The sequence below is a fragment of the Ceratotherium simum genome, chromosome 3 (genome assembly GCF_057802395.1).
Source record: "Ceratotherium simum simum isolate JZ-2026a chromosome 3, ASM5780239v1, whole genome shotgun sequence".
Lineage (NCBI taxonomy): Eukaryota > Metazoa > Chordata > Mammalia > Perissodactyla > Rhinocerotidae > Ceratotherium > Ceratotherium simum.
In genome coordinates, this window is record NC_141902.1 from 29,958,689 (window position 1) to 30,030,777 (window position 72,089).

Sequence of the window (72,089 nt, forward strand, 5' to 3'; positions counted from 1 at the left end):
GCATAGGTGACTTTTAGAACTCCCTCAGCCAATTTTGATGCTAAATGGACATATGTAGCAGCCATGCCTTGAGAAGAGCATAGTAATCAGTGGTTTGGTGTGTGCATCAGGGCTTAGGTCATTTATCAGGTGAGGCATCTAGGCCAGCAGAGTTGCCAAGAAAGGAATATTGTCAAGGAGGGATATGAGTACCAGTTGTGGTCTGACTATCTACTTCAGGAGCCAGTATTGTAATTCATCCCATTAATGTTTTTCTTATAAAATGTCCACAGGATAAGAGATTCACCAAAGTCCTGAAGAAGCTGCTCCCAGAATTCAAATAAATCAAGGAGATCGAATTGTTAAAAGTGGATGTCATGTGTGCTATGCTCTGCCAACCAGATCCCCTCTTTCAGATAGATAGAAAAACTTATTCCCTCAACTGTTGGGATATTTGTTTTCTGACATGTCTCATCATTATGCTCTCTTTGGAATGTTCTTGTCTAAAGACAGCCAACATGCCCAAGGCCATTCCCCCTTTCTGTATTAGTTTGCATCCAATGACTGGTTAACAGCCCACTTGGAATAATTCTGAAAAGTCCTTGCAGGGTTGACTGGGGCCTTGTTGTACTGTTGTGCAACTTCTGCCTCTGTCAAATCCATTAATTAATTTCCTACTTCCAAATAGCATTGATCCTGATATTGCTCCCTAACAAACTCAGCTTAATATGATAAAAATGGTAACACATAGTTCATGGACTTGCATTTCTCTGTGGATCACTTTTTCATTGCTTTGGGGAGTCCAAATATGAATAAATTGTAATCCCTGCCTTCACAGAGTTTACAGTCTACTTGGTGAGTTAGAGCTGTAGTCAGTTCACTATAATGTAAGTGATAGTAAAATAAATGCTATTAATAATAAAGCAAGACTGCATAGATGTGGTAAATATGTAAGTAATATTTAAGTTGAATATGTTCCCAGAGGTGGGGAGAGGAAGGAAGAGAAGGGTCTATGTGCTGAATGAATGTTTATAGGCTTGGAAGGGATTGCGATAGTTATTAGTTCTATGTGACTGGGGCCAATTATTTATTTTGAACCCAATAAAAAGGTTTGGAGTTGAATTCCTGTTAATCATGTTAACTATTTTTTATCTCAGGAATAGTATCATGGCATCAACTCTGAGATGAAGCAGAGGGTATTAAATGCAGAGACAACTTGGTGGCAGAGAACAGCTCCACATGGCAGCCACCAATTTCTCTGTGATCGCATTTCAGAGGCCATGAGCATATTAGGATAGTTTTATTGCTAAAGTAGAAATAGGCTTTCATAACTTTGAACTCTTTCCTAATTTATTAATATAATCATCATAATTTACATTTTAAAGTAGCAATGCTGACAAAGCTAATGGATGGAGCAATTTGCTCTGTGGTGTCAGAGTTTGTGTTCCTGGGACTCACCAATTCCTGGGAGATCCAACTTCTCCTCTTTGTGTGCTCCTCTACATTTTATGTGGCAAGCATGATGGGAAACTCCCTCATTATGCTTACTGTGACCTCTGACCCTCACTTACACTCCCTCATGTACTTTCTGTTGGCCAACCTCCCCTTCATTGACCTGGGAGTTTCTTCTGTCATGTCTCCTAAGATGATTTATGACCTTGTCAGAAAGCATAAAGTCATCTCCTTCAGTGGCTGCATCACTCAGATCTTCTTCATCCATTTCATTGGTAGTGTGGAGATGGTGCTCTTCATAGCCATGGCCTTTGATAGATATGTTGCCATATGTAAGCCTCTCCACTATCTGACTATCACAAGCCCACGAATGTGCATCTTCTTTTTAGTGGCTGTTTAGATGACTAGCTATATCCACTCCGTGGTTCAATTGGCTTTTGTGGTAAATTTATCTTTCTGTGGTCCTAATGTGTTGGACAGCTTTCACTGTGACCTTCCTTGGTTCATCAAACTTGTCTAAACTGACACTTACTGAATAGAGTTCATGGTCACAGCCAACAGTGGGTTCATCTCTGTTGGCTCCTTCTTCTTACTGATCATTTCCTATATTGTCATCATTCTCACTGTTCAGAAATGCTATTCAGCTGCCTCATCAAAGTTTTGGTCTACACTGTCAGCTCATGTCAGTGTGGTAGTCCTGCTCCTTGGCCCTTTGATATTTGTCTATACATGCCATCTCCCTCCATATGCCTGCATAAGTTTCTGGCCATCTTTGATGTAGTTCTCAATCTTTTCCTGAATCCTCTCTTTTACATATTCAGGAATCAAGAAATGAAGGTGGCAATGAGGAGAGTGTGCAGACAGCTAGTGAATTACAGAAAGATCTCTTAAGTGATGCCTTTATTGTAAAGAACCTTCATTGGTTATTGATGTTCATTATTTATGGTCAAACTCAGAGAGAAGCTCTTGTTTTTCCTACTTTGATTTGACTATACGCACTGATATTGAGTCTATTTTGTCTTTCACTTGGGAGAGAGGAATATTCACTTTTGAAATGAGAAAGTTTCATTTAAAACCAAAGATTATAATAATCTTGAGTCTCAATTCCTAAGGAATAATATTTATAAGAAGTAATTTTTAGAAATATGTAAGACGGCAGGCTGCTTTAAGGCTATCAGAACAGAGAGAAGTATCTCCCAATTCCCCCCAATTCACCTACGACTTCATCTTTACTTGGCTACACCTGCAAACACCCTGTGTCCAAAGATGGTCACACTCACAGGTACTCTGGGTGATAGTACAAATCAACCCACAACAGTAGTGTAGGTAGTATAGGTATCTAAGAATAAGAGTGGTTGTTGCATAGCTACGTATTAATCAGATTGAAAATATATTTAAAATAAACACTAGAAGAAACTTTATCTCTGTCATAGTCAACTATATTTTTAAAGTAATGGAGCAGATAAAGTCATCATAAAGCGCAAAAAAATTATTCTTGTGAGCTAAAGAATCTCCGCTAACTAGGAAGCTTACAGAAGGTAAAGAATAACATTTACTGCCTTTAGTCAAGAGCAGAATGAATGTACCAGGATAAATTTGTCATATTATTCTAACAGAGAGAAAACAAAATTCTAGTCTTTCTTCAAAATAGTATTTGGCCATAAAGCATTCCTAAGTTTTTAAAAATAAACCCATGAAAACTGAGCTATGCAAACTTTGCTAAAATATTAACATATATCGTTGCTTTTCAGACTCATTATTTGACAATATGTATACAACTATAATCGGGGCAAGTAAAATTTATTTCTTCACTTTCTGCAGTTTTCTGTCTCCATTGGGTTTTGTTTTTCACTATCCTCTTTCAGATGCTGGAATAGCTAGACAGTTTATCTTGGGATAAATCTATCCTTTCTTTCCCCTTGATAAAAACAAAACAAAGCAAAACACGTCCTAATACCTTGCATAGTCAATCATATTTTTTGACTATAATTACTTCTAGTACAGTCTTAATCACCCATTTTATGACTTTAACCAAAGTACCTAATTTTTATTTCACAGACAGTACTCTGAAAAAAAAAAAAAAGAGAGAGAGAGAGAGAATCTGGCAGTAGTTTAAGTGGTAAAAACGGATTTTAATCAGGAACTACTGCAATAGGGGAAAAGAGATCTCCGTATAGAATGGGGTTCAATTCCCAATACAATTAGAACAAGCGGGGATTTATAGCCAAAATGCAGATGGTGGGAAGGGGTTGGTGAGTGGAAATTGCTAAGAGAAGACATTAAGGGCAGGGAGAATTTTTCTAAGCTGATGTAACAGGATTCTTGCTGAGGGCAGGCCACTGTGATCAGATACCAAGAATATGGGTTTAGGAATTTTATCAAATATCTAAGGTGAGGGTTTCTCTCTAAACTGACTTAGCAGGATTGTTGGTAAAATTGAGCTATGCAAGCCCAGCAAGGATGAGCCCCAGGTTGACACTTAGTGGAGAAGAGGGCTCAGAGGAGCCTAACATTTGGTCAAGGAAAGAGTCTTTGTCAATGTAAAATTGGTAATCGAAAATTATCTGTCATATAATTATTTTAGTAGACCTACAAAACTCAGGAACACTCAAAATATAACTCCCTACTGGCACAGACTTGGTATTTACACCTTCTTAAAGGGAGTAAATGTTATTCTTAAAGTAGCAAAAATGAACACATTTAATAACTATAATCTATAAAGGTATAAGTAAAGGGATACAGATACACCATGACCAAATTTCAATGCTCAATTTTATTTAAAAATTATCTAATGAATATCCACTAATTATTTTGTTAACACTAAACCCAAATCTTAAAACAACTAAGGAGGAAATCATGCTAACAACAATAAACAAACACATAGGGACAGAGATTGGATTGGTGGTTACCAGAGGGGAAGAGGGGAGGGAGGAGTGTGAAAGGGATAATTCAGTACATGTGTGTGGTGATGGGTTAGTATTTTGGTGGTGAACATGATGTAATCCATGCAGAAATAGAAGTATAATGATGTATACCTGAAATTTTTACAATGTTGTAAACCAATGTTACTGCAATAAAAAAAAAATAAAAAAAAAAAAAAACAACTAAGGATCTTAGAAGCTACACTTCAGTAGACTCACTGTAAAACTGCCAGAATTATAATTCCAATCGATTGAGAACATAATTTTACATTTTACATAATTTTATATGCTTGCTGTATACTCCATTCTGGTAAGGTCAGGGAGACTACTTATAGCTATTTAATTTAAAAAAGTTATCAAACCAGTCTGTTGTCACAGAATTTATTTTGATTATTGGAATTTGGAATCTTATGTAAAAATGCTCTGAGTCATAATTTCTATGAGAACTTTTTTCTGAAAAAGATCTCATGTATAAAACAGCAGAAATTCAGTTTTCTTTATTTTTTAGAACTTGGGGATTATTAGATTTGAGACAGCCTTTATTAATCTCCATAAAGCAATCCTTACAGAACTCCCTTAAAAGGCTTTAGATTTAACTTGTTAATATATCCTTGAAGTAGGAAAATATTTCACACTCATACACTGAGAGGAAAAGGCTCCTCAACTACAGAAACATAGTCACACATAAAACTACTAGCTTCAGTTCTAGAATTTCAGTGACAGATCAAGACTTAGATTTACCAAAAGTGGAAAGTATAGACTAATACACAAAATTGCACACCGGATCTCTAGTGGAACATTTTATTATACTTTCGATGGAAACAAGACAAATTCTACTTCCAATGAAAATAAGACAAATGGATTGAAAAAAACGAAGCAAACAGATTGGGAAAAAGAGCCAATTAGCAAATACAATTCTGTAACATCTCTCATCTGATAGAGAATATATCCCCACCATCCCAAGAGAGATTACCAAATGATCAGATCCCAGAACCAAATTCACAATCTCTGTTGCCACCAATGAGGAACAACCTGTCAGGATTGGAACCAAACTTAGCCAAAAACTGGAAACAAACAAACAAACAAAAAACCACCAAACCAGAAAAACAAAACAGAGATCAGAGTGTCAGTGAAGGCAAAGTTTTAGCGCTGCTTGGGATTCATTATGGGAGCCAAGAAGAGTTATGCCTGGGCTTAAACATCCCATGAGGTGCATTTCTTGGGAAACACAGTTTATTGGCTCCAGAAAGTGAGTCTACTTGGATGTCTTGATGAGACCTTCAGATAATTTTTAAAAAGTTAAAAACACACCTGATATAAAATGATCATGTGTCAATTATTTATTTAACTCACTAATGAGGGAACCAACAAGGGGGTAACCTGATTCCAATCAAGTTTTGATCAAATCAGTTTCTAAGAGAGACTGGATTCCTCTGTCAATGTTCCTCAGGACCTCTCGATTTCATCAATTCCATGATTCTGACTTGGCCCAGTGTTTTATAAATAGGCTGAGGCACAGTGATCACTTCAGAGATTTTAAGAGACAAAACCCAAGGAAAGACTAGAGTCAGATTACTTCACTTTTTTATAAAAATGCTCTGCACATTTGTAAATTAGATTTTCCCCATTTACTCCATTTTAACAGGGCATTTTCTCCTCATGGGACCCTAATTGATACAAGTATTTGGTATACAAGACATAGAAGCAGTCTATGCTTTAAAACAGTTAAGAAGTTTAAAGTAAAGAATGAGTCAATATGAATAATGTCAAACTTCACTATTAATCAGGGAAATTTGAATTAAATAAATTGTCTAGGCTGAAATGCTGTATGAGACATGATATGTATTTTATAAGGCCTAAGCTGGGAATTTCCTTGGCTTTGTGACATAGTGAGAGATTCCAGTCTTGGAACTTGGAAACAAAGTACAAATGATGTGGCAGTTAGAGTGTATGTATATTGACTAAGAAGTTGATGAGATATCCTGGGTACCTAAGGGAAGGAAGGCCTAGAATGATGACACCCAGTTCTCCTGTGATCTGGTAGTTATAATCCTTAGTGGTCATGGATCCAATAACCCAGCAGAAAGGACGGCACCGATAAGCTATGTCCATTTGGTAATGTAATTTACCCTTTGCCCTAATTGGTAAGTGTCTCATATGACTTGATATCTGAATGTATTCTTTTTGTTGATCAATTAAACAGCTGTGGTTGTGGGACTTCCGTGTGGTCATGGGACTATTTAACAGTATATATTAAAAATAAAAGTGTGCATACAGTATTTCCTAGAAACCCCACTTATTATATGTTCTTTGGAATGACTTGCACATGTGTATATGAAGACGTAAAAATATTTGCTAAAACCTTGTAAAAGAAAACAGTGGAAAAACCCAAGTGTCCCCATATGGGAGAGAGTTAAACTGTTCTGATGGTTATTCTCTACTTGCCTTTCCATATCTAATTTTAATCATGTCCACTCTGCTCTGTGCCCTCGAACTTTATGGACTGAATCAACCAGTGGCTTTTGCCCTCTGGCTTCTGCTTGGGTGTAGCTAATGGCGGCTATGCAGGGTTTTGGAGGACAGGAAGAAAGTGAAATTGGGGTATTTATTCCCTCAATTCCTCCCTTTTGAGCTTTGTGCTGGCAATTACTGCACCCAATTCCTTCACCAAAGCCCTCAGATATTTTTAGTAGCCTTCTACTGCTACAGTTCTTTCTCTGGTTTATGGTCATGTTCCCTCCCATTTCCCTTAAGCTTTAGGGATAGTAATGACTCCCTGTTGTTGCTAGTCCTGGATACTTTACCATTCCTTGTTGGTTTCCTTTAATACTGCCTATACCTTTGTACATTAGATTTCCCTCATTTACTTCATTTGAATATGACATTTTTTCCTGGTGGGGCCCTAACATAAGTATTTATACAAAGAGAAGTCTCAAGAAACAGCCCCTCAGAATGGTATTCTGGCAATGGTTGGCTCATATTTTGAGGAAGATCTGTATATCTTGCTCACCTGGAAGATATTGGACTTTGATCATATGTGGTACACAGTTACCCTACAGTTATTCAGATCATCACTTGTGTTTATATAGAATAAAGTTCAAGTGAAAAGCAAGGCACTATAATCCACGCACAACTCAATGTCAGTTCCTTGATCTCCCAACAACTTACTGGTGGACTAGCACCTCCATTCAAGTATGAATGAACTAGTCTTTCCTTGCATAAAAACATATTTTTAGTTTTACCTGAGCAGATGTCTCTAGGACCACAACAAGAGTTGGATCTCAACATAATCTGAACAGAGAAGTACAAGGACTGCTCTGATAATGTACAGTTTTACACTAAAAGAATTTTAGGATCTTGCTAATATTGATTAGAGTCTGGGGAACATGTATGTGAATTAATTCTAAGATTATTAGGCTGAAAAAGACAAAAAACGAGACTAAATAAGGCGGAATTTATTGATATGCATGTACTCACCTGAGATTCAGTTATTAATGTGTTGACTTGAGTACTTGGAGTGGTGTTAATAACCCGCTAGATTGGTTAATTAAGTCAAATTTGAGGGCATCCATTTTAGAGAAGGCTGTTAATTATCTGGTGGATTAGTTACCCATCCAGTGGATTTCAGTCAGCATCTGCCCCTAACCACTCCAGCACTTGCTCAATGGTCCCATGTGCAAAGTGGCTATGGTAACAGGGATAGAAGCCATGTAGGGGCTCAATATCACGGACTTCTTTTCAACAAAGCTTATCTGTCTACAATTGCTGAGTCCCAACCTACCAATGGCTAAAACCAATTTGGCACCATTCCTTGGGGGAATTAACGAATTGCCGAGTGGCACATTGATTACATTGGACCTCTTCTATCATGAAAGAAGCAGTGATTTATCCTAACAGGAATAGATACATATCTCACAATGGATTTACCTTACTAGTCTGCTGTCATGGCTTCATATTGTGTCAACTTAGCTAAACCAGAACTCTATTTTCAGAATCCCCTTCCATGTATATTTCCATGTTAGGGTTCACCATAAGAAAAGTTTGTGTAAGATTTTGAAGATGGAAGTGAAGCAGTAGCGATTTTTGGTCTGAAGGCAAGTACAGGGCAAGTACCGTTACAGCTCATGCATATGGCTGGCTCACGTTGCTGGTGTGAGACAACTTGGCCCTGCAGCTCCTCTAGCTCCTACTGTATCTTCACCTGTAGTTCCTCCACTCCCTGGGCCAGATGGAAGCACATTTTTATGATGAAAAGCATCAGCTTATTCAGCAGGTCACCTGCATCATCAAAATTGGAAGCAGTGAGAAATAGGCATAGTTCTAGTTTGTCCTTCATCTCCTCCACTTCCTGTCCATTTTCCCTTCCAGACTGCTGGTTCTGCAGGCTTCAGGTCCAGCATGAGTTTCAGTGGCAACAGTCGTGCATGGACTGCTTAATGGTTTCCACCGTTGCATAAAGTCTAATCTCTATAAGAAATCCCTTATTGTAAATCACTCATAGTGGTTCTACTTCTGTAAATAAACTCTGAGTGATCCAACCTCAATATGTCTCCCAGCCTTGTCATTTTTAGATTTATAGAATGCCTTATCAATCACCATGTTATCCACACAACATTGCATCTGACCAAGGGACACATTTTATAGCTAATGAAGTATAATAATGAGCTTAACACACATAAAGAACTCATTAGTCTACCTACATGCTCCACCATTTACAAGCGACTGACTTGATAGATTAGCAGGATGGCCTGCTGGGGTGCAGTGACAATGCTAGTTGGGGCACCACAACTTGGGTTGCTGAAATGCTATACTACACGATGCGTTATAAGCCTGTGGCAAGCTACAGAATCAGGTTGTATTATTTTCCTGTTCACAGCTCCTGTTGGGTCACCCTCTGCTGCAGCTACAGCTTTTACTTGGGGTTTTAAAAACTACTCCTTTGCCGTCTCTCTGTAGCCCCAGGGATGATAAGAGCTCACTGCTCTTGCCAGCCTTCGGTTCCTTTACAGCCCCTTGTTGGTTCTTGTAACCCTGCCGAAACTCTTGTATATCGCTCTTTCCATCAACTCTCTTCAATCACCCATTTGAATGTGATATCTCTTCCTGACTGCACTTTGATTAATGTGATATCTCCTCCTTACTGGACTTTGATTAATACCCTGAAATTCTGTAAAACAATGAAAAGAAATAAACTAGACCCATATACATTTACATACATAGGTAAATGCTATATAACTGTAGAGAACAAAAAAGGTCTGGAAGAATACAGACCACATGACATTTACCACTAGAGAAGAAGGCAGGGGCCCTGGGTTAAGGGTCATCATCAAAGACCTTTTTTTTTTAATTTGTCATGTTCTAATTTTTAAAATGAGAATAGATTCAAGTGCTTTTTGTGCAATTAAAAATTATTTTAAAAATTAAAATTGTCAGTAGATGATTTTTGCTCCTATCAAGTTATTCTGTGAGATTTTGAGTTTTCAAAGGATCATTTGTTCATTTTAAGGATTAAGATTTTATTAATGCTAATATATTGTACACTTTTTTTCCATCTAAAATGAAATAGATGATTACATTGTTTGAAATTGCTGTTTCAGACTACCCTGGGGATTAAGGAAATATACCCCTGAGCTGACTGACTATAGGTCTGTGTCAAAAGGCAAATGCTTTGTCTTCATAGGAACTTGAAAGGGAGTTTGTGGGTCATGGACATGAATGGCCTCTGGGGAGTCACTGGGAGAGGTCAATATTTTAGCTTTGATCCAATTTGTCCTTCATATTTAGGTTTTTCTCAGTTCAACAGATATTTATATAGATCTATTATGTGCCAGAAAATGTACAAGGCACTGGAGACACAGAGAAAAATAAGAAAACATCCTTGCCATTGAGGAGCTTCTACTCTGTAGGACATGGAGAGAGAAACAGTTTCAATGTCATGAGGTAAGCATGGTGATAAAGGTATGGATAGGTGCCATGGGAGTACAAAGAAGAGCATAGAATAGAACAGCGGTTTTCAACAGCAGCTGTGCATCAGAATTACATGAGGTGCCTTAAAAAAATACTGAGACTCTTGGCCCATCTCTCAGAGATTTTAATTCATTTGGTCTTGGGTGGGCACAATATTTTTTAAAAGCTCTCTGTCTTTTCTCCTACCATTCTTTACCCTGCACTTAATGTTCTATTAGTACTAAATGACTACAGTTTCTCAACCATGTCAAACGTGCCATGTCTTATGCTACATGCTGTTAATTCCTCCTGAAATATCTTCCCAGGCACCCTCATCTACATCCCCCATTCCTCTCTCAAACTCTTAAGTCTCTGCTCAAATGCTACTTCTCCTGGAAAGACTGCTCAGATCTCCCCAGGTAGATTTAGGTGTTCTTTCTTCTGTATTCCTACCCACTGCATTGAATATGGATTAGTACAGCTGTTGTCCAGATTAGATGAAAACGCTTTGTTTTCCTGGGAAATTGGATACTCACATGTAAAAGAATGAAACTAGGCCCCTGTCTTACACCACTCACAGAAATTAACTTGAAGTGGATTAAAGACTTAAATATAAGATCTGAAACCATAAAACTCCTAGAAGAAAATATAGGGAAAAACTTCTTGACATGAGTTTTGGCAATGATTTTTTGGATATGACACATAAAGAACAAGCAACAAATGCAAAAATAAACAAGTGGGACTATATCAAACTAAAAAGTTATTGGCACAGCAAAGAAAATCATCAACAAAATGAAATGGCAACCTGAAGAACGAGAGAAAATATTAGCAAACCATATATCTGATAAGAGGTTAATATTCCAAACATATAATGAATTCATACAATTCAATAGCAAACAAACAAATAATCCAATTAAAGAAAGCCATAGGACCTGAATAAATATTTTCCCAAAGAAGATATTCAAATGGCCAACAGGTACTTTAAAGACGCTCAGCATCCTAATCATCAGGGAAATGCAAATCAAAACCACAATGAGATATCACCTCATACCTGTTAGAATGGCTATTATCAAAAAGACAAGAGAACATATACTTGTGCACTGTTGGTGGGAATGTAAATTGGTATAGTCCCTATGAAAATCAGTATGAAGTTTCCTCAAAAAATTCAAACTAGAACTACCATATAATCCAGCAACTCCACTTTTGGGTATATATCTGAAGGAAATGAAATCACTATTTCAAAGAGATATCTGTACCCCCATGTTCATTGCAGCATTATTTACAATAGGCAAAACAGGGAAACAATGTAAGAGTGCATTGAGTGATAAATAGAGGAAGAAGATGTGGTATATATATGCAACGGAATATTATTCAGCCATGAGAAAGAAGGAAATCCTGCCGTTTGCAACATATAGATGAACTTTGAGGGCATTATACTGCTTGAAATAAGTCAGACAAAGGCAAATACTGTATGATCTCACTTATATGTGGAATCTAAAAAGAAACCCAAACTCATAGAAACAGAGAACAGATTGGTGGTTACCAGAGGTGGGGATTGTGGGGTGGGGATGGATGAAATGGATGTAGGTAGTCAAAAAGTACAAATTTCCAGTTACAAGATAAATAAGTTCTGAGAATTTAATGCACAGGCACTGTGATTGTAGTTAACAATACTGTAATGTATATTTGACAGTTGCTAAGAGAGTAGGTCTTAAAAGTTCTCATCACAAGAAAAAAAAGTGTATGTGAATTGATGGATGTTAAACTTATGTGGTAATCATTTCACAATACGTACATATATCAAATAATTATATTGTATGACTTAAACTTATACAATGTTATGTGTCAATTATATCTCAATAAAACTGGAAAAAAACCATTTTACTATACTTGCTTTATCATACATATATCCATCTAGCCATGTATCAATTCATTTTTTATGCATTTCAAAGTGAATTGTGGACATCTGTTTCCTACATTTTAATAAATACAATCATTCATTCTTATCAAACATTTATTGAGGCTCTACTCTGTGTTGGACATTATTTCAAATGTACAAAATGAGTCCCTTTTGAAAAGGGAATATTCAATGGAATCATTCTTTTGTAAAGTAAATCTTTCATTGGTTTTCTTTTCATGCATATTTTCTTGCTGGGTTTGCTTGGGTGGAGATCCTGAAAGTATCAAAAAGATACAGAATAATCGATATTCACTGGGTCAATCCTGGGAGGCTTCTGGAAAAGGAGAGCTTTGAGCAGGTTATGAAGGGTAAAAGAGGCATGGCTGTCTTCTGCCTCCAGACCTTCTCTGCTATTCCTTCTGCTAGAAATATTCTTCATGCCTCTCTCCCCCACGCTGGCTCCTCCTTAACCTTCAGATTTCAGCTACTTTGACTACCCAACATGAACAACAGCTCACCCTGTTAATCTCTTCCATGCCATTTTTTTAACATGAGAGAGGTTCAAGCAATTTCTCCTGCCTGTTCAGCATTACGTGTGCTTAAGCTGATTGAAATTTATAGTGAAATCCACGTGATTTTGATTAAATGTCTTCACATCTCCCAGGCGTTCTGCCTCATTTGAAACCATCAATGAGCGAGTCAGAATTGACAGGTAAAATTGCCAAAGGTGATGTTCTTAAAACATCCAGTCTCAGTTTTGTTTCTTCTCCAGTGACTCAATACAAGATTTTTCTGCAAGTTGTTCTTACCAAACCAATCCGTTTCCAAGGACAATTCCCCCGACCAGGTGAGCTAAGTTAGCAAACCCAGATCTCTGAAGCAGCATCTGGTCACTATTCTCCAGTGCTGTTAATTACTTACCTTTTTAAATTCTTTCAGCTTTTTATATAACAGCAGTGACACAAGCAGAACCTCAGTTACTAAGGTGCTCTAGTTCCCTGAAGATGCTGTGGTCTGGGATCAGGTAGGTAGAAAGATGGAAAGTCAAGACAACAATAGAAAAAAAAATCGAACTTGATCTATTAAATTCAGTTTCCGAAAAATAGTCTTAGTAGCAGAATTTCCATTTGCAGATATCAAACAAATTTTTGGTTGTGGTTAGGTAGTTTATAATGTAGGGAAGAAGGAACAGATCACATTAGGGAGTATATAAGGGGCTATAGATTGTGGAAAAAGGCAAATAACTGCCTTGGACTTTTACCTGGTGCTAAACACGTGCCTTAGGTTTGCAGGGTGAAATTAAAGCTATGGAGAAGAGTCAGGGTCAGAAGAATGCAATGTCTTTAGCATAGGCAAGGGATTTGGGGATTCAAATGGTGATTTAGAAAGGAATTTATTTACTTTTATCTCATTAACCTTTTTGATTGGAGTGAAAGGAAATTAATAACCCACAGAAGTTAGAAGTCAAGACCATTTACTCTGTTTTATTTCTCTATTTACAGAAAAGTTAAAAAAGGAAGAAATCCACTAGAGACTAGTTCTCCATGGCGTTTCCTGGGACTAAAATAAAATGATGCATACAGAATTTGGAGAAGGAATGACTGGTAAACCGTCTTCCTTAGAACTCACCTGACTCCACTTGCATGCCTAACTACACACCTACCATCGTTTTGGACTTTGATGTAGAAAAACTGCTATAATGGTATCAAAGGGGAATTAATCCTTCTGTGTGATCTATATTTGTTGGAAATTTAATTGTTTTTTCTCCCTCTCTAGTTTTGGCCACCACAATGTTAAATAGATATAGATAAGGTTCAGAGACAATAACACATTTAGGAATCCAAGCGTATGGAAATTGATCTTAAGAAAAAAAGTGAAACGAAGGGACAACTTAATTTGGTTACTTAATTCGAGTACAGTAAGGATTTATTTAAACGGATTCTCGATAACAGCTTTATTTCTCTTTCACAGAGCAAAAGATAAGTGGGTATAGGCTTAAAATTAAAAACTAGAAAGTTCAGTTGGAAGCAGGGAAGAAGTTTTGGACCATCAAATTGATAACGCATAGGAATATCCAAACAAGAGAGATACTGAACTCTCAAATAATATGTCTTAGAGGATTTAGATATGCCACTGATCTATATATATGTGCTGGACCAGAAATTCACTTTACATCTCACTGGTTTATTTCTACGGGTTTTTTAGTGGGACATTCATTCTATGTCTTCAACTATAAACTTTAAAATGATGAGAACCTCTTCTGGGAAACTGATCAAATCCATGTAAGTCTACAAAACAAGTGATGCTGTTCAGATAGCAAATGTTAAAGTGTCACTGTATCTTTAATGGCCTTTAATTAGGAAAAGTATGGTTGTAAATGAAAGTCCTAGAGAACAAAATATTTAAAGTGTTCTTTTAGAAGGAGCTCAGCTTTCTCAGAGCAAAAATGGCTCAGAATCACTCTTTCAGGGGCAGTTGGATGCCTTCCTCTAGTTTTGTGTATTCAATCAGGAGCAACTCTTGTCTTTGAAACTCTGAAGATACACGCCATATACATGTTAATGTCTTCTGGTATTCAGTCCTTTGCTTTACTTCTTTTTCCTTTTTAGATTATCAGAACCATATTCAGACTCCCTATTTTCCCTATTTCTTTGTCCAATACTTCATTCCAACGTATCTCATTTAGGCTTATTATATTTGGACAGTACTAGATGTTTCAAATTTATTCAGCTATTTATGCTATCAAAACTCCCACTTGCTTAAATATCTACATTTGAGTTAGCCGCTGCTCCCAAAAAGTGATCAGAAAAAACAATTTATGTAAGGATGTAAAAGACTTGTCGTTTCTTATTGTCTAACCCTTAAGGACATTAGTATACTAGTTCCCAGATTTATTGCTTGGGTGCCTAGGAAAATTCTAATTCTATCTACCAAATTAGAGAGCACATTAGGTATATGGCCAAGTTTTTCATGTAGGGATGATGAATTCTTCCATGAAGTTTACATTTTTAAGGAGTGTGGTCATTATTGGCTCCTAGTGTTTCTAAAAATGACTTGTTAGCAATTGTTTAGAGATCTTTCTTTCTTCCTTTGTTCCTCTTCCATCCATCTTTCTGTCCATTTATTCATCATCCCTCCATTCCTGCATCCATCCACCCATTCACTTACTCATTCACCCCTTCAACAAACACTAATTAGAAGCACTTCATGTGTTGGAAAGGGTGCTGGGGGACATGGGGGAATAGAATAATATATAAGTCTCTGACTTTTCCCTGGAGAAACTTATAGTTTAATGCAGGGTTTCTCAACTTTTGCACTATTGACATTGGGGCTGGGTAATTCTTTGTTGTGGGGAGCTACACTGTTATCCTGTGCATTGTGGGATGTTCAACAGCATCCCTGGCTTCTGCCCACTAGACGCCAGTAACACATCTGCTCTCCCTCCTCTCCACCCCAGTTGTGACAACCAAAAATGTTTCCAGATATTGCCGAATGTCCCTTGTGGATAAGTAAAGCATCCTCGACAAGAACACTGGTTTAATGAAACAGACTTAAAAGGGCATAATTCCCCTGCATTTGATAAGTCCTACAGTAAAAGTGCACAGATTGGGGAAGTATTTTTTAACATATTCTGAATTTGCTCCCCACCTCTGATCATTGCTAATATACTTCTGCAAGGTAGTTCTTACTTCAATTCCAAAAGGAGATCTTATATTTAATGAAATTATTTATCATAACTCATGGTTGACTTCTTTTGCACCACAGTGACTTGTTATTCCATGTGATAGATCCTCATCCAGATAAATTATTCAGCCAAATAGCTAATTAGACTCTATTATTGCTTTCCTATCATGCAGTTTCTGTTCAAGTGACTTGCAGAGATATGTAATAGAAATCCACTTTTTAAAAAATCAGTTATTAAATAAACTATTAAAAATGAGCCAGTGTATAGATCAGGATGGGAGGAACTGGAATTTATAATCAACTCAGCAAAATGGATTTTTTGGAGGGGTCTATGTTTGTTTTTTTAAACAAAAATTTTTGATCATTTTTAATTAAGGTTATTATTACTTCTCTATTAGTAATTTTTCAAACACAGACCTTTAGTGTTTTATATCACAAACAAAGGTTGGTAACAGCAAAAATAAATGATATTTCATTAAACCTAACTGGATAGGAGATGACTGTACTGATTTACTCATACAGCAGATAATACAGGCCCCTTATTGTTACATTTCTTTTGCTTACATCATTTCATTTATTGATGCTCCAGTGTTGTTTACTCTTGAATTCTAGATTGAAGCCTATCTTCCTTCAGCTTTTGGAGAGTGTCGATGAAATGTCATGTTCTTTATGTATTTTTAATTCTAGCATTCAAGGAACCATTTGAATATTGCTTCAAATGCTTTTACCCTCCTCAGTCAGTCCTATAAAACTTTGGGAATAGGAATTCTTTACCTATCAGCCATGGGTGGAAGTAGGAGGAATTTGCAATTTCCTTTTTGCTAAGGTTTCTGATAATTATTAGGTTTCAATAACAGCAGAGTTGTTGTACTATAATCGTTAGCTCTACTTTTAGAGCTAAATATTTCTCAGTGTTTAATTCGCCCTGGTTATATACCTATAAAGAGAGACTAAAGAATAGTAACTTCCTCTCTGCCTAAATTAGAAACAGTAAACTTCTTAAATGGAGGTAAAACTGACACTTGCCTGTAATATTCCAATGTTCATCTCTGGGGGTCTTCAGTTGAGTACACACAGACTTTTATCATAGTTCTAGATGTCTCGGCAGGATAAATGCACATAAGACAGAAAGAATGACTTCCTTATACCGTATGCCATTCATTGTGGTATAAGTGGCTAATACCTTCTGTATGAACTATATCTGAATCTTTGCTCATGTGCAATCTGGTCTGCCCTTGGTTAGTCAGCCATTGTAGCCAACCACAGCAGGGAGACATTTTGTCTTTTGGACACATTCAGGCCCGACAATAACTAAGTTGAGATTTTTCTGGCTGAAGGTAGAAACTAATCTTTCTGCTGCTCTAGTATTTTGCTCTTCATTTGCATTTTTGGATGTGTTTGGGATTGATAATTTGGTCACATTGTAATAGAGAGGTCAATGACTTAGCTTTTAGAAAAATAAACAGAGAATATTTTGTCCCCTTCACTCAAAAATTCCTACTGGATTATGACATTTTCAGCCTGTACCACTATTTGTGCTATTGAGTTCCATAGCTTTCCACTTGCTGTGTAAGGGATTACTTTTTATTTCCCTCAGACTCCCTTCTTAAAGCTTCAGATGTCTCTTTATGCTGGAGTCCTTACTAAATGTGGTGACTAAATGTATATTTACTCTATCATAATTTTGTAGTTTTGGGGTCTTTTTTGTTTATTTTCATATGAACCCTCTGCACTGAGGTGTACTATTTCACAATTTCCCAATAGCCAGGGTTATGTATAGCCTTGGAAATTTCACTATGCATCATCTCACTATATCCAGAATATAACCACCCCTCACTACCTCTACCCTTCTCACCCTGATTTAAGTCACCATCCTCTCTTGCTTGGATTGTTGCAATAACTTCTAATCTCCCTGGTTCTATCCTTGAGGCTCTGAAGTTTATTCATAGTGCAGCAGCCAGAGTGATCCTTTAACAATGTAAGACAGATTTTCTTGTTCCCCTGTTCACAATCCAGTTGCTTCTCTCATTCAAAATAATAACCAAAGTCCTTACAATGACTTTTAAGGTCCTACTGTACACCGGCCACCCCATCACTGACATACTCCGATTTGGCCTTTATGACCTCCTTGTAGTTCTTTGAACACAGCAAGTGAGCTCACACCCCAGGGCTTTTACTCTTGCTGTTATTTCTGCTGGAATATTCTTCCTCCAAATACCTTCTTGGTTTGCCCATTCACATTCCTTAGCCTTCTAATCAGTCAACTTATCAGCAAGAAGTTTCCCATCAATTCTTTTTTATAAAAGCTCTCCCCATTCCCCTGCCCTATTCCCCTTCCTTGCTTAATTTTTCTCTGTAATGAAATCATCATCTGACACCCTATATATCATTTTGTGTATTTATTTTTTAATTTTCTTTCTTTCTCTGCCAAAATGTAAATCCATGAGGTTAGGGGATTCTGGTTATTTTTTCCTTGGCTATATTCTAGTGCTTAGACTACTTCCTGGCACACAGTAGGTGATTGATGAATATTTGTTGAATGGAATGAGTCAAAAGATACAAACTACCTTGGTCCAATTATTCATTCACTCAGAAATCTGTGTTTTTCACCAATTAATATTTGTAAGATACTGTATTGGGATAAAAATTGAAAAGCATGATGAATTATAACCTTGACCAGTTTATAATCATATGGAGGAAATAGACATGTGACTAATTCTAAATGTAGTAAGTAAATGCATGAGGAAGGTTAGACAGATGAGGTACTATTTGATCCGTATATTAAAGAATTAATCATGTTTTGGGAAGTGTAAAATAGACAAGGATAATTTCTGGCTTGAGCAACAAAATCAGAGTCACAGTATCTTATAAGTGTCTTTGTCATACAATAGTCCTCTTTTACCTGTCTAGTATATGTGATTGGTTATTACTCCTTCAGGAAGAGGATAGTTAACATTGATCATACTGATAAGGCAATTTAACATCGAATGCTCTTTGTTTGTGGTTTCATCAGGTGTAGCCACGGGGGCCACTCCACTAGATCACTCACCATTCCTCGAGTTAGTAAGGCCACCTGGGAACTCAGCTACTTTCATATATAACTACAGCAACAGTGGCCAAAATGGTGTTATTTAATTTTTGTGAAATGTTAGGTAATATTTGACTTCCAAAACTTATACGTTTTTCAATAGAGGGTATTAATATACAGTACTAACTTGAATTGTGTTATTTTCTCCCTTTAGGTAGCAGGAGATTGAACCTACCAAATGAGCCAATGAATGGATCCAACCACTCTGTGGTGACTGAGTTTGTGTTCCTGGGACTCTCCAATTCCTGGGAGATCCAGCTTTTTCTTTTTTTCTTTTCTTGTCTTTTCTATATGTCTAGTATGATGGGAAACCTCCTTATAGTGGTCACCGTGACCTCCGACCCTTTCTTACAGTCCCCTATGTATTTTCTGTTAGCCAATCTCTCAATCATTGACATGACATTTTGCTCTATTGCAGCACCTAAGATGATTTGTGATCTTTTCAGGAAGTGGAAAGTCATCTCTTTTGGGGGCTGTATAGCTCAGATCTTCTTTAGCCATGCTATTGGAGGCACTGATATGGTGTTACTCATCGCCATGGCCTTTGACAGATATGTGGCCATATGTAAGCCTCTCCATTACCCGACCATCATGAGCCCACGAATGTGCATTTTGATTTTAGTATTTGCCTGGACCATTGGTTTCATTCACTCATTGGCCCAATTAGCTTTTATGGTAAACTTGCCCTTCTGTGGCCCTAATGAATTAGATAGCTTTTACTGTGACATACCTCAGCTCATCAAACTTGCTTGCACAGATACCTATAAACTGGAGGTCGTGTTCATTGCTAATAGTGGGTTCATTTCCTTGGGTTCTTTCTTCTTGCTCATCTTCTCTTACATCTTCATCCTGGCCACTCTTCGGAAACACTCCTTAAGTGGTTCATCCAAGGCTCTTTCTACTCTATCAGCTCATATTATCGTGGTGGTTTTATTCTTTGGTCCACTGTTTTTTCTCTATATGTGGCCCCTTCCTTCAACACATCTGGATACATTTCTAGCCATATTTGATGCAGTTTTAACTCCTTTTCTAAATCCAGTAATTTACACATTTAGGAACAGAGAGATGAAGAAAGCAATGAGGAGAATGTTCATTCAGTTTATGGGTTTTAGAAAAAAATCACTAAATGGCTTTATTGAAGCACAAAATTTCCAGGTGACTATTGATAAATTTTCTGTCCCTAATAGCCAATTCTCATGAAGATGGGACCATCCTTCTAAGGTTTTATCTTGCTCTCTCATTTGGAACGTATTCCTTTGTTCCTTTATTTTGTTTGACTCCGTGTTGGTTTCTATGCATTAGATATAATAGCCACTTCTCCTAGTCTTTAAGGAGTGGCCTCTTGTAGGAGATGAACCTCATTGTTCAACCCTCCCTTAGGTTTTGTTTGTCTCTCAAACCTTTGTGATTGTCCAAGCAGCCTATTTTATTTTTAATGGCTCCCAGTAGTTGAGGGTGTGCCAAGATCTGTCAGTGTCCCAAAGGGGAGGATCTCAGTCAGCACCTAGATTCAGGCTGATTGGAAGCCAGACCCTCAGGCAGCAGCTATTAAAGTATGCAAATATACACATTTACACAGGTGTTGTCCCTGCTGGCCACCAGTGCCAGGTGTTCCAGAGGTGTTCCCTGGGTGGCCGTCATAAAAATTGAGGTTCCAGATGAGTATATAAGCTCCTGTTTGGGAGATATCAGTCAGCTGTAGCAAGGCAGAGGGAGAGTGCGTGGATGGTTTGCTCTGGCCTATTTCCCTGAGAGCATATCCCTCTGCCGGCCTCTACATGTGTGCCAAACCTGAAGCCCACCCCTCAGGCCTAAGCTCGAGGACAAGCAAATAGGCCTCTTTCACGGAATGATTGGGGGTGTGCTCAGCCTGCTGTCTGTGCAGTGCCTAGGGGTGGTAGCCAGCCAAGGACTCTCTCTCCCATTGTTATAGTCCTATGGGACCCAGGAACACAAGTCCCCCTGGCTACCAAAGACAGGCGATCAAGGGGCATCCTCTGGGTGGCAGCCCTAAAGACTGGGGCCCCAGAGGTAAACAACAGGGGCACCAGAAGCGGGTTAAAGCTCCCCTCTAGGAGATACTGTTGTGGCAAAGGGAGAGCAGGAAGATGGCGCCTGCCAGTCTCTGTTTCTGGAGAGTGGAGAGCGCCCCAGCAGGCCTCCAAATGTGTGTCAAATCCCATGCTTGGCCTTCAGGCCCGCACTCCAAGAAAAGCAGGATCCAATGAGTCTCTCCCACACCAAATCTGGGCGGCCTTGATCGGCAGCTTCCACCCTGGGCCCTGAGGCAGGTGAGTTCAAACTGATGAGCCCTTTAAGAGCTGATTATCAGGTTGTTATAGTCTTGTGTGTCTCTTGGACAAGTGCCTGGCTGTTTTTCAAGCTAGATGTTTTGGAGGCTTGTCATTCAGGTGCAGGTCTTAAAAGTTGGGGCTGCCCATTGTGGGGTTCCAACCCTTCACTCCTCAGGGAGAAGCTCTGGGTTTTGAGTTCCCTCAGGACTGGGTTGCCATGCAGGGGTTGAGCGGGGGGTGGTTAAGAGGATTGGGGTGGATTATGGCAAAATTGTGTCCCAGCCTCTCCTACTTGATTATCTGAGGGCCTTCTCTCCTTGGCTTCTTGGCCTGTTGGCCCCGCATAGGAGTTGCCTAGGCAGTTTTCAGTTTTTTTTTTCCCCCCAGAAAAAAAATTGTTACGTATGTAGCTATAGATTTGGTATGTTTGTGGTGGGAGGTTAGTTCAGCATCCTCTTACCTTCCCATCTTGAACTGGAACTGGGACCACCTTTCTACTGTATAATACTGAGTGTTTGTGGACATTTGTTACCCATATTATGCGGGGTTTATGTTGTTATCATTCAAGAATGGGTGACATTCTTCTCTGAAAAGAAGGAGAGATTTTTATATTAAAGATATAGAAATCAAAGATTATATTAACCTTTACTTTTCAGTTTCCAAATAACTTAATAATACGTTTGACACGTATCAAATAACGATGTAAATAAGTTTGTTTCTCAGGATAACCATACTACTATTTTTAAGATATTCTGCCCCATGATTGGTACATTTATTAAAATCATGCTTCATTATCTGTTTGTATCCCGTATCTCTCTCTTCACTTGTTCTGCTTTATTTTTTCAACCTTTTGATTATGACTAAAAAGTAGCAATCATCTTTAGGATCTGTCATTTCTTACACATTCTAATTCACAAATCTTACTTTCATGCTTTGCTCCATATGTTGAAGAATGTTCTCAACATTATTTTCAGTCAAGCAGATCACGAGTTGGCAAACTTTTTCTGTAAAGGGAAAGATTATAAATAGTTTTTGATTTGTGGCCGATATGATCTCTGTTGCAACCACTCAATTCTGCTGTTGCTGTATTGAAATAGCCATACATAAATGAATAGACATTGCTGAGTTCCAATAGAACTTTATTTACAAAAATAGAAGACAGGACAAATTGGGGTGTTCAATATATAGACTTGCCTAAGCCTTCAATATCACAGTCCTTGTTTTAAAACAAGAGTCTAAAATGAAAGGCAGTATAGCATCCCACAAAATTTGCAGTGAAAATTCAGAGATTCTAATCCCAACAACACCAACTCACTTTTTGTGTTATCTTACCGAAGTTACTTAACTTCTCTGAATTTCAGTTTCTTCAAAGGCCGCAATAGAATTCATAGGTTTATGGTTATGACTAAGTGAGACGATATTTGAAAAGGCTTTAACAATTTAAAAATTAGCCCGAGTTTCTTTCCTGGACTGTAATCATTTGCTTGGAGTCTATTGACTTAAAAATAAAATAGTTTTATCTTCTAATGCACATTAAACTTACCTTCTACTTTTTTGTCTCTCTCTCTCTCACACACACACACACACACACAAATGTCTTGTGGTATATCTCTATTACCTTGTGTTTTCATAGTATTGTGGTATGTCCTTTCATTGTTTTGTGTCACCTGCCAAATTGAAGATTTAATAGTTTACTTCCTTCTATAGTTCATTGGTAAACATAATAATGGTGAATATTTGCAGAGTACATACTACGTTTCAGGTACCACTCTTAGCTTTACCTATATTAACTCATTTAATCCTCACAGCAATCCTTGAGATAGATACTGTTATCATCCCTATTTACAGATTGGGAAATGAAGACACAGAGAGGTTAAATGATTTGTCAAATGTTAGTACATGGTAGCTTTGACTTTAAATCCGGGCAGTCTGGTTTCAGAAGCTGGATTTTCAGTCATTATGTTATTTCTTATAAAATTGATTTAATATTGGACTTGGGGAGCCCTAGCTTACCTTTCTTCATTTAGGACCAATTTGTCTATATTCTTTTTTCCCCTTATATTTATGTAGTTCCTTGTTGATGGTAAAACAATTCTGAGTTAAATAATTTATGTTATGAACATAGTGGAATTATGTTCTATACGTATATTTCAGCTGTTGTATAAGGCATATTTAACAACATGGAAAGTTCCTCAAGACAGATTAACAAGTGAAAAGGGAGGTAATAAAGTAAGACTTAAAATTTGAACTATTTTTAAAACAATGTATGTATATAAGCCAAAATGTTAATAGTGATATTTCTCCCTGGGTAGTGGATATAGGTGGTTTTTTATTATCTTCTTGCACTTAACAGTAATTTTTATATTTTTTATAACAAATGCTGTAATAATGAAAGAAGCTCCTAAAATAGTCAAATACATGAAAAATATCTTAAACCCCAGTATTTTTCAGAGATTTTTGATGTCGAATATTGACAGAGGCATTTTGCTAGCCTATGTAAATCAAAAACTGGCGGTAATTTATTTGCCTTATACTTGACCTATAAAAGAATACTAATGGCCACTATTTTTAGTCTCAAAAATTGTGTTGTTTTTTTCCTAGTGTGTCTTTGGTGAACCTATAGATCATTAGACATTTTATCATCCTCTCTGAAAGGGAAGCATATCTGAGTGGTCTGCATGTCCTTCATTCATTGAATGAGTTTGAGTCAACCTCTGAGTTTGGTACCACTGGGGATAGTAGACTGCTTTCACATGCAATTGCTGTACCCTTTAAAAATGGAGCTTATAATGGCAATCTATAATTCTCTGCATAATTCATGAGAAAATACCCTTTGGACTGGTTGATTCCAGTTTTAAACTTGGGTAGTTATTGTTGAAAGTAGGAGTGAGACCAACTGGAGTTGGCACCAAGAATGTCTTGCAGACTGACTTAGAGGGAAACACTGAAATCCAGTCATACATACTTTCGTTAATATCCTCTCAGAATTTTTATAGAGCAGTCAAATATGACAATATTTACATGGGAAACTATGGCAGATTTAGTATATTTGATCTCTGTACCTCCTAATGATAAGTGATTATCTACTGTATGTACAGGAGTGTTCCAGGAGTTATGGACAGATGGTATATAAATATTATAAACTGCCCTTGACTTTGGAAATTTGCAGTCCAAGAGAATTGAGTCTTTGGAGAAAGAATAGTCTACTTTCATCACGAGTTAGTGGAAGGGAGACATAGAATGAAATGAGTTAAAGGCTTCCTTCATGTGGATTTAGCAACAGTCGAAGTAAAGGGCAAGTTGATCTTACGTTCTTTGATCAATCTATATGATGTTGATTGATAAGATTATTATGCTTCTAAAATCAGAGATATAGCCAAGGAGAAGAGCTCATTAATGAAGAGAATTCACAGAAGAACTTAGTGAAAATCCCTGGATTTGGATGTAGCCTAGGCACCTATATTTTCATCTCTTAGTAGTCATTTAATTAAAACTACTATTTTCAATCTGGAAGTTGAGTCTCTGATGTATGACATTTATTATTATTATGCTTTAAACTCGTATGAACTAACATTTTTAGAGATGCACTTCATCCTTTGCGATCAAGGATTTGCAAATTCCTTTCTTAATTGTCTCCACACTAAAATTTAAAGAAGCATGTTAAATTAAAAAGCACTGCAACTAGTTATCTTATAAGGTGAGAGACTCTGAGCCAAGGAAATTCAAATGTTTCTGAAAGTTTGACTAATTTTGAAGAATTTTGAGTATTATATTTGTCTTTTCTACTATTCTACTATCCCAGAATATTGGCGATGCTATGGACAATGGATTTTTTTGTAAATGAGAATGTCCCATTGCAGGGAGTAATAGTATAAACTCCTTAAAAAGTTGCTTGCGCCTGTAATACTTCCCTGAAATAAGACTTTGGAAGAGTTCAAAGGGGTCATTCTTGAATGCCCAAATTAGTTTCCAACATCAAAAAAAGAATATTGAAAATGATATGGATGTAAATTACATGAAGATACACTCTGGCATTTCCAGGATACCTGTGTTATAGCCCCAGATGGTTTCGAGGAGAAATCTTCTTATGATTCTATGGGAGCTCATCCACCATAGTAAGGAAAAAATTGGCCATCATTCTAAATCAATACTGCCAGGGAAATTTTAGAAAAATCACTTTGAACACCTCTAATACATGCCTCATCTTCCAATGATATAATCCTGCAAAACTCTCAAGACTGGACGTACATCGGGGTCAAAATCTCACAGCTCATTTGAATACTTCCAAATTGACTTCTACTATTACTCCCTGCAGTGGGATATGAATATGGTGTTGTGTTTTGTTTTGTTTTTTGTATGCTTGTTTTCAGAATGGTCAAAGTCTTTCTCTGTTAAAAATCTACGTCTCTGACACAGGCAAAAGTTTACCATTTCATGTTTCTCACTTGGGGAATCATGAGACTCTCATTAAAGAACTCTGCAAGGCATTATCACTTACACAAAAACTCCGCTATCCATACTATCTCCAATCTTCTTGCCTAGTGGAAAAGACAAATGGAATTCTCAAGTTAAAATTAGTCAAACTTTCAGAAATATTTGAACTTCCCTGGCTCATAGTCTCTTGCTCTGTGGGTTAGTAACAGGCCAATCTGTGCATCTAAGAATCTCATCTGATCTTAGACTCCACTCTATTGCAAGCAGATATGGCCAGATACTACAAGGAACTCACGTAATGCACTCAGTCTTATCAACAGGCATGAATATTTTTTCCTCATCCTCTCAAGAAAGCCTTGCAAGACCTAAAACTTGGAGAATTTTCCAGAGCATCACTGATTTACTTTCTATGGCTCCATCCAAATGGAGATTCCTATAGGGGGATTATTAATTGGAAAACATGGTTAGAAATTTGTATTAACCTTAGCCAAATTTATAAATGACTCTGACAGCTTTTGAGGTTCAAGTCTAAACATTTTAGCCAGTGTGTTAATGGACAAGCAAAAAGCTTTAGATTTTCTATTAGCTAACCAAGCAAGTTGCGCCTGTGCTACTGCCCACATTTTTTGTTGCACTTAGATAAATATATAAGCCAGATGAAACAATTAATCTCTAAACTAAAAAAAAAAAAAAATGTTTTTACTTGGTTCACCAAGGTAGGTAAATAGATTCAGGAACACATTATTTTACCATGAGTTTGGTAATTTAAATGACTTCTCTGAAGCACTGTACAGTGTTTAATCATTATTCTGCCCTTGAATTTCTGCGTATTGTAACTACAAGTAATTTCTGAAGTTTTAAGGGCTGCTATACAGTTACTGTCATATCAGATGATCCAACAATCCATCATTTGACAAAATGAGCATGGAGATCACTCCCAATAAGACTTCAAACTGTTGTTTCTGTGACAACGATGCCATCTAGAGATCCTGACAATGATGTAGATCAGGAGTCAGGCTACTTTTTTTGTGACCCTGTGTTTGGCCAGAACATAGTTATCAGTTATGCAAGACTGAGAACTGGAACAACCATCTCCATCAATGGTGTCACTACAACCAGGGAATATCTTGTGATTCACATAACACTTCCTTCTTCACCCAACACCTTGTCTGGCCTGCATCAACTCTCTCCTTAAGACATCAACCAATACAAAGATTTGCCCTGTTTCTGATAGCCTGCTTCAAAAACTTGTGGGGTCAACCCATAAGCCATAAAAACCAGGCTCTCACTTCCCCTAATTAAGTCCTATTTTGAAATTGTTTGTGTTCTCCCTTGCTGCAGTAATTCAAATATCCTATTTACTAACAATATGGCAGATTTCTTTATTTGAGGAAGATATTTCCATATAAAAATCCTTAAATTTACTAATGAATGCTTTAAAATAGTTTATTTAGGAATTTCCTAAACTGAGAATGTAAGAAAAAAAAATACAGTTTTTTATAGTATTATAAACTAAAATACTTAGTATAAAAAGTCCCCATATGTGCAAACTTTTAACATTTGTAATGTGTTTTTTAAAATTCCTCTTTACTTTAGAAAATAGGAGGGTGAGTGGCTATTTCTTTCACTTTCTCAGATCAGAAACCGTAGTGGCAATAGCCTCAAATCAAAATTCAAAGGAGACTAGACACTGTCTTCTAGTGTGTGTCTGCAGTTTAGTCTTTGTCTCTTATTTTTATTTGATCTCTAACTATAAAGAACCACCTTGAGTCTTATCATTGAGGTAAAAGAGTCCTTCTATCTTTTATTGAAATTAGTTACTACTCATTAAGTTTTTAGTTTTTTTTAATACAACAAATCTGAAACCTTCAAGCTAGTGATTTTAATGAATAACTCAATTCGTGGTAACACTATTCAGTTAGTTTTAAGACTTTTAAAATGTAGTATACTCAAAATCCATCAATTATCCTAGAATTACAAAAGGCATCCAGCCTTTTTTAAAAACAAACTTTTTCACAAATTCATGTAAACATTCTGTCTAGCTATATTGCGTTCATATAATTATCTTTCAAAGAGAAATTAATATTTTTCCCTTAAGGTGGGAAACTTTTCCCTCCTCATCTAAAAAGGAAAAAAACATAATCAAAACAGAGCATTTTCGGGGCCAGCCCGGTGGCGCAGGCGGTTAAGTGCGCACGTTCTGCTGGGGCGGCCCGGGGTTCGCCGGTTCGGATCCTGGGTGCGCACCCACACACCGCTTGTTAGGCCATGCTGTGGCGGCGTCCCATATAAAGTAGAGGAAGATGGGCATGGATGTTAGCCCAGGGCCAGTCTTCCTCAGCAAAAAAGAGGAGGATTGGCATTGGATGTTAGCTCAGGGCTGGTCCTCCTCACAAAAAAAAAAAAAAAAGAGCATTTTCCAGTTCCATTCTTACCACTTCTTAGCAATAGCCTTGGCGTTTATCCAATTTTCTTGTCGACTTTAAAGCTAAAATGAGAAAGATTTTATCAGTTAGTTTATGTTGTTAAGTCAGTTTTGTCTGGTTAGAGGCCAAATGATGACTTATTTGGTAATTTAGTTTTACCATTTTTTTTCTCCCTCAAGTCATCTATTGCTTTCTATATTTTCAATATATTTAACTATATAATTTCTCTATATTCCCTGGCTTTTTAGCTTATTTCTGTGTTTTATCTGTATGAACCGTACATACTGGTTGCACTCCTACTGGGTTTTAACTTTCTTTAGGTCACTGTTATGAATGGGAAGAAATAACCCTCAACTAAGATATTCATTACGTGTGATTTGCTAGGCTAGTGGGAAAGGAAGAGGAGAGAAAATTGTGATTGTAAACAGTTATTCCTACAGTTGCACCAAGTTCCAAAGATAGAGAATTCAATTTTTTTCTAGCAAGAGAAAGACCAAGAGAGGAAAAAATAGATAAACTTTGCTCTTCCCATATTACATTTTTATAATTTGTTCTATAGTTTTTCTGATAGGATTGATTCTTGTACTATCTGTAGATCCACAATTTTTTTATGACTTTGATTATTTTTTCTTGATAATATGACAATGTTATGTCAGTGCATCGTTTAATAATTATATCCATGTCTGGAGCAAAACAATTCCACCTTTGAGGAATTTGTGACTTGACAATTCTTTATAGGGATAGCTCTTTCTAGACCACCTCCTACTCCCACTTCAATATTAAATTCTGCTTGTACAGCAAGAGTGTCTGAGGTGAAGGAACTGCAAAACACATTGACCATGTTTCTGTTTATCTCTGTTATATCAGGGTCAAATAGAGAAACTCGATTCATGTGGGGTCAGCCTCAGGACTCAACTGACTGTAACTCAAACCAAATCACCTTGGGACAGCATTTTCAATATTCTTGCAGACCAGTTTCTTTGCAGTGAGGCACTTAGATTTGGCCAATGGATGTCCCAGAGGAGAATTAGCCTTTTCTTTCAACATCATTTGACTGCACTGGAGGAAAGACAGGCTTCTCTACCTCAATCTAATCAGGTTTTGGTCTTGGCAACAGGGAAATACTTTCTGTTAGGAAAAATTGAGAATGACTTGGAGATGGGCAAAGAGATTATTGGGTGCCCTTTCAATGGAATACTGGGCATTGTCTAGGGGATCCTCTGGGATTATATGGTTCTTTAGGAATGTGGGCCTTTGTCTTCAACTGGGCTGTTTTACAACCCTATAGAGATAGAAATTAACTTGTAGGAAACTAATAATAATGTACGTTTCCTGTTCAGAGCAATGAAAATGATTTCTGTTCATAGTAATGCAAATACATTTTTTTCAATAGAGAATATAATTATCTGTAAGTCAAATCCCCATTTGAACTGGTTTTAACATCTTACCATTCTCTCTTTGATTAATGACTTTGTATGAGCGTCATGATTTTAGTTTTCTTTAAATTATCTTGGCCAACTAGCTCTGCAGACACCTTTGCAGACCTCAATGAGTGACACCACCTAGACTCTGGCACCTCACTTGCAGTAGACCAGCTAGCCAGGTGGGTTAGTGCTTACCTAACCTATAGACCTGGATACTACCAACCAATCAGTAAAATTTATAGACTTTGTTTTCCCCAAATGGGACAGAGTTGGATCGTGGACTTTTGGCTTTAACAGACTTGCTCCTTTTCTCCAAACTACCAATCTTTGATTTTTCACACTGTTACTGGATTGGATTTAATAAGATGTTTCCATTCAACACTTTTCTCAATCTCTTAATTTTTATTTATTTATTTTTTCACTGCATCAACAAAATGGAAACTGAGACTGGTTTAGAGGCAAAGGCAAGTTAGAGGCAAAGGTTTTATTCACGACTACTATAGTAGTGACTCCTTGAACAAATTTTAGTTAAAGTATTTATTGAGGCATAGTTTAGGGAATGTTTGTTAACTTAGAGTGAGGTGATGGTACAGCTTGTCCATTTTTTTTTCTTTTTTCTTTTATTGTGAGAAGATTAGCCCTGAGCTAACATCTGTACCCATCTTCTCTTATTTTGTATATGGGATGCCACCACAACATGACTTGATGAGCAGTGCATAGGTCCACGCCCATGATCCGAACCCATGAACCCCAGGCTGGCAAAGCAGTGTGCACGAAGTTAATGACTACACACCAGGCCAGCCCCACAGCTTGTCCATTTACAACATTCCTGTGATTTGTTTCATGACTGGCCAGCAACAGTTCAGTGTGATCATTGCTTGTGGTTTGGTTTTGCTCCTCAGAATTTATTATCCCTCATTGCTTCTGTTTCCTTTTCTCAATTCCTTAAGCTACTTTTAGATACTTAGGGTATGATAAAAGCTCGTGAGTGGAAAAGTACAGCTTTTCACAGCATCATATGACCTTGGATCCTTACCCAATAATTGCATGAATTTCCTTTTCATTATCTCACTAATTTTTCCAGAAAATTTACAGGAAATAAAAAAAACAAAAACAGAACGAAACAAAACAATTTGGCTCTATCCCAAATTAGAGATTGGCTGCAGGGACAAGCAGCTGCCTTTGAACACACCAAACAAAGTGTTCTGGTTTTAAGTTTTTGGTGCACCTGTGATTCAGTGCTAAATTAGTCTGTTCTATTACCCTCTGTTGGAAGTTGCTGAGTTACAGACACTACATTCTGAAAGAAAGAGCTTTTGATATTTGAATTGAATTTACGTGTAGTTTTTGGGGCTGCCAACAGAATAGTAGATTCAGGAGCTAAAGTTTTCTGACTAGCAAGCAAGTCTAAGAAACTTAATGGTGATTAATTATTTATCACAGGAGTAGTGAGTAGTTTTATAGCTTTAGTGAACAAATTCTACTTCTAATAACAAAGATATTTCATTATAACTTAAGTGAACAACTGAAATTCTCTGTTACAAATATGCTTTCCAAGTTTAACTAGTTAAATTATTACATTTATAAGACTTTCTCTTTTCAACAACCATTGGTAAAGACAGAGAATTTTAATATTAAGAAAATAGATTATATATATGTTTTTCACCTTTATTGAGATATTATTGCTATATACCATATGTAACTTTAAGGTATACAATGTGATGATTAGATGCCAATTTGAAAATCAATAAATGTCATACACTACATTAATGGAATGAAAGAAAAGTATCATATGATCATCTCAATAGATGCAGAAAAAGCATTTGACAAAGGTCAACATTTTTTCACGATAAAATCTTTCACAGCATTAGGTATAGAAGGAATGTACCTGAACATAATAAAAGCCATTTATGACAAACCCACAACAAACATCATACTCAACGGTGAAATGTTGAAATGCTCCTATTTAGATCAGGAACGAGACAAGGATGCCCACTCTCACCACTCCTACTCAACATAGTACTGGAAGTCCTAGCCAGAGCAATCAGGCAAGAAAAGACTCCACCAAAAAAAAGGTGTTAGAGACTAATAGATGAATTCAGTAAAGTCGCAGGATACAAAATCAACATGCCAAAATCACTTGCGTTTCTATACACTAACAACATATTATCTGAGAAAGAAATAAAGAAAATCTCATTTATGATAAAATCAAAAAGAATAAAAGACTTAGGAATAAATTTACCCAATGACGTGAAAGATCTGTATGCTGAAAATTACAAGATATGGACGAAAGAAATGGAAAAAGACACAAATAAATGGAAAGATATCTGGTGTTCTTGGATTGGAAGAATTAACATTTTAAAATGTCCATACTACCCAAAGCCATCTATAGATTCAACGCATCCCTATCAAATTTCAAATGGCATTTTTCACAGAAATAAAAAAAAAATCTTAAAATTCATACAGAACCACAAAAGACTCCAAATAGCCAATGTAATTCTGAGAAAGATGAACAAAGCTGGAAACATCAACTTCCTGATTTCAAACTTTATTACAAACCTATAATAATCAAAATAGTATGGGACTGGCATAAGGAGAGACACATAGACCAATAGAACATATTCAAGAGCCCAGAAATTAACCTATGGATATGCAGTCAACTAATATTTGACAAGGGAGCCAAGAATAATTTATGGGGAAAGAATAGCCTCTTCAATGAGTACTGTTGGGAAAACTGAATATTCACCTGCAAAAGAATGAAATTGGACCCCTATCTTACACTATTACAAAAAATAACTTGAAGTAGATTAAAACTTAAATGTAACATCCCAAACTATAGAACTACTAGAAGAAAACATAGAGAAAAAGCTACCTGATGTTGGTCTTGGCAATAATTTTCTGGATATGACAAGAAAGCATAAGCCACTTAAGCAAAAATAAATAAGTGGGACCATCAAACTAAAAAGCTTATGCACAGCAAAATATATAATGAACAAAATGAATAAACAACTTACGGAATGGAAGGAAATATTTGCAAACAGCTATCTGTAAAGGGTTAATATCCAGAATATATAAAGAACTCATACAACTCAATAGTAAAACAAACCATCCAATCAAAAATGGGGTAAAGGACTCAAATAGACATTTCTTCAAAGAAGACATACAAATGGCCAACAGTTACACGAAAAGATTCTCAACATCACTAATCATCAGGGAAATGCAAATCAAAACCACAATAAGATATCAACTCACATTTATTAAAATGGCTACTATCAAAAAGACAGGAGATAACAAGTGTTGGTGTGGATGTGGAGAAAAGAAAACTCTTGTGCACAGTCGATGGGAATGTAAATTGTTTAAGCCACTATGGAAAACAATATGGAGGTTTCTGAGAAAATTAAAAAATAGAATTACCATATGATCCAGCAATCCCACTTCTAGGCATTTACCTGAAGGAAATGAAAGAAGAGCTATCTGCATGCCCATGTTCATTGCAGCATTATTGGATAGCATTATTGAATAGCATTATTCACAATAGCCAAGACATCAATGGATGAATATATAAAGAAAATGTGGTGTGTTTATATATATATATATATATATATACACACACACACACACACATATACATACACAATGGAATGGAATAAATGGAATATTTATTCAGCCATAAAATAGAAGGAAATCCTACCTTTGGCAACAATATGGATGGACTATTAGGGCATTATGCTAAGTGAAATAAAGCAGACAGAGAAAGACAAATACCATATCTTTTCCCTTATGTGTGGAATCTAAAAAAGCCAAACTCAGAAACAGTGAGTAGAATGATGGTTGCTAGGGGATGGGGGGTTGGGGGGAAATGGGGACATGTTGGTCAAAGGGTACAAACTTCCAGCTATAAGGTGAATAAATTCTTGGAAAGGACATGGAGAAAAGGAAAACCTCGTACACTGCTGGTAAGAAGGTAAATTGGTGTGGCCACTATAGAAAACAGTATGGAGAGTCCTAAAAAAATTAAAAAAATAGAACTACCATATGATCCAGCAATTCCACTTCTGGATATTTATCCAAAGAACACAAAAGCACTAATTTGAAAAGATATACGCACCCCTATGTTCATTGCAGCGTTATTTACAATAGCCAAGACTTGGAAATTACCTAAGTGCCCATCCATGAATGAATGGATAAAGAAGATGTGGTATATAAATATACAGTGGAACACTACTCAGCCATAAAAAAGACAAAATTGTGCCATTTGTAACAACATGGATGGACTTTTTTATGCTCAGCAAAATAAGTCAGATGGAGAAAGACAAATATCATATGATTTCACTCATATGTGGAAACCAACAAATAAACACATGGATAGAGAGAACAGATTGGTGTATACTAGAGAGGAGGGAGAGTGAGGGTAGGGTGAAAAAGGTAAAAGAGCACATTTATATGGTGACAGATGGCAACTAGACTTTTGGTGGTGAACACAATGTAGTCTACACAGAAGTCAAAATGTAGTAAGGTACACCTGAAATTTGTATAATGTTATAATCCAATGTTACCTCTATAAAAAAAGTTATGAGGACCTAATGTACAGCATGGTGGCAAAATTAACAATAGTGTATTATATACTTGAAAGATATAAGACAGTAGATCTTAAAGATAGTAATTATTGAGATAGTGGAGGTGTTAACTAACATTATTGTAGTAATCATTTCACAATGTATATGTGTATCAAATCATCATGTTGTACACTTTAAACTTACACAGTATTGTATGGCAACGATATCTCAATAAAGCTGGAACAAAGAAAGTTGTAGTAATTTTAGGCACTTTTGCAAAGAAATTTTAGCATAATTTCTGAATTAGATATAAACTCGTTAAAGTTCAATAGGCCATCAATACTAGGTTATCTGTTTCACTGAACAGAAACCTATGTGCATCTCTACTTAGAATAATTTTATGACTAAAAAAGGAGACTTCACTACATTCTTTAACCAATAGTTAACAGTGGAACGAATTGAGTACATCGTTCTTGGGTGGCCTTTGCCCTCATATAATGTGGAAAGGATGTACCTCAAACTTTTTGCCTCCAAGTTTTGTACTTTTTATATATTTATTGACCTTTTAATTTTCTTCCTTTATGAACTGTCAATTCATTCTATTTTTTGCCTTCTCCTGGTTATACTATATTTTAATTACTAGAGTAGAAGAAGGTATATGTCAGTAATTATTAAATTATACTCTATTACTTAAAATGTATTTAAATTTAATGTTATTTTTACCTTTAGTATATTTAAAATCAAAGAAAATTGTATTTTGGGCCTTATTTTGAATTAAATAATCTCATCGTGCTTCTTAATTGTGTGTCCTTGTATTAACAGTTTTTTGGTCAATTATATCTTTCAAATTTGTTGCATGCTAACAATTCTTTGGGTTAGTTTCCTATTGTTTCTCCAGGAAGTAAAGGTTTTGTGTGCACATCTCTCCGTCTCCATCTTTGTTTCATCCTTTCTCTCTGCTAATCTGTTTCTACTCAAGGTGTTCACATCCTTCTCCATTATTCTGTCTTTCATGTTTACTTATGCTTGCTAATTGTAATTGTTGTTTGTACCTTTGAATACACAAAGAGACTTAGTTGACAAAGTGTGTCAAGATTTCTAAGTTCTACAATTGTTCTTTTCAGAAAAGTTTTGGATGTTTTTCCATTTAAAAATTAGAAAATACCTTTTTTTCATTAAATGTCCCCCTGGATCGTATCATAAAATAAAGAAAAAAAAGTATGTAAGAAATAAAATAATAAACCTTTATTTTTTATTAGAAAATTATACACTTTTCTCCCTCTCTCACAATGAATCCCTGAGACAATTCCCTTGGCCTGATGATCTCAGTCTGAGAATCCCAGAACTCTTGTGCATTACTTCGTCACCACTTTCTACTATGGATCATTAGTCGCCTCTCTCAAAATGGCAGTGTTTTATAAACTTCAGTGTTTTATAGCTTCTTGTCTAGGGAAGGTGGATGGAAGGATGTCGGCAAAGGAGAGTGTTGGCAAATTTCCTCCTTATGCGCAGGAGGAAATTTAGTTTGTGGATCTTCTGTGACTCTCTGACCATGCTGCCACCTTGATCTTTTGGTAGATTAGGTAGGTGGTGGTGGTAAAGAGGGGCAGAGGGGTTGAATGACTATCCTGTACCACAAGAAGAATCTCCTTCTCAGGTTCCCATGTTTCTAGAGAGGAAAGATGTAACAGAATGTGGAGCATAAATTGTGCTGGAAGGAAGGGTAGAGGCAATTATGTAGAGAAAGACACATGAAAGGAAGTGAAGTTGATTTTTAATGGGAATCCAGATTTGAGAATCAAGATATGGGAGAAAGGAAGAGTAGTTACCGTAAGTTTACAATTACTGTCCGTGCTTTTAAGATCTCTGATCCGTATTCTATTTTCTCCATATGTCAACTCATCTTTGGCTTCACTTGTTGTATTGGCCAGTATGTAATTTGGTCAGACAATTTCAATGTGACCTTTAGCCCGCATAGATTTCCGTCTCTTTCGGTACTTTGCTCTACTTACTATGTCAAACAAATGTACTACTCTAAAATTCTAGGTATTAAGTTCCTGAGCATTCCTGAATGCTGTCACAAAAATCTTTTAGCTAGCTTTTGTCCAAGTTCATGATGCCCATCTTCAACAAGGTTCTCACAGTTGATTGGAAATTGTTTATAGAGATCTGCCACTCTACAAATTTTCTACACGTAGCATATTGCCTTATTTTCCCAGCTTTCCCCCTTAAACTTCTTCCCTTATGTTACTGAAATTGTCATTTCTAATTTTGCTTTCTCCACTTTGTCACCATTCGTTACCTTTCTACAATCTTAGTTCTCTATCTCCTGTTTGATTTTACCTGCTTGCTGTAATGGCACCAATGATCTCTCAGTCCTAAATCCATGCCTTTTTCTTAGACTTTTCCTGTTTGATCACACTGTAGCTTATGAAAGTGATAGCTATTACTTCTTTGATATTCCTTTCTCCTTTGTTTCTCTTTGTCTGCACAGAAACAGGGATTTTTAAAGGCAGATAATATGTAAAAGTATGAGTAATATTAACATAATAAGGATGATGGCAAATACAATGTATTTGCTCTTTTTTGGCCATGTATGTTTCATCTATTAACTTTCTTTTGTTTTTTTATGTTATCCTTTAAGGAAATCTTTCTCATGACTTTGAATTTTGGATGACTTACAAATTTTTGTCTCTAGCTGTGATCTTTCTTGCCTGTCAATTATTATAGGTTTTTATGAATAAATAATCCCTTGACTTTGCTGAATCTTTTACTGGCACAAAAACTTGGTGTATTTTTTTTTCCCATTCTAATCAGTAACCTCCTCTTCCCCTTCCCCTTAACTTGTAGTAATAATATGTGGGTTAAGTATTGGCTTCACCACTAGTAGCTATGAAATCTTGGGTAGGTTAAATTATGTATGCGTTAAATGTTTGTGTGTGTAGAATGGAATATTCTTCTGAGTAAAATGGAATTTTTTATTTTTCCAGCTTTGAAATATAATTAGTGTATAACATTGTGTAAGTTTAAGATGTACCTTTTTTTGAATTATTTTTTTAAAGTTTATATTAGGAATAATTGTTTTAGATCATGAACAAATAACTATATTTGCATGATGTAGTCGAAACAGCACTGTATTTGAAATCAGAAGTCCTGATTTTAGGTTCCAAACTAAGTAATTATATGTATTTGGGTAAGCTGATAATTTCTCTGAATTTGAGATTCCTCGTCTATAAGTGAAATTAATTCTACTATTGGACATATCCACCTAACAGGTAACTATAAAGATCGAATATGTGAAGGTACTTAGTAAATATGTGCCATACAGATAATGTACTTTTTCCAGCTCTAAAATTCTATCGTTATTTCAGAAGCTTTTAAAATATGGTGAAAAAATAACTATATTTTCTTCACTGCCTTTAAGAATGATTGGCATGGAAGATGACTACGTGTTTTATCATGAAGCCTGGAAGATAAAAACCATGTAAGTTCCCTGCTATGCTGGCTGCTATTTCTCCTCTCTCTCTTTCTCTGTCTCTCTCAATCTTCTCTTTCTCTTTTCCTTTTTACATGCTTCTTGTTTTCTAAAACTTTATGAAGTTAAACTATGGACCACGATAAACCTTGAGGTAAGGTTCTCTACCTCCCAGCTGGAAATTTATAGCAAGAATATCAGGCATTCCCCCGGGAGTGATTGAGAAATGTTTTATTGCTCAGTTGTAAATTTGGAAACTTCCTATGTATGCTGGACTCAATGGAAAAAGATGGTACACTAGAAAAACATGAACTGTGGAAAATTATGGACCTGAAGAGATGGTTTTATTTCAGAGAAGTGTTATTAACGAACACAAGAAATCTTTGCTATTTATTTCATTTTGTATTTTAGGAAACACAAGAGCAGGAAGAAAAAGTTCTTATCCTCCTTAAACTTACAGTGTATCTGGGGAGAGAGAATCTACAAAATTAAAACCATTGAATAATTATGATTAGTACCAAAGGATTTGCTCTAAATAAATAGCTTCTCAGAATACCTTTCCCTCTCCTCTTAGTTTATTAAACTGCTACTAGGATTTCAAATACTCACATCAAGTCCTTTGTCTTTTGTAAAGCCATCTCTGAATTTCCCAGTGGACCCTCATGTGTCATTTTTTGGCCAACAACAAACACCTAGATCTTCTCCTATGATGCTGTACATTGTGGTTTATTTTTATGTGGGGAATTATCACTTTTCAGTTAAAATGTAAGTTTCCTAACTTCTAGGAACAAGAGAGGGGAGAGATTAATATAAAGTGCAGTTACTAGGAAAATTTTCGCGGAGAAAATGGGATTTTGGTTTAAATTTTGAGGATTGTAAGTGATTGGAAATCTTCTATATTGCACCATCCAATCCATAACCACCAGCTACATATGGCTACTGAACACTTGAAATGTGGCTAGTGCCACTGAGAAAATAGATTTTTAATTGTGTTCAATAACCACATGTAACTAGTGGCTGCTATTTTGGGCTGAGTAGATCTAGAGTTTGACCTCTCTCTTCTCACTTTATTATTTTTCTAGTATGTAAAATCCAATGCCATATGTGGACTAGAAAACCTAGATTATCTGTCTATGATTAGTTGTTTGTCTCTCACCGAACCACTGTTTTCTCATTTGTAGATAATCACTAATGAGATTTGCGGGATAGTAGTTTTATGACAAATTTCACTCAGCATGTACAACTGAGATGTGTGTACGAGTGCATACATAAACACACATATTAAAAGGCAAAGCTTTGGGATTCACTTTTTCTATTGCTAGGTTTCTCTTGCTCTTTCAATTCCAGGTCTGAAGAGTTTCGTGCCTTTATGCACCTTTATTTTACAAGCCCATTACTGGTTATGCTCCAACCTTTTTCTTTTCTCCGTCCGACTTTTAGCAGTATATCTAAGTATTATGAGAGCAGGAGAGTTTGAGATGCAGAATTATTGGATCCACAGGCAAGAGAATATATCTTCCATGTGGTAATAGCGTATTCCCTGCAAAAATGAATAAGAACTAGAGAGATGCATATGGTAGCCCAGAATTAGGATCAGGGAACAGTCAGACTTAGTGTTGGATGTTAGACCCTTGAGAGTTTTGAAGCAGACAGATGAGATAAGAGGGATAAAAGGAGCTAAGGGAGATGAAGGGACAGAAGAAGGTCAATGGTTATATAACAACTATGACATTAATGTGCATTTCTTCATCTCCAGTGAACTCTAAAAGCTTAGGACTCCAATAACTCTAATCAAGATTCACAAATGTCAGAGATTGTGAAGATCCTGGACAGATAAATCAAGCTTCCTTAATTTCATTGACTTCCTATTACCTCCCACCCCCTTGCGTATCTTAGCCATGTCCTGGATGCTAACCATCCTACTAGGTACTCTCACATATGCTTCTGGGAGGACATTCACATATCCTGTGCCATTAATATATATTCTATCCTGCCTTGGTCCTGTAATACTCTTGAGTCACTGCTATGCCCTATACCAGGTTCTCTTATGTTCAACTCTACTCCGCGGGATTTGTGTGACTTGCTAATGTGATTGTAGGTAATGGTGTACGAGTAACTACAGAAGATATATTTTGTGCCTAAGAAGAGGTCAGGTTAAGAAACGAGACGGCTTGAATGCCTGAAGAATTGTTCTATGAACAACTTAAAAAATAGAACTAGTGAGGGGCCACCCGGTGGTGCAGCGGTTAAGTGCGGGTGCTCTGCTTCTTCGGCCCGAGATTCGCAGGTTCGGATCCCAGGCGCGCACCCATGCACCGCTTGTTAAACAATGCTGTGGCAGCATCCCATATAAAGTAGAGGAAGAAGGGCATGGATGTTAGCCCAGGGCAATTTTTAACTCCCTCCGAGAAAAACGGGAGGATTGGCATCGGATGATAGCTCAGGGCTAGTCCTCCTCACCCAAAAATATAGAGCCAGTGAGTTCTGGAAAATGCCATCTCTACCTATTCTTTCTTTTTCTCCTTGTATTGAACTGTACCACCTTTCCTGCCCCGCCCAATGCTTGCCATGTACATCTACTATGTTTTCTCATTTGTTCCATTCTCTTGTTTATAGATGAATAGTCCTGGACGCCGTGGTGATAGGAATATTGCCAGTGGAAGTTACTCCACTGCTTTAGGTACCACCAGTAAAACGCTTATTTAGAGATGGTATGGCTCTGAGAAAGAATTGAGAAGATATATAATCTTCACAGCGTGAATGTCCTTGAAGAATTAATCATTATAATCTAGAACAATATTAACATTCTTATTTCAGTTTATTTTTTATGTTATTTTATCTGGAAACATTCCAGCTGATAAATCAATGGATGGAGGAAATCACTCTGTGGTGTCAGAGTTTGTGTTCCTGGGACTCACCAACTCCTGGGAGACCCAATTTCTCCTCTTTGTGTTCTCCTCCATGTTTTATGTGGCAAGCATGATGGGAAACTCCCTCATTATGCTCACTGTGATTTCTGACCCTCACTTACACTCCCCCATGTACTTTCTGTTGGCCAACCTCTCCTTCATTGACCTGGGAGTTTCTTCTACCATTTCTCCCAGGATGATTTATGACCTTTTCAGAAAGCATAAGGTCATCTCCTTTGGTGGTTGCATCACTCAAATCTTCTTCCTCCATGTCATCGGTGGTGTGGAGATGGTGCTGCTCATAGCCATGGCCTTTGACAGATGTGTAGCCATATGTAAGCCTCTTCATTATTTGACTATTATGAGCCAAAAAATGTGCATTTTGCTTCTGGTGGCTGCATGGATAATTGGCTTGATTCACTCTGTGATTCAACTAGTTTTTGTTATAAAATTGCCATTCTGTGGCCCTAATGAGTTAGACAGCTTTTACTGTGACTTTCCTCGGTTCATCAAACTTGCCTGCACAGATACCTCCAGGTTAGAGTTCATGGTCATAGCCAACAGTGGGTTTATATCTTTGGGATCATTCTTCATATTGCTTATCTCCTACATTTTTATCCTGATCACTATTCGAAAACCGTCTTCAGGTGGCTCATCCAAGGCTCTCTCCACTTTGTCAACTCATGTCATGGTGGTGATTTTGTTCTTCGGTCCTTGCGTCTTTGTTTATGTCTGGCCTCACCCCACATCACATCTAGACAAATTCCTTGCTATTTTTGAAGAAATTTTCACTCCTTTTTTGAATTCAGTCATCTATACGTTCAGGAACAAAGAAATGAAAGTTGCTATGAGGAAAGTGTGCAATCAATTTTTTATTTATAGAAAGATTCTGTAAATGACAAAGTAGTACGAGGTTTCCTTACTGACTTGGAGTAACTTAAATTTCTATTATTTAAATAAGGTACCAAGTACCTTACTAATATTTAGGTGTCCCAGATTAAAACAACATGGTTCTTTTTAAAATATTAACTGAGAAATTGTGTTGCTGCCTACGGTTGAAGGAAACATGTCATCTGGTAAAAAGTATCTTCTGGAGAAGGCCAATTGCTTGTCTCTCAGGAGACATAATCTTGATGAATTTACTGTGGTCTAGACTTCAAAACTGAGTCTCTTCAGTGTCAGAGTGGGTTATATAAGAGAATGTTGATTGACACTAAATAAATTGATACTAGATGTAAATATATACATCAAGGTGCCAATTTATTAATTTGCTACACAAACACCAGTCAAGTGGCCTGGACTTCCACATAGGCCGTACTCATTCTTTTGATATAGGAAAATTTCTGGGAAGTCAAGTGATGACGAGAATATTAATGAGCAGGGAATCAGAGCAAGATGAGTTAGCTGGATTATTCAAATACTTAATCATATCAGATTTTGATACTCAATGACTGTATCTCCACACTAGGATATGCATGATATCATAATCAGAAAAATAGGATCCTTAGGCCAGGCCACCCTTTTGTCTAGATGGTGCTGTGTGGTCATTGCAAGATTTACCTTTGGACTCTTGCTTGTACTATGTTCCAGTCCGGCTAATCCCTATGTTCTTAAAGATTCAATCTTATTTCCATGTGTAACTAGTCAGGTTCTTCCTTTCCTTTCTGCTGACATAAGATTATTCCTGTTGCATTTGTATGATTTGAGTCATTGCAAGGTAAGTTTTAGTTTGGGAAGTGTTTTATACATGGCTATATTCTATTCTATAGGAATGAGGGATTTGCACCTACAGATTTGGAAATTTTGATTCATACACATTTCAACAAAGAGGAACCAAGGCTCATTCTCAGATAGAGTTGTAGTGCAAATGACTCTGAACCTTATACATCCTATACATACTCCATACCTCTTAACCAGTGTATCAATATTCATATTGTCTTATAAGTGGTCCTCATTTACCTCACAATTTACCTCTCTTGATAATTTATTTGCTTTTCTGTTGATTTCCATTGCCCTTATATCATTCATTCATTTTTTGAGTCCTTTTCTGGACACTTGGAAAACCAATACATACATAGCAGTTTATTAGCTAGCACTTATACTCAGCCTCCTTATAATTTGTTTGGAAGTCGTATTTTTAAAATGAAAATTTCACTTCTATTTTCAATAGAAGAAAAATAATGTCTGATAGATCTAGTAGGGTTTCCCATATTCCTCATTTTTTATGTGTGTTAATTTAGAAAAATGCCTGTTCCTCCCAATCTTTTCTCTTTCTGCCTTTCTGTCAGGTCTATATCTATGACAAGATAGATTCCCCAACTGCATAGTGACTGAAGATTTTCTGTACCATTGATGTAAAACTTTTTTAAAGGTCATTCTTTTTACTCTAAAGACAATACTGCTTTTAGTGGACATCTACTCTGCTGTTTGCCCAAATCAGCAACCCCCTCCCTTCTGGTAAATGTATATTTCTCTTGCAGTAACCATGTGTTATGATGAGAAGCTGACATGTATGTCCTATCTCTCTGACCACTACTATTTTGTCAAAAGTTGGTCTTCTGAACCATGGCATATCTCTTAGCCACAGCTGAATGGTGCAGGTAGGAGCCTCTGACCAAGACGGACCAAATCTGAGCTTTTCCCCGAGATATTTGGACTTGGGAATAGAGAGAAAGCAAGCCTCAGTCCTGCTTTACGTAGATATGTAGAAACTGCTGGCAATCATATTTCCTGCTGTCAGAAATCATGTCTGGGATAATGAAAAAATATATGTGAGACAAGAAGGTACAGGATTTAAAGAGAGAAGCTTGGCAGTATTCAAGTTCTTGGTTCCAGCTGTCTTGGGCATTCAGCTTTGCTCTTGTCCTCCGCTCAATATGGTTACTAGCTGAGCTACTAAATGAGCCAATACATTCACCCTCTTGCCTAAGTTTGTTTCAGTTGTGGTTCTGTCATCTATAATCAAAAGGGTAGTGATAAATAGCTCTCCAATTCTAAAGAGAGGGTATTTTCAATTACTTCTAATGTAAAATCCCTCATTATTTTCTTATTTCTGTAAGAAAATATGATTTTTTCTTCTAATAAAAAGAAAATATGCTCACTATGTAAAATTTATTTGGAAATTAGAGATGAAAAAATAGAAGTCACTCCTGAAGTCACCGTATGGAGACAATTTTAGTAATATCTTGTTATATTTATTTCCAGTGTTTTTTCTATACCTAAATATAAAAATATATTTACAAAATTGGGATTTATGATGTCTACATTTTTGTTCTGCCTTTTTGTTGAATGTTATATTCTGAGAATTCACTCACATTATAAAATTTTGTAGTACAAAATATTTTTGAGCACATACAGTGTATTGCAATATGTGACTATATTATATTTGTTATTCTTCTATCCAATGATAGATTAGATTGTCTAATTGTTTTCAAATAACAATTAGATTGTCCTCAATTTTTCCCTCTGCCTTGAGAATTCTTGCATATACTTGCGTCTACCTTTTACATTACTTCTGTTATAGATTGATATATTTGGAATTAATAGGGTATAATAATATTTTAAACCCTTTATTTGTATTATCCTTAGTCCCCAAAGTTTTATACCTGCTGAGAAGTATTCCATTACAGTACCTGTCCTAAAGCACTGAATATATCTTAATTTTAACAAATATGATTTATTAAAAATCTTTGTCACTTTAAAAGACAAAAAAATAAAATAATTTTTAAATTTATTCAATTTTTGTATGCTTGTACCTTTTCAAATGTTGTTTTAATCTGAACTCTTTGAATGATGTGTTTCAGGAATCCAATCAAAAGAAGCTTAAAGTAACTAAAACAAAAAAGAAATGTGTAGTTTCAGTTTTGCGAGAGGAAAAATATCTAGAGATCTCTTGTACAACAATGTGAATATACTTAACACAACTGAACTGTAAACTTGAAAGTGGTTAAACGGTAAATTTTATGTTAAGTGTGTTTTTTTTTACTACAATTAAAAATAAAAAAAAGGGGAACTGGCTCGGCGGGACAGCAGTTAAGTTCGCAAGTTCTGCTTCGGCGGCCCAGGGTCCGCCGGTTTGGATCCTGGGTGCGGATCTACTCACTGCTCATCAAGCCATGCTGCAGTGGTGTCCCACATAGAAGAGTTACAACTATACAACTATGATACACAACTATGTACTGGAGCTTTGGAGAGAAAAAAAGAAAAAAATAAGGAGGAAGATTGGCAACAGATGTGAGCGCAGGGCCAATCTTCCTCAAAAAAATAAAGGTTGGCTGTCATTAGGAAATAAATAAATAAATAAATAAATAAATAAAAATAGATATTTTTAAAAAAGGAACTTGTTGACTCTGCTTATTGGGATGTGCAATAGTGGAGCCAGCCCCCTGGACTCCAGGGATTCACCCAATTTCACGTTTTTAGATTTTGTTCTCTCATTCACTCCCTCTCTCTTGCACTTTTCTCCCTTTCTTCTTCTCCTCCCTCTCTATCATTTAACTCTGTTTATCTCTGTACTTCGGTCTGATTTTCTGTTTTGCACGTGGATTTCTTTATGTGTGGTACGGGGAAAGGAGAGAAGCTGCAAATAACTCCAAGTTTAAATCATTCCAGCAGGGCAATCTCATAGACAATAGAAAGGTTTTCTTTCCCAGCATCCTTATTAAAACCCAATGAAAGGATCCTAACTGGCATTGTTTTGGTTCCATGCCAGGTGTCTCATGGGCTAGGTCTGCATCACATACCCACTCAGTGGACAGAGGCCAAGGTTATCTGATTGATGGCCTCCAAAGAACTGCATGAATTCAAGGAGGAGAATTTCCCAAATAGGAGAGGTAGGGTAGAGCCATCAGTGCAAGGGGAAAGTGATTCAAGGCAGGCAAAAAAATTGTCACATGTTTTTTCTTATTTGAAATAGAAATTAATATATTTTGCTGGAGAGTTATTCGTCCCCTTCCCCATAGGTAGAATATTAGTTTTGTCACATTGATTTACCAGTCCCACATACATGTTAACGACACTAACTCCTTTATTATCATATTTGTGTTCAAAATGTTTCCCCCAATTTGTTTTCTTTTTAATTTCAGCTACCATATTCTGTAATATTACAGTTGTAGTTTTTGTGACACCAAGTCCGTGAAGCTTTTTAATTGAGACTTCATAGATTTATTCTTAGGAAGCCCTTTTCCATTGCAATATCTAATCAATATACATGAACATGTATTTCTAAAATAGTTTATCCACCCAAAAATTATTTTTGGTGTAAAAAATAGGAGAGGATCTAAATTTTTCAAATTTGCTTATTAATTTTCTCAGCACCATTTAGTGAATAATCATTTCTCTTCTGATTTGTAACCTTTATATACTACATAAAATATGGTCCTTGTCTCTTCTGAGATCCAAACCCATATGTAATATATCTTCTGACGTCTGCCCTTGAATGCCTCATATGTCCTTTGACTGAATAGATTCAAAATGGTCCTCATCATCATCACTGAAAACTGTGTCCTCCTCCACTATCAACTATCCAGTCATCAAACAAGAAACTCAAAAGTGACTCTCTCCCTTCCCTTCCTCCTTAACCCTTTCTCTCACTCTCAATTTTTTATTTATGCAGAAAATATCAAGTGCCTACTAAGTGCTAGCCATTACTGAAGGTTTTGGGGATACACCAGTAAATAAAATATATAAAAAAAATTTACTGTTGTAGAGCTTATATTCTAGTAGAGCTACCCAGAGAATAAATGATAAGCAAAATAATCAAGCAAGTTTTAAAGTAAGTTAAAAAAAATGAGTGCAGTAGCAATATAATAGAGTAGGTTAAGATGAATCTGAAACTCCAGCAGTGGGGGTGTAGGTTGCACTTCTAAGTACTGTAGTCAGGTTAGGCATCGTTGAGAAGGTGTCATTGAGCAAAGGTTTCATGTAGGTGAGTGAGTTAGCAATGCAGCTATCAGGGGGGAAGGCAGAGGATATAGCCAGTACAAAGGCCTAAAGTGCCTGTGTGTTCAAGAAACAGCAAGAAGGCCAGTGTGACTTTGTCAGTGTAAAACAGTGGGAGAATAGTAGGCAAACATTTAAGGAGGTAAAGGAATGCCAAATCCTGTGGGATTCTGTAGACCATTATAAAGAATTTGGCTTTTGCTCTGAGGAAGGGGGGACCATTGGAGGATTCTGCACAGAGAGATGACATGATATCACTTACATTTAAATTTATTTTTATATCAGTTTGTCCTGCTAAGAATAGCCTGGGGAAGGGCGGGGCAATGGTCTAAGCAGTGATGTTAGTGTATTCCAGAAATTAAGGGAAGAGAGAGATTGTGGCTTGGACAGCAATGCAGATGGTAAGATGTGGTGAAATTATGAAGGATTAGCTAACAGAATTTGCCAATTGATGGGATATTGGATGTGAGGGAAATGACTCCAAGTTTTTTGACTTAAGCAATTGGAAGGATGGGTTTATCATCTCTTAAGATAGAGGAGCAGGTAAGAGCAGGAGCTCAATTTTGTGTACTTGACATCTAAGATGTCTATTGGATGTCCAAATAGTAATGTAAAGTAGGCATCTGGATAAGCAAGTCCAATATACAGCATAGAATCTGAGCTAGAGATTGACACAAAGATATTATTTAAAGGCACGGTACTAGATCAGATAACCTAGTGATGAATACAAAGAGAAAAGACATGAGGTTAACGACCTGAGCCTTGGTATTCTCAAACATTAAGAGATCAGAAAGAGAGTGAATAATTATGAATGGAGACTAAGAAGGAGCCAGAAGTGATATAGAAGAAAAATCAGGATTGTCTGGTGCCTGGGAACCCAAGTGAAGAAAGTGTGTGAGAAGATTGGAGGAAAATAACTGTGATTAAAAGATGAGGACTGAGAATTGATCATTGGATTTAGATATGAAGGTCATAGGAGAATTAAAAGACAAGTTTTAGTGGGGATACTAGGGGAAAATTTTGATTAGAGTGGATTTGAGAGAAAACAAGAGGAGAGGAATTAAACAAAGAGAGCAGAGACAACTCTTGAGGAATTTTGCTGCAAAGGTCTTTACAGAAATGGAGCAATAGACAGAAAGCGAAGCTGGATAAAGAGATTTTAGTAAGATGGGAGATAAAACACATGGTGAAAGCTGAGGGGAAGGATAAAACAGACAGAGAAACAAGGATGATATAGAAGAGAGAGGGGGAAAGCTGGAGTGGTTCTTGAATGCACAGGAGGGAAGGGTTATAATGAATGAAGTAAAGGTTCGGTTAGATCCTTGTTACTTTGGCCTTGAAGGAAGAGAAGAGGAAACATTTTTTCTTCTGCTCTCTAAAGCTATAATTCTGTATCTATTTTCAAAAGTGATGTAGCAGATAATTTTCTTTGTTGTAGGGTTGTTCTAACCTGATATTTTGATTTTGTCCTATAAAATAAATGGGCAAAATTGCATCTTTGTTCTATACTTTGACAAAATTTGTGTCAAACAGGTATGCCGTAGAGAAGAACAAGCAAAAAGTTTTCAGTTATGAGTTTAAAGGTGAAACCAAGTTTTATTAGCTATATAATTTGGTTTAATTCATAGATTGAAATTATGCAGTGATAACAATACTTGCTCCGCAAAACTGTTCTGAGGATTCAATAAAATAATATGCAAAAGGATTGATTTCCAAAATCACTTTATTTTCACACGTTAAAATGTTCCTTCTGTTTTTTGGTGAGGAAGATTAGCCCTGAGCTAGCATCAGTTGCCAATCTTCCTCTTTTTGCTGAGGCAGATTGGCCCTGGGCTATCTGTGCCCATCTTCCTCCATTTTATATGTGGGATGCCTGCCACAGCATGGCTTGATGAGCGGGACTTAAGTCCACACCCGATCTCGGAACCTGCAAATACTGGGCCACGGAAACGGAGCACCCGAACCTAAACACTACGCGACGGAGCTGGCCCCAAAATGTTCTTTCTTTTTAAAGAAAGCTCAGAAAATTCTGTCCTCAAGGTTTTAGAAATACTTTTCTGTATTTTTACATTTTTAAGATGAATATGTACTATTCAGATTATCATAAAATTATTACTAATAAGAAAAGTCACTTTAAACTTTTCTGTGGAATGCATGCATATTCAGTCACTATAAAATAAAGATTCAAAATAGTTCTAGAATATGGCAATAAGTCTCTTTGTCATAAGAAAATTACAAACCTCTTATTTCCTCTCATTAACAGCTTCTCTGCTTGGCTACACTGGGAAAACCGAAACGATCATGGGGGATAATTCCCCAGGTCAAGTGCTCAGTCTGACAATCCCAGATCTCTGCAGCATCACTTGGTCACTGCCCTCTGGGGCTGTAATGAGCTTCCATGCTTACTGTGACATCGTTTTATACAGCTATTTGTGTGTGTCTGTAATGATCCTAAATAGGATCTGGTTGATTTTTTTGGGAGACTATATCTGAATCTTTAGTGATGCTGATCTCTTAGTTCCCTTGGCAAAACAGGTAGGTGAGGGGGATAAAAATAGAAAGAAATCAGAGAGCAACAGTTTCTCTGTTCTAAGGATAGAGAAGGTTTTGGTGATGTGAAGATTTTCTCAAGTCAGATACACTCTATTGCAGCAGTCTCTTAAGTGGTCTTCTTCTCTTTTCTTCCTTCCTTCTAGGATATCTAACATACTGACAAATAAATTATCTTCCTTGAGCACTGGTCTCATCATTAATTCCTTGCTCCTAAGTCTTTGCTTCCTTTTATTTATTAATAATGCTCAGTCATCTTAAGTTAGAGCCTGAGGTCAGGTAAAACTAGTCTCAACTTTCTTTCTCATCTTACTTTCCACTCTTCTCTTAAAGTTTCCATTCTCTAGGCAACCTGCACTCTTCACCATTATCCTAGAGTACCTTGAACTTAGCCTTCATTTCTTATATTGTACCATCTGCTTGAAATAATCCTTCAAATTCTATCTTTATATATTGTAATATATGCTGTTTATAAAGGCTCTTCTCAATGCCACATTTTCCACTTTGTCTTCTCTGATCACCACAGCTGGAGTTTTCTCCTTCCACTTGACTCAAGTATTACTAAGTCTGTGACTATGGTCTTTCTATGCCTGTTGCATATTTACTTAAAATATTAGATACTCATTGCGTTTCTAAGTAACTAACACAGAATAGATATTTGGTAAATACATTTTAATTAACAGAAAATTAAATAAGAAAGCATGGTAGAGTAGAAATAAACAGAACTAGGGCTACATCGGCCTGAATTGCCATCTACATCTGTTACCGCCCAACGTGGGGCCTTCTGCTCGTGGTCAGACATGCCAATAGTCAAGAGGCAAAGCGGTAGGAGAAAAAAGACTTTTTATTACAGCTTGCTAGCAAGAGTGAAGATGGCCAACTCATGTACAAAAGAACCATCTTAAGGGGGCATGAAATCTTACAGTAGTTATATAGGCCATTGTGTTATTGGGGTGGGGGTTAGGAATGTTGACCTTCTGGTGTTACAGACTGGGAGTGCCACACCAGATCTTTCAGTTTTTACTGATAATGGCTATCAGCGTAGATTCTCCATTTGGGAGTCATCACATTCCTAAGGAACTCAAAAAAACAAAGTTATCTTATAGCAGCTGGGAGATACCTGCACAAGCAGGGGTCGTAAAATCTATGTAGCAGTTAGATCTCCTGGAGGGTTCATATCCAGCTGGGTTAGTTTGTCAGAGGTCTTTCAAAGTTACAATAGAGTTTTTCTTTTCTACAATATGTCTTCCCTTATGTCAACCTTGTCTTGAGCCAGTATCACATCCATAACTGAGTGATTGACGTGCGTGAATTGTCTTTGTGTTTTCCACTTGCACAGGGTCAGCAACAGCTATGCTGAAGAATGCTCAGTGGATCTTGAGGGGAATGGTAGTTTGGGAGCTAAAATCTTATTTCCTCAGAAGTGGGTATTTGTGGGAAATATTCCCAATGAGCCTTTCAAGCAACTGGACTTCAGCACAGACATGAAAACTTAACTTGAAACCAGCCCCACTTGATTATCTCAGAATAATGAATTCAGAAATAAGATTTTTTAATACTTAGAACTAAGAACTGGGACATATCACTTGCTGGTCTCTACTATGTGTTAGGTACCACTTATTGTGCCCCCACAATGTGGTAGGTAATGCATTAGGTATATATTACATATATAATATCACCTAGTTCCCACCTCACCCTGCAAGGGAGGTGTTGTATCTCCTTTTACAAACAAGGAAACTGAGGCTCAGAGAGTTTGAATAACTTTCCCTTACTCACATAGCAAGTGAGTAGTGGAGCCTGGATTCAAAAACAGGCCTTAGACTTCAAAGCCCAAGCTTCTCACAGCTCTACTGTAGGCTTCTCAAATCAGAGTAGCAGGTATAATTTATGGATGATTTATATTGGCATTGCATTGTCAAAAGCAATCTGTCCATTATCACGTGTGATATTCACAGAAATTGTGTGGGCCTGGCTGGGCAGGTACTCAAGGAGTTTGCCTTTTTGAACTGAATCACTTGATTAGAGGTGGGACTTGGATCTTCCTCTTTACTTTTATTTGGACACTTTGGGACTTGGATCTTCCTCTTTACTTTTATTTGGACACTTCTGGATTTCTTCCTGCTGTCCTTATGTGCTTTCTTTTTTGTCTCTCTTCCTTTTATTATCATAGTGCATTTCTCTTCTAACTTCTCCTTTCCTTGTGTCTTTCTCTATTTTCATATTCTTTCTCTCTTACTTATTCCTTTCTACCCCTCAGATTATTGCCAAGCTTCATGAAATTAAGTTGAGTGTTGGATGGAGGTTTGCAGTGGAAAGCTTCCTCCTATCCCCAAGCCAGTTATATGTTGTAGAGGATGGGATGCCTCTGGATAGAGACTATTAGTTATGGTTACTATTAATTTGTGGTGAGGAATATCCTTGTCTACATGCGAAATCTATTGGAAAAGCTGGTGGAGAGAGGAGAGCATCGGAGTCATGGCTTCTGGAGTGTGGAAGGGTTATTAACTAACCTCTCATTCTGGAAATATTTACTAATTTTCACACCTACTTATGAACTTTGGGTAATATACAAATGAACAATTTAAAACACTGTGGTTAACGGCAGAAGACTCTACAGATTACAGATCAAGGTGTTTACCACTCATATTAAAAGGATAGATCGCATTCCATTCTCTTCCTGAAATCTTTGACTTCACTAGATAATACTGGTCCTTCCTTTGAACTTGTATTATTTTTTTCTCACACATTCAACAAATAATTTTCTCTACTCTTTGTATAGCATATATTTTAAACTACCTTATATTGTAGCAATTAGATGTGCAATTTATGTCTTTCCAATATATTTAGTGAGTTTGTGACTTACAGAAGTTAGAAAAAAATAAAACCCTGACCATTATGGACTGCACTGTCAAGAAAGGTTTTATGAAATAATTGAGAACTTTTATTGCCTTTTGAGGAGAGAAAAATATAGAGAAGCAGAAATGGTGGTGGGGTTACAAATATGCCTTCAAATATTTTACCATTGTTACATCCTTCCAAATAAGCACCAAAATAAGAAGAGTGAGCACTCAAAGTATGGCAGCAATGAATAATCTTATTTCTGTATATAGTTTACTTACAACATTTAATTGGTCACTTTTTTTGTATTTAGTTATTGTTGTCATACAAAATAATTTCGTGCAAATAATAGGTAGTTTGTGCAAATGTTGGTGTTTGGTGTCTGTTTTAACTCTGAAAAGTACATTTTTAATTTTGATTTTTTACTGTTCTCTCTTAGGCTATTTTCTACAGGATCTATACTTTCTGGATCAGGAATACAGAGACCTGAGTTCTTGTCCTCGGTTCTGTCACTAGTGTGACTATAAGCAATCAGTTTACATTTTTGAGTCTCAGGTTTTTCATCTGAATAATGGTCAATCTGGACCAGGCCATCTCTTAGATGAAACTATCGGTATGATTCCATTGGGTGTTTATGCTTCTCCACACAAAACTCTTTATGTTTTTTCATCAGTTGCTGTATATTTCCCTTTCCTCAGTGCCTAAGTCATTCACGCATGCATTTCATCCCACCAATCCACTTCATTCTGTCTGTCCCTCCCCAATGAAGAGCATGTGTAGTTCCCTGTTCTCCAGCCCAATCTCGCAGATTTCTGATGACTGAAGGGCATGAGGCTTTAGAAACTGTGTATCTTGAGACTATGGACTGTAGGCTTAGGAGGTGACGGCAAAATCATTTGAATTAGTTGAGTACGGAGAGTCTCAGCTCAGAAGTGGTGAGCAAGAATTGAGACCAGATCACAGTGGGAGTTTCTGGAAGTTTTGAGGCAGAGGGATGTATTAAGATAAATGAGACCATCAACTTGACATGTTTCTGAGATGATTCTTCATATTTCTGGAGCTGTGTCTGCAAAAGGAGAAGAATGTCAGTAAACCTGGTCTTCTGCATTCCACACCTTCTAAAAGAATAAAACTTAGGGAGCTGTTTTCAGGGTTCACCCTCTACTGGGAATTGACTATGGTGGGCATTTGGACACAGCAATGGAATCCTCCCCACCAACTCCATCCGTTCTCCACCTAAACACACAAACATACTCAAAATTTAAAAGGCATCAACCCTTTAGTATCAGCTTTAGGTGCATGTGATCAAGCCAAGGAGAAAGCTCTGGCGCCCTCCTATAGTGTTACTGAAGTTTGACATTCTTCTCGTTTCATAATGGGCTAAAAGCTTAAAAGTACAAATGAACTTGGAGATACAACATACTTGCATGGATTTCAGACACAGTAAGATGATGATATCAGATATCGAAGCAAGTTACAATAAAGGAAAGCATGGAATACTTGAAAAAAATGGAGATACCACTGAGCAGAAAAAGGGAGTGTGTGAGAGAGGCTGAGGCACAGATGAAGAAAAACTTAGCATTTCAACATTTCTAAGTGCTGGCCATAAGCACCTTAATATGTATGGACAAGCAGAAGATATTTGCAGGTATATTTCACATCCTTTGTGGTGATATAGGCATGTGATTTAGAAGAAACTAGAGGGAAATCCCAAATATTTGTACATACATTAGGTCTGGCTAAAAGTCTTGCAGGGCCAGATGTAGGGTCCAGAGGGAACTTTATTGAGTGATGTGGCCAATAGAAAGTCCTGTATAATTTTGATAGAACTTTTAAAAAATGAGAAGATTCCGTGGATGAACCTTGAGGATATTATGGTAAGTGAAATAAGCCAGTCACGAAAAGACAAATACTTTATGACCCCACTTATATGAGGTACTAAAGTAGTCAATCTATAGAAACAGAATGTAGAATGGTGGTTACCAGGGGCTGGGAGAGAGGGGGAGGGCAGTTGTTGTTTAATGGGTATAGAGTCTCAGATCCGCAAGATGAAAAAGTTCTGTAGGTCTGTTTCACAATGTGAATATACTTAATACTACTTAACAGTACTCTTTAAAAGGGTTAATATGGTAAATTTTACGCTGTGTATTTTTTATCTCAACAAAAAAAATGAGAAGATTTAGAAGAGCAGTGAACCTGATCTGACATGATGAAAAAGAATTAAATTCTGTCTTTGATAAGGCTCATATACTCCCTCTTTACGACTCCTGCTTGGTTCTGATATTTCTTATTCCTAAGTTTTATTTATCTTTATCTCACTCTACATCCTATTCTATAATTTTTTTCTTCTTAATTCAGTCTCATCTCATGTTTCAGAAAACTCTTACTCCTAGATGGTGATCTATCTGTTAATCATAGCTTTCCCACAACCCTACTTTCTGAGTGTAAATTGTATGAAGAGAAGAATATGAAAATGACCATAGGAGGGAGATGAAATGTGTAGATATGGGAAAGTAGGCTAAGATATAATATGTATGCCTGTCTAGTTTCTGTTTGGGGGTAATTAAATAAATGTGTATCTACCCACTGTCTGTCTCATTTTGAGACTAAGTATACTTTCTTGCTTGTGTATTTTGTTTCTTGCTGCATGGCCTTGTGAAGCTTTTGTTCTTGCCTATTTCTCCTATTAATTTTAGACTATGAGAGCTTCTGCTGGTAGTTCCAGTCATGAGATGATTTCTTGAGTTGTGCTTATATCACCACTACCACCACCACCACCATCATCATCATCATCATCAGAATCATTACATTATTTTGCAAGCATGAAGAATTGGATAACCAGGTAGTTCTCATTTGTAATTTGAACAATGCAACATAAATAATTAATACCACTATCATCCCTAGTAATCTCAATTTCTTATTTTCTTAGTTCTCATAATTTCAGCAGCAGCCCAGTTACTTGCATCAATGGATGGAGGGAATCACTTGGTTGTGTTTGAGTTTGTGCTTCTGGGACTCACCCATTCATGGAATATCCAGCTTCTCCTCCTGGTGTTCTCCTCTGTGCTTTATGTGGCAAGCATGACTGGAAGCATCCTCATGGTGTTTTCTGAGACCACCAAACCTCATTTACATTCCCCCGTCTACTTTCTACTGGCCAGTGTCTCCTTTGTTGACTTGGGAGCCTGCTCCACTACTTCCCCCAAAAAGATTTCTGACCTTTCTAGAAAGTATGAAGTCATCTCCTTTGGAGCCTGCATTGCTCAGATTTTCTTCATCCATGTCATTGGGAGTGTGGAAATGGTGCTGCTCATAGCCATGGCTTTTGACATATATGTTGCCATATGTGAGCCTCTCCAATACCTATTCATTGTGAGCCCATGAATGTGCATTTTGTTTCTAGCTGCTGTCTGGGCCCTTGGCATTATTCACTCACTGTTCCAACTAGCATTTATTGTTCATTTATCCTTCTGTGGCCCTAATGTATTGGGCAGCTTTTACTGTGACCTTGCTTGGCTCCTCAGACTGGCCTGTACAGATACATACAGATTGCAGTTCATGGTCACTGTCAACACTGGGTTCCTTTGTGTTGGCTCTTTCTTTATAATCCTCATCTCCTACATCTTTATCTTGTTAACTGTTTGGAAACATTCCTCAGGTGGTTCATCCAAGGCCCTCTCCACTTTGTCAGCTCACATCCCAATTCCCAAATGGACAAGTTTCTTGTTCTCACTGATGCTGTTCTCACTCTTTTTTAAAAACCAGTCATGTACACATTCAGGAATAAAGAGATGAAGGCAGCAATGAAGAGATTTTTCAGACCATTAGCAATTTTTAGAAAGATTTCATAAAGTTATAAGGTCTTGATCATCATGTAGCCTGTATCTGGAATTTTAGAGTCACCATCTTTAGTTCATCAGCAATTGATGTGAGTTTACCACACTCCTCAAGGTGCTCCTCTTCCCTAAGAAGAATGAAGATTTAGACTATATCTTAATTCAAAACTTATGTTGATTCATATGGAGTTACACATATATGTACTAATTACAGTCATTTTTTTCAAGCTGGTTTCTCTGCTTTCCTCTTCTCTCAAGATTATCATTCCATTACTGTCTTTCAATTTACCCATATATTTTCTCATAATCTGCCTCTTGAGGTAACCAAGATGCTAATTATTTACTTTGCCATTGATAATCCCTACCAATAATGGCTCTTTTTCTTATTTCTTTAGCAAATTGGAGAACGTTCATATTTCATCCAAGTTCTTCAGGCCTATTATAAGCATCAACTTTCTCTTTATGATTTGGAGAACATAGTTATCTTGTTTGGCAGTAAAATTTTCTTTTCAGATTCTTCTTTAAATAGTTTAAAACAATCTGACTTCAGACTAGAGGAGTACTAACCTCTCCTGCTTCATTGTGTTCTGCTTTCCTGCCTCTTTCCTCACTATTCTTTCTCTTAGATAATTGTCTCATGATCACTGAATATTTTTACTTTTGGTAATATGAACCCTTCTGGGAAGAATTTTGAAAATCTTAAACTAATGACACCCACTGGTTTCCTTTTGTTCACATAGATGTGAATATTCATGAACCAGTAATTTATTCTTTCATTCATCTGTCCCATAAAATTATTTTTTTGCTTATTATATATATGGAATTGTACTTACTCTATATTTGGAATTGTTTCTATGAATAAATGGAAGCAGCCCAAAATGTATGGCCTAGAAGAGTTATAATTAGAGATTAATAAGAATCAGATATTTGCAACACGACTTATAGAAGTTTTTGTTGTGCATTATAAAACCCCAGTGTAAGATTTCCAGTGCTGGCCAAACGTTATAAGTCCAGCACAGCCTATTTTTCCCTTTCATTATTTCTAAACAATCTTGAAAAAAATACAAAAAACTACCTGCAGCAAGAAAAACAAAAGTAAAGAAAAGCTGGTATATTGCAGAGGAGAATCAAAACTTGAAGAAGCAACCCATAAATGGGTGAGTATGTTTTTTTTTTATATTTTCCTTATTTTTTCTCATGGCTTTTACTTGAGAACAGACCCCAAATGCAGAGCTATAGTTGCCATGATACAAGGAAAAAAAAGTTTAAGAGGAAACCAAGCTCTCTGGCCTGGGAATTGGGAAAAGTGGTCTCTGCAAACTGAAGAGTGTGGGGGAAATATTTTTTCCTTCTTTTCCCTCTTCTCTCTCTCTGCTCTGTCCTAGTGCAGCCCTTGTTGCAGGGCTATGACAGTGGAGCACACAACTAAAAGTCTGAGGGGTACCCCATGCCTTAAATGAATAGAAATATAAAAGTTATCAGCAGAAATACAGAAACTATAAACAAAAATGATATGAAAATTTTAGAACTTCAAAATACAATATTTGAAATGGAAATTTACAGGACAGGATCCATAGCAGATGGAGAAGACAAAAGAAAGACAGTGAACTTGAAGATAAATCAGTAGAAATGTTCTACTCTAAAGAACATAAACATGTCCACTCCAGAGAACAGAGATTATAAAGATATATAAAAAAATGAACAGATTCACAGAGACCTGGGGACAATATGAAAAGGTGTAACACTGCTATCATGGAGTCCCAGAAGGAGAGGAAACAAAGACTAGTATAGAAAAAAAGTTTGAAAAAATAATGGTTGAAAATCTCCCAAACATATTGAAAGACATAAATTTACAGACTCAAAAAGCTCAGAAAAACCAAGCAGAATATACTCAAAGAAAACCAGTCCCAGAATCATTATAATAAAACTTCACAAAACTACAGACAAAGAAATATCCTGAAAGCAGCCTGAGAGAAAAGACATATTACATAGAGGGTAATGCTACAAATATTACCAGATTGCTCAGAAAAAACATAAGGGCCAGAAGAGAGTGGAACTTCAGGAGGAACAGGAATGGTAAATCTCCTGGTAAATATAAAGAGATTATTTTTCTCCTCTTAAGTACTCTAAAATATGTATAAATGTTAAAGGTAAAAATTATAACATTGAATTACAAGATTTTCAGATGTGGGATATTCAGATCATGGAATTTGTAGGTCTAATACATGCAACAGCCATAATATAAAGTGGGAAGGGTCTTAAGAACCAAACAGTAAGTCTTTTACATTTTGCTTGAAGAGGTAAAATATTAAATCTAAGTAGAATATGAAAGGCTAGGTATGTGTATTGTAACCTCTGGAGAACCACTAAACAGCCACAACAACAACAACAACAGAGATACAGCCAAAAAGTCAATATTAATATTTGTCAAATCAGAAAAAGTATTTAAATAATCCAAACAGAAACAGGAAAGGATAAAAAGGAGAACAAAAACAGAGGAACAAACAAAAAATAATGATAAAATGGTAGACCTAAATTACCACATTAATAATTTCATTTAATACAGAGGCCTACATATTAATTAATTAAAGACAAGTGTTATTAGATTAGAAAAAAAATACCTAAATATATCTACACCAAACCCACTTTAAAGACACAGATATTTTAAAAGTAAAAGGATGGAAAATATACCATGCAAATGCTAATCAAAAGAAAATGGCAGTGGTTCTATTAATAAGTAACAAAGTAGACTTGAGAACAAAGAAAGTTACTAGGGATAAAGATGGACATTTCATAATTATAAAATTGTCAATTCACCAAGAAGATATAAAAATCATAAATGTATATGCCATTAATTACAGAGTTGCAAAATACATGAGATACAAACTGATAGAACTGAAAAGAGAAATAGCCAAATCCACACTTATACTTGGAGACTTAGACAACTCTCAGTAATTGATAGAAAAAGTAAACAGAAAAATCAGGACACACAAGACCTATAAAACACTATCAACCAATTTGATCCAATAATCATTTATAGAACAATCTACCCAACAAGAACAGAATATACTCTACTTTTTCAAGTGCACATGGAATATTCATGAAGACCAGTCATTTTCTGGACCATAAGGCAAACCTTACCAAAGGTGAAAGAATTAAAGTCATACAAAATAATTCTCTGACAATAATAAAATTAAACCCAAAATAAGTAGAATGATATCTGGAAAATCCCCAAATATTTGGAAATTAAACAACACACTTCAAACAATACACGGGTCAAGAAGCAAGTCTTAAGGGAAATTAGAGAATATTTGAGCTGAGAGAAAAAGAAAATACAACATTAAAATTGGTGGAATGCAGCTAGAGCAATGCTTAGAGAAAAGTTTATGATATTAAATGCTAAATTAGAAAATAAGGAAGTTATTATACCAATACTCTAATATCTTACCTTAAGAAATCAGGAAAAGAAGAGCAAGTTAAATACAGATACGCAGAAGAAAGGGAACAATAATGATAATAGAAAAAAAAAATTTGAAAATAGAAAAAATCTATAAAGTAATAACATTGAAACCAAAAGGAAATTTTTGGAAAATATTAATAAATAGAAAACCCTCCGACCAGACTAACCAAGGAAAAAAAAAAGAGAGAAAACTAAATTATCATTATCAGAAATGAAAGATGTGACCTAACTACATGCTCTAGACTCATCAAGAGGATAATAATGAGATACTACAAGTAACTTATACCCATAATTTTAACAACTTAAATGAAGTGTTCTAATTCTTGGAAGACACAAAACACCCAAGTTGACTCAAGAAGAAACAAACAACTTGAATAGTTTTATATTAGTTAAGGAAATTGAATTCTGAGTTAAAAAACCTTCCAACAAAGAAAACTCTAGATCCAGATGATTTCACTGGCAAATTCTATCAAACATTTAGAGAAGCAATAATATCAATTTTACACAATCTTTTTCAGAAAATAGTAAAAGAAGTAACACTTCCCAACTCGATAAAAGAAATCAACATTACTCTGATATGAAAACTGTACAAAGACACTACAAGAAAATAAACTACACACCAATATCCATTGTGAACACAGAAACAAAAATACTCAACAAAATATTAGAAAATCAAAGTCAGATGTATGAAAAGGTTAAATGCATCATAACTAAGTGGGGTTTATCCTAAAAATGAGAAGCTGCCTCAACACTTAAATATCAATTTACAGAGTAAAAAAGTAAAACCACGTGATTATCTCAATAGATGCAGAAAAAAATTTTGACAAAATCAAATACATTTTAACGATAAAAACTCTCAGTAAACAAGAAATAGAAGGAAATTTCCTTAATCTGATTAAGAACATCAACAAAAACCTACAGTTAACATCATACTCAATGGCGAAAGACCAAATGCTTTCCTTCAAAGATTGTGAACAAGGAAAAGATGTACATCCTTACCACTCCTTTTTATCATCACACTAGAAGTCCCAGCTAGTACAATAAGGCAAGAGAAAGAAGAGATGTACAGTTTGGAAAGGAAGAAATAAAACTGTCTCCATGTGCCGAAGACATGATTTTCTATATAGTAAATTCTAAAGAATCTGTAAGACAAGCTGCAAAAATTAATAAGTGATTTCAACAAGGCCACAAGTATCAAGTCAATATGTAAAATTCAATTGTATTTCTATGTACTGGAAAACAAAAACAATATTTTAAAGATGCCGTTTATTATAGCACTTATAAACATGAAACATTTGAGTGTAAATATAGCAATATTTATGCCGATAATTACAAAACACTGATTCAATAAATCAAAGAATATATAAATAAGTCATAAATTGGAACAATCAATATTGTTAATATATCAATTCTTGCCAGATGCAATAAATCAAAGAAGATATAAATAAGTCTTAAATTGGAACACACAATATTGTCAATATATCAATTCTTGCCATATCAATCCACAGATTCAATAAAATCCTAATCAAAATATCTTCAGATTTTTAAAGATATCAACAAACATTCTAAAATTTGCACAGAAATGCAAAAGAGCTAGAATTGCCAAAAACGATTTAAAAAATAAGAACAAAGTTGAATTTCAATATGTACACATAGATCAATGTAACAGAGAAAGGAATCAAGAAATAGACACACACGAATATGTGCAATTGCAACTCAATGTAGTCTTTTCAACAAATTGTGCTGAAATATTTAAACATTTATATGCAAAAAGTGAACCTCAACCCATATCTTACTTGCTTCTTACAAAAAAATTAACTCAAAATGATTATAGATATAAATGCAACATCTAAAACTATGAAACTGCTAGAAGAAAATACTAGAGAAAATTTTGTGATCTTAGATTAGTACATATTTCTAAGTTATGACACTAAAAAGATGAAATATAAAAAAGTGATAAATTGTACATTATCAAAATTAAAAATTTCTGCTCTGTTGAGGAAGTGACAAGCCACATAGTAGCAGAAGAATATTTGCCCATCAGATAGCTAAGAAATGACTTGTATTTTGAATCTATAAATAACTCTCAATAATAAGAAAAAAAAATGATCCAATTTAAGTTAACAAAAGATTTGAGGAAATTCTTTACCAAAAAAGACATGTTTATAGCAAACACATGAAAAGATGCTCAAAATTATTAGTTATTAATGGCAATAAATAAGTAAATAAATAAATAAATAAACAAACAAGAAAAGAAGAAATCCTGGGCTCTTGAGGTGTGGAGCATCTGGAACTGTCAAATGTTACTGGTGGTCATGCAAAATGGTATAACCACTTTGGAAAACCATTTAGCAGTTTCTTCTAAGTTAAACACTCACTCATCTTATGACCCAGAAATCCCATGCCTAGCATCAGAAGCCCTAGGATTCACTTCTGTTTCATTCTATTAGTCCATCTAGTCACTGAAGTTAGCTCAGATTCAAAAGGAGGGAAGGAAAAGACGACCTTGTCTCTTGATGGGTGAGTGGAATGCATATTCAGGATGGATGGGAAGGAATTGATGGCACTCCTGTTATAGAAAAGCTGCCACAATCTGTTCCCTTGCTCCAACAATTTAAGTTCCTCCCATGTACAGAATACATTCACCTCTTCCCAAGAGTACCCAAATCTCATCTTATTATAGCATTAGCTCAAAGTCCAAGATCTTGCGATTTAAATCAAATTCAGTTGATGTTTCCAAGGTATGGTTTGTTAGATACAATTGTTTGAGTATGATTCTTCTTGATCTGAAGATAAGTTATCATCTCCCTATCTCTACACACTGCATACAGTGGCAAGACATGCAAAGGGTAATGACAATAGACCCATTTATTCAGAAAGGAGGAAATAGTAGAAACAGTGGTTACTGCTATGTTTTACCAGATTTGTTGTTTGGCTAAGTAAGCAGTACAAAATAAAAGGGGCAAGGGAATTAACCATGGAATTTATGAATAAATGACAAACAATAGGATATATTGGAATATATGAGGAAGCAATTTGGATTAAAACTAATTTGGCCTGACCTTGTTTTTCCAAAAGAGCCTGATGTGGACTCTTAATCGTGTATTATACATCTGCTTTAAACATTTACCATGTCCCAAGGACAAGAATGATGCCCTTAAAGATAGGGATGTAACTTCCCCCTATATTGGCATTTCTTTAAGGATAAGCATCTTTTCCCGGAAACTAAGGATTAATCACTCACCTTGTGACCTCTGACCTGCTGACCACCAACCTACTGTGCCAGCTAAGCATCTTGTGACAATTGTAAAGGGCACATGCCTATCATATGTGAGGTATACTTTTTGTTCTGAGATGGTATATAACCACTCTGTACACCCCACTTCTTTGATGCACTTTCTTCCTTGGGGAAGGAAGGCCCCGGGCTAGTCCTCAGATCTGGCTCATCATAAACTCACCCAATTTTGATTTATAGATTGATTATGGATTATTTGAGTTGACAGAATTTAAGCTGGGAAAAGAAGAAAGGAAGGACATCAGGGAAGTGGGAGACAGTAAAAATATGGTAGGATCATTGGATTTGGGATCTTGGTGGAGTTGAATAATTCTTGGACTTGAAGCATTAGATGGAGTGAGTGCATCGCCAATTAAATCCCTCAGGTGCTGTTGATTGTCTCTCCTAAATATATTGCAAACCTGCTTACTTTCCAAACTCCCATACCTAGTGTAAGCATCCACATTGCTTGCCTTGATAAGTATGTTGCTTTCTAACTGGCTCACCTGCATCCAGTCTGGACTCCTTCAAATCCATTGTGTACACTGTAGCCAGACTGATATTCATAAATATCCTCTGGTCAAATCACTTTTCTACTTAAAAATCTTCCTTGACATCATTTTCCTAGAAACAGTCTCCCACTACTAATTTCATCCTTATCTTGTATATGTTCCCCTCATTCTCTCACAACGTGGTTTCAGGCAGAACTCCCATGACCCCTCTGGCCTCAAGAGGGAGCAGAATTTTTTCTTTCTGCAGGGAATCCTTTTTCCTCCACATTTCGTTGATGTCTATTTATCCTTTAGATCTTAGCTCCAGCATCACTTCCTCAGGGAATCCTTCCCTGATTTCCCTGCTTCCATCAAATCCTTCTATCATAGTAATTTTCACTCTATTGCAGAGTAATTTTTATGTTTGCAATTTTACATTTGTTTGTGTGGTTTTTTGATTAATGGCTGCTTTCTCCCACTAGTCTGTAAAACTCCAAGATGCAGGACATAGCGCTGGCATTCAGCACAATCCCGACATAGGGAGGGGTGCTCAGTAAATTTTAGTAGACTAAACAAATGAGTTAATTTTATGCATCCATTTTAATCCTTTTATTTTATTAAAATTTCTCTTTGTATGTTGTTTTATTTCTTTTGTGTGTGCATGTTTTCTTTTGATAATTTTGAAGGTTTGTAGTTCATTTTAGTTATCTACTGTATGCAACATTGTTAATTCTTTAATTTTGTGTTACCTCCAAAAACAGTATCCATTGACTCCTCACTATGAAATAGAAAGAAATCTGTATACTTTCCTTTATCCCTTTAATTTGCTTCCCTTCTCCCTTTCATCGCTCACTTTTATTTGATTTTATTACTTCTAGTTCTTCTAATCATTTCCGTTCTACTTTAAAATAACACTTAGTTAATCACTTTTTTTTTTTTTTTGAGGAAGATCAGCCCTGAGCTAACATCCATGCTAATCCTCCTCTTTTTGCTGAGGAAGACCAGCTCTGAGCTAACATCCATTGCCAATCCTCCTTTTTTTTTTTCCCCCAAAGCCCCAGTAGATAGTTGTATGTCATAGCTGCGCATCCTTTTAGTTGCTGTATGTGGGGCACGGCCTCAGCATGGCCGGAGAAGTGCTGCGTGGGTGCGCGCCTGGATGCGAACCCTGGCGGCCAGCAGCGGAGTGCGCGCACTTAATCGCTAAGCCACAGGGCCGGCCCCAGTTAATCACTCTTACAATGATCTGTTGATTCTCTCCCACTGTGAAAGATGAGGAAACCAGAATTTCTCATAGAAATATTTCTTTTCCTTTTTATTTTTGTTACTAACATAATTATTCTTTATACTGTCTTGGTTTGTAACATTTGTATTCTGTTCTTTAACCACAATCCCCAGAACTTTTTAATATTAGGCTTCATAATTCACTATTACCATGTTATCTCTGTTCGCTCTTTGATTAGTGGAATTTATTCTGTAGTGATTTTCTTCAGAAAGGCCTTTGGGAACTCTATTTTCTAGAGCTTTTTTTTTTTTTTTTTTTTGGTGGGCTATTCATTTTGTGCATGTGGAGTCTGATGAGTTTAGTTGGATCTGCCTTGATGTGGCCTATGCTATAACATTATTTTCCCCTCTGAGTCATGATAAGCCCTTCAGTCTATAGGTTCAATGCTTCTTTCATTTCAGAAAAGTTTTCTTTTTTTATCTTGAATTTTTCTTTATCAAATATTGTGAACTCTTCTTAAGGAACACTAATTTTTCATTTGTTGGATCCTATTTTAATCTGTATTTTTTTCTCTAATTCTTTCACAAAACCTCTTTGGTTTTCTATTTCATTTTGTGCAGAATGTTTAAGTCTCCACTTTTTTCTGCTTTTAGTAATCCTCATTTCTACTATGTTTTTCTTTTTTTATTTACCTCTTGAATTTTTCCAGTTTATGTTTCATCACTTTATTTTTTTGTTGTTTATTTCTTTAACTTGTATCTTCTAAATGTGATTTCAGACAGAAGGTATATCTTTAAAAGTTCGTTGCAAATTTGCTCATAATTTTCACTAACTCATGGCATAACCTTCTATTATGTGCATGCTAAATACCTTGTGTTATTTTCCCTTTTTTTTTTTCTTCTTGAAGTATTTTTGTATAGGTCATCACCTGCTTTATTTTATAATAAAAATTATTACAATATATTATATATAATATTATTACTCTTTGAATATACTAGATATTTGAAAGGATATCATGGAGAAACAGCTAGAGACAATAGTGAGGCCTGAAGGCAGGTGAGTTTTGGAATGCTGCCTCCAAAACACCTCTCATCTGTTGGTGTGACTCTCTCCTGGGCTGCTGGGCTAACCGCGGGCTCAGGGCAGAGTCATATTTGTTAACTTTCGTCAGATACCTTGTGATTTATGCTTTTCTTCTCATTATATAAAGGGAATTGTCAGCTGTCTAGCTGCTTCCCCTCTCCTCTTGCCTTGACTTTTCTTCCATCACGCCATACACACCCTAATTATTCCAAAGGCATTATATCTGCATCTTTCTCTTTAAGGTCCTTTCCCCGTCACTCTGTGGGGTGAGGTTCACGCACTCTAATATTCCTGTTCCAAGTCAAGATCATTCTTTTTTTTTTTTAGCTTATCCACTTCTTTTTGAGACTGCTGAGTTTCCTGACTAGCTGGAGACCTTTAGAGGCATGTCTTTAATTTTGGTGTTCACTCATGTCCTGTTTCAATTTTTATTGCACGTAAGTTTTTCTTCATCTGTTGTGGTTTGGAATTGTAGACATGTGCCTTAGCCTTTCTAAGGATAGAACTTATATTTATATTTCCTCTCTTGGTTTAAACAAAGAGGGGGGGAAGTATCTCAAGTTTGGAGTCTTAGACTGGAAGTCTGAATTTATTGACATAATTGAGGTTGACCTACAGTTTTATTTTTGCTGTTCCTCTTGCCTAAAACTTGGATTCAATATATGCTTCATGAATATTTTGTGTAATATTTTCTTTTCTGTGATTTAATGCAGTTAACTATAGGAGAAAGAGAAGATTTGGAGAAAGTCCTAAATTCATATATAGATGAATCTTTTAATTTCTGTGTAATTTTAGATGAAAAATCATTTGTCTCTGATTATGTGCCAATAACAATACCTACTTCACAGTGTGGTTGTGATGATTCAATAGAATATGTAAAAAATGTTATTTTTGAAGTCAATTTAAATCTCATTTCCTTTATATTCTCTCTACTTTTTTTCATGGAATAGTGTATGTTTTTATCTCCATGTATTATTCTTCATGCTTTTTAATACATTACGTGTTTAAGTTGAATATTATTGTGGTATCAGCATAGAAATGATCAAATGATTAAAAATTTTAAGGAACATTTTTTTTTTTTTTTTTTGCGAGGAGGACCAGCCCTGAGCTAACATCCAATGCCAATCCTCCTCTTTTTTTGCTGAGGAAGACTGGCCCTTGGCTAACATCCGTGCCCATCTTCCTCTACTTTATATGGGATGCCGCCACAGCATGGCTTAACAAGCAGTGCGTCGGTGTGCGCCCGGGATCCAAACCGGCAAACCCCGGGCCGCAGCAGCGGAACGCACGCACTTAACCACTTGCGCCACTGGGCCGGCCCCAAGGAACATTTTTTAATGTTGCTCTGGATTCACCTTTAGTCACAAAATAAAGATTTAAATTAGCTCTAAAAAACAGCAAAAGGTCTCTTTGTCATAAGAAAACTTAACGCCTCTCATTTCTACTTATTAACAACATCTCTACTTGGCTGCACCGGGAAGACTGAAACAACCATAGGCAATAATTCCCCAGGCCAACTTATCTCAGTTTGGCAATCCCAGATCTCTGCAGCATCACTTGGTCACTGCCCCCTGGGGCTGTAATTTGTTGCCACTCTGACTGTTTTATACAGCTATTTGTGTGTCTGTATTGATCCTGCATAGGATCCAGCTGATTTGGAGAGAACTATATCTATCTGAATCTTTAATGATGCTGTTCTCTTAGTCCCCTTGGCAAAACAGGTAGGTGGGAGGGATAGAAATAAAATCTATAGTGAGTAAACCAGCGAGCCGGGATTTCTATGCTCCAGGAATGCAAAAATTAAGTTTTCCATAACTCCCTGGATGTCAGCCTTCTATATGGCAGGTTGTGCTGGCACTAGAGAAGGAGGATGGAGCAGAAATCAGGCCCATGAAGGACAGTCACTGTGTATGGACAGTTGAGGGTATGAGTAGGGGAAAGTGCACATCTAGCCCTCAAAGAATGAGAATAAAGCTGTAGAAGAATATCAGGGAAGACTCAGAGTTTATCTTATGGCTACTTATCTTGCTTTTCAAGTTTCCCAACTATTTGGCCTCATTTTTCTATTTTTATTTTATTTTTTTGATCTTATGTGCTTTTCTTTCTGGCCTGTTATTTGTGATCAGCCTGGCCACCTGGTCTGTCTATCCAATCCCTAGAAACCTTTCATTCTTTTGTAGTCTTCTGCCTCACCTGCCATGCCACTTCTCAGCCCTCATGATCCTAGTGGTTATAGCTCTTTTCGATTGATTTCATTGCTGGTGTGTGTCACAACAGAGTGGCATGCAGATTCTATGAAAACAGTCGTCTAGCCCCTCATGGAGACTTTTCATTAATTCCTTCTTTGACAACTCCATCACATTCGTTATTTTATTCATTCATTAGTGAACCCAATTGATATTTATAATGTGTGTCTATTATATACCAAGCCCAAACTGCCCATTTAAAAAGTAGAAAATTTATGTAAATTGGTATCTCAATGTTCTTCTAATTCTTCTTCTTTGCTTTATCACTCCAGTGTTCTAATTTCTTGGCTCCTTTGCCTCCTTTCACATTATCAGTGTAACAGTCTGTATTATTGGCTCTTTGATTTTTTTTTCTTTCTCTGTACTATTTCCCGTAGGTAGCTTATTATACATTTAGTTATTACTCTTATATGGATTACTATTCAATCATACCTGAAATCTACACTTCTTTCCATACATTCTGTCACATATTTCCACCTAGACATCTCACTAGTATCTGAAACTCCAATTGCTTAATATAAATGTGAACATCTGTTTTCTCCACCCTCGCAAATTCCGTGTCCAACTTTCTTATTTTTAAAAATGGACCCACCATTGTCTGATATATTCTTGCTCAAATTGTGGTGTCATCTTTGACTTCACTCTCCTTCGTGTTCACTCCAACTTTAATCAGTCACCAATTCCTTTGGGTTTTTACTTCTCAATATTTTTGTTTTCTGTATCTACAGTCTTACAGATAAAACTGTGTAGTCCTAGGGAGTCTGTGTAGCCTCCCAGATCTGCTTTATTTCAGCGTTATCTTGAGGATTCCCTATCTCCATTGTTTCTTTCTTCTGATTGACCCATCACACTTATAGATGGAGCATGTTCCCTAATTACTGGCCTCATCATCAATTCCTTGCACCCACTCCTTCACTGATTCCCTATATTTATTTAATAATTCTTAAATATCTAAATTAGTTTCCAATGTTAGGTACAAGCTAATCTCTACCATCTTTCTTTTCTTATTTTCTTCTATTCTCTGAAACAAAATTTATGCTGTAGACAATCTGCATGCTTTGCCATTAACCCAGTGAACACCAAAATTACTTAACATATTTTACCATCTGCTTGAAATGACTTCTTTAGACCCTATGTTTGTGTATTGTAATATTCATCATCTCTTAAAGCTATACACAAATACCACTTCTGCTATGCTGCCTTTTGTCGTCACTACAGTTCTCTCTTTCCACTCTTCTCAGAGATTAGAGGGTCTATTCCACTTCCATGACATGCATCATAGGGGATGTATCTTTGTATACATATTGGATGAAGATTGACTTTGCACAATATCCGTCTATCTTTAGATCTGGCACATAGTAAGCAAATCCATTTTAAATTAACAAAATAAAGAAATGAGAAGGTAAGAATGGGAATAGGACGTAATTAAGACTTTGGTCTTGAATAACCATCTGGCTTTATAATGTGTCTAAACTACCCCTGCTTTCTCCACTTGTACAATTAAAGTGGAGGTAAAAACTAAAGAATTCTATATGCCTCATGAAAAAAGCAATTTGGGAGAGAAATCTGCTTTCCTGAGCAGCTGGTATTGTGTGGTTTGGCTTCCTTGCTTTGGTAGATCAACACAAATTTACGCCTGGATGGGCAAAGACTTCCAAAATCCCTTGAAACACCTGTCTTGGCCCTTTCTCCCTTCTCTCCTCTGTCTTATCCCTAATGACACGGGAAATATCCAGTGTTATCTGAAGTGGTCAGAAAAAATTTAATTTTTTTATGTGAGGAATTGAAATTTATGGCTTTGGATTGTGGGGATATCATTGGTAGAAGGGGCACAGCCTGATCAGAGCATAAAGCTTCTTCCTGCCTTCCTCGGGCAGTCTTTGATTACTTTGATTACTTTGATCCACTCACCAGCAAAACTGTTATTTGAGAAATATACTTAAGAGATTGGATGCAAGTGTAGACATGGAAGCTTTACCTAAAATCAGGTCTAGTTTCAATATTTTAGAATAATGGCAGATTCAAAAATTTGAGGAATAATTTTCTATACTTGAAAGTCACTCGTGTAGATAGTCTTCAATATATAATAGATAGCATTTACTGTGCCGTACTATGTGCTAGGTACACAGTTAGGTATGTTTACATATATTACATCATTTATTTCTCACAACACCCTGCAAGGGAGGTATTATTAGCTCCATGTTAGTAATGAGAAAACTGAAGCTCAGAGAGCTCAAGTCATTTTGTCATACTCACATAGCAAGTAAGTGGTGGAACCTAGATTCAGAAACAAGCCTGGTTGATGTCAAAGCCCAAGCTATTAACTGTTCTTGTAATGTATGAAAGGCAATCGGTGAATTTTTGTATTTTTAGGATTGAAGAAGGTAGAGATGAAAATTTGGAAATGATTTCTGGACTTTTGAATGTGAGCCTATAACTGGGTGATAACTCTCACCATGTAGAAGAACCACACCGTTGGAAATAACTGTAACATGACCTTCAGTAGCAGAAGCTGACTGGACAGAGAACCCTGCTGGGATGCTAGAATACACAGGAAACATACACTAGGGAGAATTTCATGTGCCTGTTGTCTGTTCTGCACACCTTCTTCTCCTGCTTAGTATATGCTAGACTCCCCAAATCATAATAACGGTTAAAATCTTTACAGTAAATTATATGTGTATATCTTTGTGCAGGATAAAAGGTAATCTTTCCATTCATTATCATGTGTGATTTTCACAGAAAGTCTGTGACCCTGACAAGGCAGGTAATCGAAGCATGTGTCTTTTCTCTCCTTCCTTAAATGAAACCCAATTTCAAAGTCAGGAGCAGCCCTGAATCATTAAATTAAGGTTGAGAGATTGATGCTCAAATCTTTAACTTACTTGAATTCTCAGAAACAGAGGCTACCATATTTCATACTACCTGAAGCTTGTTCAGCTCTTTCTCCTTTCTCCTGATGCTTTCTTTTTTCTTTTTTTATCATTGTGCATATAATTTCCCCTTTCCCCCCATCTCTCCATATTTTAAATCTCCATTCTCTCTCCTTTCTCTTTGCTTTATTTTTTTCTGCATTTCAGATTATTCCACAGACTTTAGGAAAATAAGTTGAGTGCTGGCTGTGGGTTTGGTGATTAAATGCTATCTAATCCCCAGCAAGATATATGTTGTAAAGCCTTAGGTGCCTTCTCACTGGGAGACTATTAGTCATGGCTACTATAAATCTTTAAATGAGAAATTTTCCCTTATGCATGTTAAAACTATTGGAAAAGATGACCGAGAGAGGAGAGAATCAAGAATAATAAAGATTGTTGGTTTGAAGGCATGATCTTACTACAGGCTGGAGTTATTAATCTAATCTTTCAAACAGGAACTATCTACTACCCTTTCTACAGGTACCTGGGTGTATAATATGGGCTATATACACACGAATAATGATATTTAATATTAATGGGTACCTTCATATTTTATAATGCAATGTATTTCCCATACATTATATATCTCTTCCTTCTCTTTTCCTTTCAGTTCTCGCTAATTCAAAAAGGGCCAGATGGATATCTATGCCCCTGCCATAGCCTTCCCCACCTGCTCTTGCTGACACTAGTTATCTTCTACCCTTGAATGTCATCTATAGCACTTTTCCCCAAAAAACTTACCAAGTATTTATCTTACTCTTCACTTGACATGTATGCCACATTAGACTGTATTCTTTATGTGTGCAATTCACATGTTTTCAACTGTTTTCTTGGTACTTTGACTTACAAGAGTTAGTAAGAGAACAAATCAATATGAAGAAAAATTGTCAATAAAAGCTACAAGAAGTAATGGTGATTTTAATTTACCTGTGAGGAAAATGAAATTTATAAAGGCCAAAAAGATGGACTTCGTACAAACACCATGTTAAATTTTTTACAGTTGTGGTAACCAGTTACACAACCAGGAAAATACAAAGAATCAGTACACAAATCATAAAAGCAAAAAATAATCAATTTCCTTAGTGTAAATTGCTGTTGAACTTGTCAAATAATTTTAATTGGGCACACATTTTATGTAATATTTATTTATTGGTAGGTTGCTATATAATAATTTACTATTAATAATGGACACTTTGTCTGAATGTCTCTGGTTAGTTTGGTTTTAACCAGGAAAAATCAGTGTTTTGAGTTTGTTTTTTGTTTTTTTTTTACTTGATTATTTTCTCTAGGATTTGTCTTTCTGGAATAGGAATCAGGAGATCTAGGTTCTGGTGCCCCATTCTACCAATTTTGTGAAACTCAGAAACTCAGTTTACTTTGCTGGGTCTCATGTTTTTCATCTGAATGATGACCAGCTTGGACAAAATGGTCTTTATTATAACTCCATGAGAATTTTCATCTCATCACACTGGGGACGTGTACTTTTCCTCACTAAGGCCTTGGATCTTTTTCGAGAATTACTGAGTTTCCTTGCCCCCTCCCCAGTGCATCCATCACCTCTCCATGCATGTTCTTCCCATCAGTCCTCTCCGGTGTTGACTCTCCCTCCCTGAGAGCAGCATAAGTGGTTGTTTTCTGCCCCCTATTTCAGGCCCCAGGTTTCTGGTAATAGTGTGCACCTTAGGATCATGGACTGTTGGCTCAGGAGGTGATAGTATGTTCACTACGTGTAGGTGAGAATAG

The 72,089-nt window shown here is 36.4% G+C and overlaps 2 protein-coding genes and 2 pseudogenes across 2 annotated transcripts; all 4 read left to right on the forward strand.

The window, feature by feature from the left end:
- The first annotated feature begins 1,369 nt into the window (after positions 1–1,369).
- On the forward strand, positions 1,370–2,322 carry LOC101394610 (olfactory receptor 4F3/4F16/4F29-like; annotated as a pseudogene).
- A 16,825-nt stretch (positions 2,323–19,147) lies between these two features.
- LOC101392755 (olfactory receptor 4F6-like) lies at positions 19,148–20,170 on the forward strand. The gene has a single exon (XM_004421974.3). It carries the CDS (start codon positions 19,157–19,159, stop codon positions 20,168–20,170), a length of 1,014 nt encoding a protein of 337 aa, XP_004422031.1. The 5' UTR covers positions 19,148–19,156.
- A 20,274-nt stretch (positions 20,171–40,444) lies between these two features.
- LOC101393014 (olfactory receptor 4F3/4F16/4F29-like) lies at positions 40,445–41,383 on the forward strand. Its single transcript, XM_004421975.2, has one exon. It carries the CDS (start codon positions 40,445–40,447, stop codon positions 41,381–41,383), a length of 939 nt encoding a protein of 312 aa, XP_004422032.1.
- Positions 41,384–54,783: 13,400 nt separating this feature from the next.
- LOC101394875 (olfactory receptor 4F3/4F16/4F29-like) lies at positions 54,784–55,667 on the forward strand (annotated as a pseudogene).
- The last annotated feature ends 16,422 nt before the right edge of the window (positions 55,668–72,089 follow it).

Coding starts and splice junctions, on each gene's coding strand:
- LOC101392755 (XM_004421974.3), top strand. CDS start 19,157: ATGAATGGATCCAACCACTCTGTGGTGACTGAGTTTGTGTTCCTGGGA.
- LOC101393014 (XM_004421975.2), top strand. CDS start 40,445: ATGGATGGAGGAAATCACTCTGTGGTGTCAGAGTTTGTGTTCCTGGGA.